This window comes from Lathyrus oleraceus, chromosome 3 (genome assembly GCF_024323335.1).
Source record: "Lathyrus oleraceus cultivar Zhongwan6 chromosome 3, CAAS_Psat_ZW6_1.0, whole genome shotgun sequence".
NCBI classification, from domain to species: Eukaryota; Viridiplantae; Streptophyta; class Magnoliopsida; order Fabales; family Fabaceae; genus Lathyrus; species Lathyrus oleraceus.
In genome coordinates this window covers 208,796,422-208,866,731 of record NC_066581.1, presented here as the reverse complement: position 1 = coordinate 208,866,731, position 70,310 = coordinate 208,796,422, and the positions used below count along the sequence as shown (strand labels likewise).

The 70,310-nt window shown below is 38.6% G+C and overlaps 4 protein-coding genes and 1 long non-coding RNA gene across 5 annotated transcripts; 1 reads left to right on the top strand and 4 right to left on the bottom strand.

The window, feature by feature from the left end:
• Positions 1 to 38,217: 38,217 nt before the first annotated feature.
• Positions 38,218 to 41,012, bottom strand: LOC127126353 (putative disease resistance protein RGA4). Its single transcript, XM_051055267.1, has one exon. The coding sequence runs from the start codon at positions 40,821 to 40,823 to the stop codon at positions 38,250 to 38,252; it is 2,574 nt and encodes an 857-aa protein (XP_050911224.1). The 5' UTR covers positions 40,824 to 41,012; the 3' UTR covers positions 38,218 to 38,249.
• Positions 41,013 to 45,388: 4,376 nt separating this feature from the next.
• LOC127129075 (uncharacterized) lies at positions 45,389 to 46,289 on the bottom strand. Its single transcript, XR_007806143.1, has 2 exons — positions 46,181 to 46,289; positions 45,389 to 45,769 (listed from the first exon to the last, which is right to left on the bottom strand). It is a non-coding gene; the product is annotated as an uncharacterized LOC127129075 (long non-coding RNA).
• A 3,702-nt stretch (positions 46,290 to 49,991) lies between these two features.
• LOC127130460 (uncharacterized) lies at positions 49,992 to 50,792 on the bottom strand. Its single transcript, XM_051059467.1, has 2 exons — positions 50,489 to 50,792; positions 49,992 to 50,374 (listed from the first exon to the last, which is right to left on the bottom strand). The coding sequence occupies exons 1-2, from the start codon at positions 50,790 to 50,792 to the stop codon at positions 49,992 to 49,994; spliced, it is 687 nt and encodes a 228-aa protein (XP_050915424.1).
• Positions 50,793 to 52,675: 1,883 nt separating this feature from the next.
• Positions 52,676 to 53,083, bottom strand: LOC127130459 (uncharacterized mitochondrial protein AtMg00810-like). Its single transcript, XM_051059466.1, has one exon. The coding sequence runs from the start codon at positions 53,081 to 53,083 to the stop codon at positions 52,676 to 52,678; it is 408 nt and encodes a 135-aa protein (XP_050915423.1).
• A 9,853-nt stretch (positions 53,084 to 62,936) lies between these two features.
• On the top strand, positions 62,937 to 63,803 carry LOC127130458 (proline-rich receptor-like protein kinase PERK8). Its single transcript, XM_051059465.1, has 2 exons — positions 62,937 to 63,422; positions 63,603 to 63,803. Exons 1-2 carry the CDS (start codon positions 62,937 to 62,939, stop codon positions 63,801 to 63,803), a joined length of 687 nt encoding a protein of 228 aa, XP_050915422.1.
• The last annotated feature ends 6,507 nt before the right edge of the window (positions 63,804 to 70,310 follow it).

Below are 70,310 nucleotides of genomic sequence, written 5' to 3'. Positions count from 1 at the left end.
GCTTCATTCACTTGTTTATTCTTATCATTGCCATCCAAGCTCGGATGCACCTTCATTGGGTACTTCTTGAGGAGCAACCAATCTAGAAGGTTTGCCACTTAATCACCCAAAAATTTATTAAACAAACAAAATTAAAAACATAAATAAATAACATTAACTGAAAATATAAATTTGTTCATGGGGGACAAAACACCCCAATAGTACAACACCAAAGTCAAGATACAAAATCCGAAAATACAAATAGAAATAAACATAAAAACTGAAAAGTACAAAAACTTAACCCTCTAAGGGCTCAGGACTCCTCCTCGCTACCGGCATCAGAACCGGTAGCCTCATCATCAAACATCATCATCATCATCTTCATCAGCAGCAGCGCCCACCCCCTCACTATATACTGGCGTGTCCACAGGCCAGTTGGCGTTAAGCAGAAACTGCTCACGCGTCATCAAAGCATGAGCACCACTTCCTTGCAGCTGCAACCGCTGCATAGAGTCGTGCATATCTAACATGGCTCTCTGGGATGCCGCCATCCATTCCAAACTGTAATTGCACACAGCTTGGACGTATGGATCTAGTCTAGGAGTAGAAGTACCAGGACCATCAGAAGCCCTGGTACTCTCTGTAGCAGCACTGCCTCTAGCATTCTTCGCTCTACAATATTTGGCCACATACCGGTCATCGATAGGTGGCGGGATCCTTACGTGACCCCGAGACGGAAGTCTCACCCTTGCCTGAATGCACAAACTCATGATCAAGCACGGGAAAGCTAGGGGACAATTTACACGAGCCCCCGACTTTAGCCCGCTCTCTATCACGGACTTAAGCTCATTGGCGATGATCCTCGCCACATCGATCTGGACGTTGGTGAGGATAGAATGGACCAAATGTGCCACTGGGATCGACACTGTAGAGGTGTGGGACTTCGGCTGTATGTTGGTCAAAACCAAGAGCAGTATCAGTTGAGCCATGGGAGTCATGTCCTCCCGGTGATACCTCATTGGAACCCCAGATGGGTTCAGCTCAACAGATTTCCCTGGTAAGAGCAGGGCGGCAGAAATGGCCGGAACATCACGGTGAAGTCGTAGGTCAGTGTGGTATTGGTCCCTCTCTTCAGCTCCCAGCTGGAGCGGTTCCCCAAGGACTCGGTTGATGGCATCCCGATCAAATGCTACTGGACGCCCGGCCACTTTAGATACCCAAGTAAAGGGCTCGTCGTCGTCAGGCAGTGCGTTAGCATAAAATTCACGCACTGTAGCTATGTCGTAATGCTCTAAGGGATTAATCAACCGATCCCATGTCTTCGTGTCAATCAACCCGGCAAAATTTCTGTTAGTGCCCTGTGGGTTGATCAGGAATCGCTTCTCTGGAAGAATTTTCCGCTTCTCCAGAGAAATGTACCTGGCGGCCTGCTTCGGGCCGACAAATTTGTCGTGGTCAAACTGGATAGGCACAGTCCGGGAAGTAGTCGCTCCCTTTCTTTTCTTAGGCGCTCCAGACCTTGATTCCATCTGCAAAATATGAGAGGAAACAACACACACCAAACAAACAGATTAGACATCAAAGCAATATTCAAAAGACTGACATGCTCGCTGCTGCTTCGCCTAGCGAAGTGGCAGCGAACGCTCGCCCCAGGTTCGCCTAGCGAGTGCTAGCGAACCTTACGGGTTTGGGGTTTTCAGCATGTTCAGAGATTCTCCCCAAAACCCATACTCAAATGGTTCCAACATCAGAACCTAATGATTTATCAAGTAAATAACCGTTCTATGCTATTGGGGATTACATATTTGCATTCAAAACCTAAAATCCCCAATTCTAAAACCTAAAATCCCAATTTGCAAAACCCTAAATACCACATGCAGACCTAAAGTTTCCCATGCCACACTCATCCTAATTGACATTCAAATTAGAAATATAGAGTTCAAACAAAAAGAAAAATGTAGTAGGGCAAACCTTAGTTACAGTGATAGGTTGAAAATGTGAAGTGAGTAGGATTTGCAATCGACCGAGTAGGAAGAGAGTGTTAGTGAGAGAGATGCAAATGAGAGATTGTGGAGAGCTCTGTAAAAAATGTTCTCAGCAGGGTTGCAAGACAACAAAGTTGTGTTAGGGCAAAAATGAGTGCCCTCCTGAGTTTTTAAATAAGTGCTGTCATGCAGCGCTCGCTGCTGCCTCGCCTAGCGAGCAGCTAGCGAATCAGCTCGCTACTGCCTCGCCTAGCGAACAGCAAGCGGGCATGACAGCAATTGCCTTTTCAAAGGCAACAATTCATGTTCATACAACATGGTTTAAGCACAAAGAAACCCAACACAACACAACACAAAAACAGTAAATACTTACAATGTTGGGGTGCCTCCCAACTAACGCTTGTTTAACGTCGGCTAAGCTCGACGGTGCGATGCTCACAGAGGAGCATCAAGCGGCAAAGCACAGCTCTCGCGATCCACATGACCGCCGAGATAAACTTTCAATCGTTGGCCATTCACGGTCCAACTATCTTTCTTGTCTATGTCTTCAATGACAATAGCCCCGTACTCCTTCACCTCTTTCACCCGAAATGGCCCGGACCATTTTGATTTCAACTTCCCGGGAAACAATTTCAACCGGGAGTTGAACAATAGGACCAATTGTCCGGGCACAAATTCTTTGTTACGGAGCTTCTTGTCGTGATACTTTTTTGCCTTTTCCTTGTACAACCAACTTGAGTGGTATGCGGCATTGCGCATCTCCTCCAACTTAAGTAGTTGCACTTTCCTTTTGTCACCGGCCAACTCATTCTCAAAATTTAAAAATTTTAGGGCCCACAAGGCTTTGTGCTCCAATTCAACCGGCAAATGACAAGTTTTACCAAATACCAATTGAAAAGGAGTTAGGCCAATTGGAGCTTTAAAGGCCGTACGGTAGGCCCATAATGCTTCGTCCAATTTTTGGGACCACTCCTTTTTTGAATTAGACACGGTTTTTTTCGAGGATTCTCTTAATCTCACGATTAGAGACCTCAGCTTGCCCGTTAGCCTGTGGGTGATACGGAGTTGTCACCCTATGCGATACACCGTAATGTTTTAAAATAGTTTCCAAAGGTGCATTACAAAAGTGTGACCCTCCGTCACTTATCAACACTCGGGGGGTCCGAAACGGGAAAATATGTTTTTCTTCAAAAATTTATCCCCGTTTTGGCATCCGCCCGAGGTGAGGCAATCGCCTCAACCCACTTAGAGACATAATCGACTGCGACAAGCATGTACTCGTTCCCATAAGAGGGTGGGAAAGGTCCTACGAAATCTATGCCCCAACAATCAAATACTTCCACTTCTTGGATATTTGGAGAGGCATCTCATCTCTCTTACCTATCCCACCGCTTCTTTGGCAACTGTCACAACTTTGCGCATGGGAATGTGCGTCTTTGAAAATAGTGGGCCAATAAAATCCCGATTGAAGATTTTTAGTGGCCGTTCTAACCCCATTATAATGTCCGCCGTAAGGCGAGTTGTGACAATGCCAAAGGATGCTCTGCGCTTCATCGCCAGTCACGCATCTCCTTAATAGGTTATCACTACCCAACTTAAACAAGTATGGGTCATCCCAGACATAATACTTCGCATCCGAAAGGAACTTCCTTTTTTGGTTCGAAGTTAGGTCGGAAGGCACAAAACCACTAGCCTTGTAGTTTGCAAAGTCTGCAAACCACGGCCTAACTTGAACCTTAAACAGTTTTTCATCAGGAAATTCTTCCCGGATTTCTTTTTCAGACGCGGTAACCTCCACATTCACTAAGCGGGATAAATGATCCGCTACCAAGTTTTCCGACCCCTTCTTGTCTTTGATTTCCACATCGAATTCTTGTAACAAGAGGATCCAACGGATGAGCCTTTGCTTCGAATCCGGTTTGGTTAGCAGATATTTAATCGCCGCGTGGTCGGTATACACAACGACTTTAGACCCTATAAGATAAGACCTAAACTTTTCTAGCGCATACACTATTGCAAGTAGTTCTTTTTCCGTTGTGGCATAATTTATTTGAGCCTCGTTAAGAACCTTACTTGCATAATGTATCGCATGAAAAGTTTTGTCTTTTCTTTTGCCAAGTACCGCTCCAACAACATAGTCACTCGCATCACACATTAGTTCAAAATTTTCATTCCAATCGGGAGCGACTATTATTGGAGCGGTAACCAATTTTTCTTTTAAAGCCTCAAAAGCTTGCAAACAATCTTCGGTTAGGAGAAATACCTGGTCCTTAGCGAGCAAATTGCTCAAAGGCTTAGCCACCTTTGAGAAGTCCTTGATAAAGCGCCGATAGAAACCGGCGTGCCCAAAAAGCTACGGATGCCCTTCACATTCACGGAGGAGGTAATTTTTCTATCACTTCAACCTTAGCTCTATCCACTTCAAGCCCCCTTCTAGAGACTTTGTGGCCTAGCACGATCCCCTCGGTCACCATGAAGTGACACTTCTCCCAATTAAGCCACAAATTGGTCTTCACACATCTCTCCAACACCGTCTTCAAGTTCGCCAAGCATTGACTAAAAGACCCACCAAATACCGAGAAGTCATCCATGAAGACTTCCATTGTTTTCTCTATCAGATCGGCAAAAATGGCTTGCACACATCGTTGGAAAGTCGCCGGTGCATTGCACAGCCCAAAGGGCATTTTTCGGTATGCGAACACTCCAAACGGACACGTGAAAGCCGTCTTCTCATGATCGGCCGGGTCAACCACAATTTGGTTGTACCCGGAGTAGCCGTCCAAAAAACAATAGTATTGTTGGCCCGATAGTCTTTCGAGCATTTGATCCATAAATGGGAGTGGAAAATGGTCCTTTCGAGTCGCGGTATTCAACCGCCTATAATCAATACACATTCTCCACCCCATTGCAACTTTAGTGGGGATCAATTCATCCTTGTCATTTCGGATCACGGTAATCCCCCCCTTCTTCGGAACAACGTGCACGAGACTAACCCATGGACTATCCGAGATCGGGTAAATCATTCCCGCATCCAATAGCTTTACAACCTCCTTTCGAACAACCTCCTTCATGGTAGGATTTAAGCGGCGTTGTGGTTGAGCTATCGGCTTGAAATCCTCTTCCATCAAAATCTTGTGCATACAATAGGATGGACTAATTCCTTTTAGATCGGAAAGAGTCCAACCCATGGCTTCTTGATTTGTTTTTAGCACAATGATTAGACGGGCTTCTTCTTCATTTGTCAAAAGGTTGCTTATGATGACCGACTTTGCCTCGGCCTCATCTAGGAATACATACTTCAAAGTAGAGGGAAGCACTTTCAATTCAATTGGCGCTTTTTCGTCAATAACCTCCTTCTTCAAGTTTTCCTCCTCTACTTCCCATGGTTGTAGGTCGTCTAAACTATCAAGTTCCTTTAAGCATTCCTCAAGAGCTAGCTCTTCTTCAACAGTGAAAACCTTCAATGAGTCGTCAAGAGCTAACTCCATAGGAGATATCTCATGAATATGCTTTGAAACCTCCATAATAACGTGTTCAATCACATCGATGCGGAAGCTATCATTTCTATCTTTCGAATGCTTCATTGCCTCGAATAGATCGAATGTCACTTCCTCATTTTGAACTCTCACCTTCATTAAACCGTCATCAACATCTATCATCATTCGCGCGGTCTTCATGAACGGTCGGCCCAAGATGAGCGGAGCATCATCATCTTCCTCCATATCAATAACAATAAAATCGACCGGGAAAAAGAATTTGTCGACCTTCACCAAAACATCTTGGGCTACGCCATGAGGATGGGTCGTCGACTTATCCGCCAATTGCAACGTCATTCGGATGGACTTAATCTCAATGTTGCCAAGTCTCTTGATAATTGACAAAGGTATAAGATTAATGCTTGACCCCAAGTCAATAAGTCCTTTCCCGACATAAACGTCACCAATTTTAACCGGCAATATAACTCTTCGCGGATCAACCTCTTTCTTAGGAAGCGTCCTTTGAATAATGGCACTACAGCTTGCGTCAAGGACGATGGTCTCCGGTTCCGTATACCTCCGTTTTTTTGTTAGTATGTCCTTCATGAATTTGGCATACTTGGGCATTTGCTCCAAGGCTTCGGCAAACGAAATGTTGATTTGCAACTGTTTAAAAATATCCATGAACCGGGCGTAATGCCGTTCATTCTCCCTTTTGGACGGGGCATGAGGATAAGGAAGGTTTTGGATTGGAGTAGCGCTCACTACCTCCTTTCCCTTTGCAACTCTAGCACTCTTCCATCTAGGCTTTTTACTACCTCCCCTATTACCTCATCACTTGTATTTTTCTCAATCTCCACACCTTTTTCTTTTCAACTTCACCATTATTTTTATTCTTTTCAACTTCTTCACCCTCACTCCACTCTCCTACTTCACCATCAACATTTTCCTCCAATATTTCCTCCTCAATTCTTTCTCTTTCTCTCTTTTTTCACTCTCAACTCTTTTTTTATTCTCACTACCCAACTCCCTCCCACTTCTCGTCATGATCGCCTTACAATGCTCCTTAGGATTTGTTTGCGTGTTTGCCGAAAAGGAAGGACCGGTTGTTGTTCCGCGAGTTGCTTGGCAAGTTGCCCAACTTGAGTCTCGAGATTTTTTATAGCCGCGTCATTGCTCTTTTGATTGGCCATTGACATTTGCATGAATTGCGTCAATGTCTCTTCCAATTTAGAATTGACGACCGGCGGTTGTTGAGATTGATACGGATTTTGGGGAGGGTTTTGACGGCTAGAAGAACCACCTCCATAACCTTGGTTATGATAATAGTTGCTTCTAGGTTGGAACCCTTGGTTCCCTTGGAATTGTTGTTGTTGATTTTGAGGGTGCGGTTGATAAGGTTGATGTTGTTGTTGTTTGTCTCGGTTGATAGTCCCGTTGATTGGCCATGTAGTTTACTTCGTCAAAACCGGGAGGTGGACAAAATCCGGTGTCATGTTCACCTTTACAAAGTTCACAACAAGCTATTTGTTTAGCTTTTGACGGTTCTCTTAACTCTTTGATTTGTTGCGTTAAGAGTTCCACTTGTTGTGAGATGAGCTTGTTTTGGGCAAGGATGGCATCGTTCGTCCCTAGCTCAAGCACTCCCGCCTTCTTCAAAGAATTTCCTCGACTTTGACTCTGAAGATCATTTAAAGCCATTCGATTTATGATGTTCGTGGCTTCTTCGGCACTTTTTGACAATAAAGAGCCACCCGAGGTAGCATCCAACAACGTTTTGCAGTTTGGTTGAAGTCCATTTTTGAAGATATGGATTTGAGTCAATTCATCAAATCCATGCCCTTTACATTTCTGAAGCATGGACTTGAATCTTTCCCACGCTTCATTCAAAGATTCACTGGTTCCTTGTGAAAACACCGAGATGGCCATCTTGGATTCCATGAACCGGTTATGGGAGAAGAATCTTTCGATGAATTTCTCTTCTAACACGTTCCAGTCTGTCATTACGACTGGTGTTTGATCTAGGTACCAATCCTTTGCTTTACCGAGTAAAGCGTGGGGAAATAATCGTCTGAACAACGGAAGCTCCTGAGCCTGATCCACTCCGGCAGCCAATGCTATCTCATAAAATTTTGTGAGAAAAGCAAATGGGTCTTCATGGTCCATTCCGGTGAATGGACTTCCATATAATAGATTTAGAGTTCCCGTTTTCATCTCAGCTTGCCTTCCGGTGTGGTTGGCAAACTGAGCGGTGTTCCTTGGACTATTGATGCATGGAGTAGAAATAGGTGGTGGTGGTTGTGGCTCCATGTTTGGTATGAATGGTGGTGGATTTGTGGTTGAAGAACTTTCTCCTTGCTCTTGGCGTTGTCTAGCCTGTTGCCTCCTACGTCTCGTTTTGCTATTGAGCCTCCTTGCGGTTCTCTCGATCTCAGGATCAAAAAGAAGTTCGTCCACAGGGATTTGTCCTCGCATAAAACGTAAGCTGCACACTAAACCAAACAGATTACAAGCACAAGTCAAAAATTCACAAGCTAAAACTTAAACAACCATTGCGATGCTTGCAATATCAATTTACAATCCCCGGCAACGGCGCCATTTTGTTGATTGTTAATTTACGTGTCGGGTTTTTGTTATCGTATCCACAGGGATTGTAAGATATCACCGCCGTTCGATGGTTGTGTTAATTCTAACTCAATGTAACAATAAGGTTTTGGTTGGTTGTCACGTTATCTTGCATAAAAAGGTAATAAATTGCGGTAAAAGTTATGGTTTGAATAAATGAGAAATATTGCCAAAGTTAGGGTTCGATGATCACTTTGCATGTATTTGTTCGGTCAACAATCTTATAAACTCTTTTAGATGATAAATCATTTCACAAAGTCCTCCCAATATGTTTCTCTCGAACACACATTGTGAGTTTTCCCATTTTGATCCATTGTTTCTCTCGAACACAATCTATCAAAATGACAACTTTTTGGTTCAACCTTATGGTGAACAAAATCATTCATTACTATCTCTAGCTAACAAACAAGATTGGATGAAAACCTAGGTCAAGAGTTGGTAAACATCTCTCGATCATAAACCAACACAAAGAGTTTTAAATAGAAACAAAGTTTTCATCATATATTTACCATTAAAGAGTTTACACATGATGATCCTTACATTTACACACAAAGCTAGTAATCACCTACATCTAACCTTGACAAATAGATGACTTAGCTACTCATTTTCATGGTAGCTTGGTCGGCAAGTTTCGGAAGAAGGTTGATCAACATCCAAGTCGGATAATCGAGATTGGATGGGAATCCACCTTCTTTTTGTAGAAGATGGTTCAAGATGAAGAGAAATGAAAACTAGGGCATAAAAGCTCCCAAGAACAATGCTGTAAAAATATCTAACAAAAGTACAAAAGTGGAAAAATGAGGTAAAAACTAGGTATGGCACTCAAAAGTGGCACCTGCTACTTATAGAGTAGTACTGGGCTGTCATGCTCGCTAGGCGAGCAGAAAGGCTCGCCTAGCGAGGGTCTAATTGTGGCACCAAAGGCACCTGCGCCCAGAGAAAACAGACTAACTCAAACTGTCATGTTCGCCTAGCGAACAAACCTTCGCCTAGCGAAAGACACGCTTCAACCTTCGCCCCAGCGAGGTTGAGAGGTTTTGCTACTGGAATGCTCGCTGGGGACTCGCTAGAGCTTCGCCTAGCGAGTGAGTGCTGGCTGCGCTTTTCACCAAAATTGAACGAACTCGCTACCACCTTCGCTATCAGCTCGCCTGGCGAATTTATTGACATTTTACTGGAGCTTTTCGCTGGGCGCTCGCCTAGCGAGCATGCTGATGCATGCTTGTTTTCTTTGGTTCCTTTGCCAACTTTCTTGTGTCTTAAATTTCAATTATTTCATGCCTTCTTCCTGCACAATAACACACAAATCAAAGGCACCAAGCTTGTTTATCAATGTAATGCATTTCATCAAAAACAAAGGTGATTTTGACAATTTAGCAAGGAAATAGAGTGAAAGATACCCTTAATTGATGGCTCAAATAAGCACTTTTGGGTATCTAACAGAAATCATGATGGAAAACTTTATAGCTTCTCAACAGCAAACCAATAAAGATTTCTTAAACCAGAATGTACACACTGGCGAACAAATTAAACAACTAGCAAGTAAAGTAGATGCCCTGGCTACCCATAACAAAATGCTGGAAACGCAAATATCACAAGTAGCTCAATAACAAGCGCCTACTGCTGCCCCAACTGGTACATTTCCTGGACATCCCCAACCAAACCCGAGAAGCCACGCTCATGCAATTATACTGAGAAGTGGAACGGAAGTGGAAGGACCGTCTGACCCAAGGATAGAAAACCAAAACTCTAAAAAGTCAACTGAGGAGGAAAGTGAACCTAAGAAAAAGGAAGAGAGTAATAAAGAAACCATAGAAAAAAAGGAACCTTATGTACCTCCACCACCTTATAAACCACCTATCCCTTACCCTCAAAGGCTTATTAAAACCAAAGATGCGGGCCAATTTAAAAAATTTGTTGACCTACTAAAACAATTAAACGTCACAATTCCGTTTACAGAAGCTATTACGCAGATGCCCTCATATGCCAAGTTCTTAAAAGAAATTCTTTCTAATAAAAGGAAACTTGAAGATAGCGAAACCGTTACACTCACCGCTGAATGTAGCGCTATAATCCAGAATATGCCTCCTAAACTTAAAGACCCAGGTAGTTTCTCTATACCATGTCACATAGGAAAATTTGTCATTGACAAAGCCTTATGCGATTTAGGAGCCGGTATTAGTGTTATGCCTTTATCCATATGCAAGAGACTTGAAATGGGAGAATTAAGACCAACTAAAATGTCTGTGCAACTAGCAGATCGTTCCGTTAGATATCCTGTAGGAATTCTTGAAAACGTTCCAGTGCGCATAGGTCAATTCTACATTCCAACCGACTTTATAATTATGGATATTAGAGAAGATGAAGTTACACCCATTATACTGGGAAGACCGTTCTTAGCAACGGCCGGTGCAATCATAGACGGAAAACGAGGACGACTCACTTTCGAAGTAGGAGAAGAGAAAATTGAGTTCATTCTTTCCCAATTTTTGAAAGCACCTGCAATAGAAGATACATGTTACTTCATGGATATCATCGATGAATGCATAAAAGAAACAGAGTTAGAAAAAGGCAAATCATCTGACTATCTTGTAGAAGACAAACTTAACCAATGTTTAGCAATAACACCGGACCCTATGCAATGCCTTAAGAAACCAACCCTAGACCTGAAAATACTTCCCAAAAATCTGAGATATGAATTCCTAGACTTAGAGCTTGAACGACCAGTGATAGTTAATGCTGACCTAGGAAGACTCGAAACAGAAAAACTCCTGCATATCTTAAGAAAATATCCAACCGAACTAGGATACAACATCACCGATCTTAAAGGAATAAGTCCCTCTATTTGTATGCACCGCATCATGCTAGAAGAAGACTGTAAAGCTTCTAGGGAACACCAGAGGAGACTAAACCCGATCCTGAGTGAGGTAGTGAAGAAGGAAATAACCAAGTTATTAGAGGCAGGTATCATATATCCTATATCTGATAGCAAATGGGTTAGTCCTGTATACGTAGTACCAAAGAAAGGAGGTGTAACAGTCATTGAAAATGAAAAAGGAGAAATTATAACCAAACGAATCGAATCGGGATGGAGAATGTGCATTGACTATAGAAAACTAAACAAAGCAACCCGAAAAGATCATTTCCCTTTATCATTCATTGACCAGATGTTAGAACGATTAGCAAAACATTCGCATTTCTGCTATCTAGACGGTTACTCAGGCTTCTTTCAAATACCAATTCACCCTGATGACCAAGAAAAGACAACGTTCACGTGTCCTTTTGGTACCTTCGCTTATAGACGAATGTCGTTTGGCTTGTGTAATGCTCCCGCAACCTTCCAAAGGTGCATGATGGCAATATTCGCCGATTTTCTAGAAAACATCATGGAAGTATTTATGGATGACTTTTCCGTATGCGGACAAAGCTTTGAAGAATGCCTTGAAAACCTAGAAAGAGTTCTAGAGCGATGTGTAAAAGTAAACCTAGTACTTAATTGGGAAAAATGCCACTTTATGGTACAAGAAGGAATTGTTTTAGGACACATCATCTCGAACAGAGGAATTGAAGTAGACAAAGCCAAAATAGAGGTAATCGAAAACCTTCAACCCCCGAAAACTGTGAGAGAAGTACGAAGCTTCTTAGGACATGCCGGTTTTTACCGACGATTCATTAAAGACTTCTCTAAAATAACTAAACCTTTAACCGGGCTATTGATGAAGGATGCTGAATTCATATTCGACAATAACTGTTTAGAAGCATTTCAAACGCTTAAACAAGCATTGATCTCCGCGCCCATAATGCAGACACCAGATTGGAACGAACCATTCGAAATAATGTGTGATGCCAGTGATTACGCTGTAGGCGCTGTTTTAGGACAACGAAAAGATAAAAAGCTTCATGTTATATATTACGCAAGTAGAACTCTAGATGAAGCACAAATGAATTACGCCACAACCGAGAAAGAACTTCTAGCAGTAGTGTTTGCGCTAGATAATTTTCGTTCTTACTTGGTCGGAGCCAAAATAATCATCTACACTGACCACGCTGCTATCAAATACCTCTTAACAAAAAAGGATGCTAAACCTAGACTCCTAAGGTGGATCCTGTTGCTACAAGAGCTCGATTTGGAAATCAAAGACAAGAAAGGAACTGAAAACGTAGTAGCAGATCACCTCTCTAGACTTGAGAACCTTGAACCAGAAAGAACATCAATTAACGATGATTTCTCGTACGATAAGCTTATAGCTACTTTGGAAGAAAATAACGCTGATAAACAGGTAGAAACCACCTTAGCTATATCTGTTACACCGTGGTACGTTGACCTCGTCAATTATTTAGCCGCCGGAATAATTCCACCTACTTTATCCTACCAGCAGAAGAAACGATTCTTCTATGACATAAAACACTATTACTGGGATGACCCCTTACTTTTTAAAAGAGGCCCCGATGGTATTTTCCGTCGGTGCATACCCGAAGAAGAGGTAGAAAATATAATCCAACACTGTCACTCCGCTCCTTATGGTGGACATGCAAGTACATCCAAGACCTGCTCTAAAATCCTACAAGCCGGTTTTTATTGGCCAAATATATGGAAGGATGTAAATGCAACTATTAAGAAATGTGACAGATGTCAACGCATAGGAAACATATCTAGACGTGACGAGATGCCACAAAAGGGCGTTTTGGAAGTAGAGATTTTCGACGTGTGGGGAATAGACTTCATGGGACCTTTTCCATCCTATTTCGGTAACAAATACATACTCGTGGCAGTTGACTACGTATCAAAATGGATTGAAGCTATAGCTTCTCCAACAAACGACACACGAGTAGTAACTAGACTCTTTAAGAATATAATATCTCCAAGGTTCGGTGTCCCAAGAATAGTAGTCAGTGATGGTGGATCGCATTTCATATCCAAGGTACTCGAAAAACTACTACTTAAGTATGGCGTAAGACATAGAGTAGCGACACCTTACCACCCTCAAACCAGTGGGCAAATGGAAGTGTCTAACAGAGAAATCAAACAGATACTAGAGAAAACAATCGCCACTTCAAGGAAAGACTGGTCATTGAAATTACCAGAAGCTTTATGGGCTTACCGAACAGCTTACAAAACTCCCATAGGGACAACCCCATTTAAGCTCATTTATGGAAAATCCTGCCACCTCCCGGTAGAATTAGAACATAAAGCCTATTGGGCTATTAAAAATCTAAATTTAAACTATAAGGCCGCCGGCGAAAAGAGAATCCTTGATATAAGCGAATTAGAGGAACTCAGAAGAGACGCTTACGAAAATGCCAGAATCTACAAAGAAAGAACAAAACAATGGCATGACAAGCGCATATCAAGGAAAATCTTCAAACAAGGCGATACAGTCCTTTTATTTAACTCTAGGCTAAAGTTATTCCCGGGAAAACTACGATCTAGATGGTCAGGTCCTTTTCAAATCACCAATGTTTTTCCCAATGGAGCGGTAGAAATTAAAGGCAAATCTATGAAACCGTTTACCGTAAACGGGCAACGTCTAAAACATTATCACTATGCAGAAAACAATGAAGATTCGCAAGTCTTGCACTTAGACGAAATGCCTCCAGAACTTATAGATTATATTTGATAGTTTTTATGTCGAGCTTGCGACATTAAACAAAGCGCTTAGTGGGAGACAACCCACAAATAATTATTTTTTTATTTCTTCCTTAATTATTCTTTTAAATTTTGTTTAGTATTCATTCTTAATTTATTTATATTTATTAAAAACTTTTCTCTTCTTCTTTCGGCATTTGGCCAAATCCTGACTAAGACTCTTGTTTTTCTTTTCTCTAGCTAACACTAACCTGATGGGACAAGTCGATCGTATGGGTATCAAATTCAGAGGGCAAGCTCAGAAACAAAATTTTGAGGAACTAGCCACGAGAGAGATGCTACCTAGTCTGTATGGTGATGACTGGGCAATGACTGCCCTTGGACTAAGAGAAAGTGTCCTGTATTTGCTGAGTTAGATAGGGTGGGAAACCTCTCCTATCCGTAGACATTTCGTCACTTACCGGAGACTAACACTAGAATTCCTTAGTTCCCTGATCTATCTACCTAGCCATGGGAAAGGAATAAGCAGAGGTTTCATCCAGTTCAGAATGTTTAACATGGAGTACCAATTTAATATTCAAGACTTTACCAACCTTTTAGGTTTCGCTACCTCCTTTGACACATTCACAGTGAGCCAAGAAGAACTTTTTGAATATAGAGAACTTGAACACTTTTGGGGTAACTTGACTGGAAATGACGATCCCGAGGAACATGAGTTTCTCTCTGGAAACATACATAACCCGGCCTTTCGTTATTTCCATAAGATCCTGACCCACACCTTATTTGGGAAGAAGCCAAACAGTACTACAGTTTCACGTGATGAACTCTTCATCATATTTTGTGCTTCCCAGAACCGTCCAGTAAACGGTGCCACTTTTATGTTGGCAAATTTAGACCACCTTATCCAAGATGAACGAGCACCAATTCGAATAGGCGGTTTGATAACCATGATTGGTATTGCTATCGGATTACGTCAGCCTATGCTTGACTTAAGCCCTTTTTGTGGCATTACTATTATGAGTATACCCTTCCTCTTCAACACTATGTTTATAGCAAACCTAGGATCTTAAGAGTTTGAGCTTATAATTAATAACCAAGTTCTTTGCCTATTCACCATGCCCAATCCTAGGACTAGTGTCCATAACCGCAATAACTGGCTCTACAATCTGAACGAAACCCCCTCTCCTGCTAGATCCACTGAATTCATCCAGGACTATGAGATTTATGATGACCAGATTCCTTATGCTGAATCTGACCCTCAGACACCATCTGGTTATTATGATATTGATCCTCCTCCTCAACCTATTCAGCCCGAAGAATCGGCGATACCCGACCTTAGACATCATATGCCCGGAACTGATTATAACACTGCCATTGAAGCTTTGATGTCAGAACAAGACGCCCTCAGAGAAGAGTTCGCTAACATGAGACACGAATTTCTGGGATACATGAACAGTATGACAAATCAGTTTCACGAGTTGCTATACCGTGTTAACTCCTTTGCTCCTCCGGCCAGAGATCATGCAGATGGATAAAAGTCGTTTTTCTTAGTTATTTAGTTTTAGTTAGATTATTCATTAATGTTATTTCAAATTATGTTCGTATTTGTTTCTCTTTCGCATTTTTGTTTTTTTCCAATGTTACATTATGATTATTTTATGAAGCTATTGATTTATTTTACTTTATTATGAATTATGCAATATCTATCAAAAATGCTCTCTACTGTTGTTGCCTACATGTAACACCTCAAGATTTGCCCTCCTCTCTTGGACTAGCATAACATATTGCATTACATTTTTAGGTCATTAGGCATTGCATATTGCATATCATGCGGTTACATTGTGCAAGTCATCCTCAAAAGTCTTGATCAGAAGATGAAGAGGTTGAGATGCAAGCTGAGGGTTCATTGAATTGATCATTAACTATCTGAGGATGTGGTGATTCAAATTAGGGTTTTGATTCTCAAGGAGATTGGTCTTCATCTTGGTTGCAATGATACATCATCATCATCATGGTCTTGATATCATCCAAGAGGTTCAAGAGATTGATCAGATACCTTGGGATTAGGGTTTTGACCACTGGTCAACCCTAATCAGTTGCATTGGGCCAATCAGGGTTTTGCAAGGAGATGGGGTCTACAATGGATATGAGGATCATGTCATGATTATTTTGAGCTTATGGAGGCTAGGGTTTCATCCTTGAGCCCTTTCATCAGAGAATTGAGCTTCAACTGGATCAGTGCATTGCCAAATTCATCTATCAGTTGAAAAAGTCAACTGTGGTCAACTGTGCTTGATTTTATGGATTTGGAGGTGGGAGAGAGTTGGATACACTTCATTCATGTTGAAACAAGTTTCATTTGACATGTCAAAGCTCAAGAATGAAGAAAATAAAGTCAGGACAAAAATTTCCAAAAATGGAAAGTGACTTGTAATGGAAATTTCCAAAAATGGAAAGTTTTTCACTACAAAATTACATGTCCAAAAAAGCTTCAAATGAAAATTTGTTCAACATGAAAGTTGTAGATCTTGCTCTCACCTTTCCAAAAAGTCCAAGAACTAGAAATTCCCATGTATGGTTGGCAAGTTATGATCCATTCATTTTCCAAAAATGCCTATAATCAAAGTGGCATAACTTTCACATGGAATGTCCAAATTGAGTGATCTTTTTATGAGCAAACCCCATTTAACATGTACTTTCATGGTGTATGGTCCAAATTCATCAAAAATGGTCAATGCAAAAAGTCAAATTTCAAGTGGACTTAAGTGCATTTTTGGTGTGAATATGTGATTTTGAGCAATACTTGGAATTTGAACATGAGAACCATTCCAACACACTCCAAATACCACTTAGAAGTTGTGTGAACTGTCATGAGCTGTCATGGTGCAATATTTGGCAAGGTCATTTTTGGACTTTCATTAAAAAGGGCATTAACACTAATCAAGCCAATTTTTGTTAATTTGGATTAAGAGATGATTAAGGAGTGAGTATATATCATTAATCCTAACAGAATTGGTTAACACATTGCACATTCCAAGAATCATAACAAACTTTCCCTCCAAAATTGCAAATTCTCCAAAATCTTCATCAAGCATTTTTCAAGATTTCTTCACCAAATCTTCATCAAATTGCATGATTCTTCTTGATTCATCTTCCACAAGCCAAGATCTACATCTGTTTTGACAAATTCGTGGAAGAACCTTCAAGATCAAGGACTGTTCATACCTTGCACATCAATGGAGTTTTGAGAATTCTCACACCTGGAGCATGCTGGAGCTAAGGAACCTTTTCCAAACATCTTCCTAGTCATTAATCTCGATCTGTTTGGCATCATTGGACCTTGAGAAGCACAAATTCGCAGCTGCCTTCATCACTAGGTCAGTTTTCGAATCTCACCTTTGCTCAAATCATGATATGCATTTGAAAGATCTTTGAATGTAGAACATCATGATGTGTTTAGTTTTTGAATTGGTTAAGTGTAGGATGAGAAATCTGGACTTGAAGTTTTGTGTGCATTTCTTTTCTTGTTCGATTTGCTTCGTATGTTAGGAATTAGGTTAAAATGATTGCATATTCTTACTCCTTGTTGAGAGACGGTTCCAACGGTTATAAGATTGTAGCATTTGGTTAAAGTTTGATGTTCATGATTTTCTGGATTTTTTGAACTTGCTGTTGGTGAAGAACATATGAAACTCGCGTTTGATCCATATGCTTTGGCTTTCTGTTTTGAATTGTGTTTCCCGCGCGCCAGCATCCAATCAGCGCTTGCCACTGCTTCTAACTGGAACGACGCCGTTTTGGCCTGGCGTTTAAAAATTACGCTTGTGCCATTGTCATATTTAATTATATATTATTTCATTTTCGTTTTCATTTCAATTCCTTTTGATTACATGATCTTGTAAAAATCATAACTCACTCATTTTTTGTCCAAATTTTGTGAGATTTTTTCCATGATTCTCCTTGTAATGTGTAGAATTTAATCATGATTTTTGAGAATTTTTTGCATGTGTTGAAAATTAATTGGCCTAGGGTTTGCTTGATGTTGTCACATTTGCACATACCATGCCATATCCTTCATGAAATGATGATACTTTCAAATAAATGGATGAAAATATTTGTGCTTGTTCTGGACATCTTGATGGTGATTTTCATGTAGAGTTTATGATTTTTGGGTACTTGGTGAAGGAGATATGAATTTTTGAATTGAGGTCTGACAATTTGTGTCACACCAAGCTAGGTCAACTTCATGATTTTATTTAAAATGCTTAGGGATGTTGATTTGAGCTGAAATTTTGCATGAATGAACATTTGTATGTTGAGATCACATGAGATTTTTTCTGGAATTTTTGATGACATTTTCTAATTGATTGTGATTTTCTCTTCTGTTGGCTCATTTTGTGACATTGTGTGACACATGTTACCATTTGCTTTGTGAAATTCTCATGGTGTATTGGATGAATGTGAAATTGACATGAGCATTGTAGACACATTATAGGACATTATGGTTTTGATCCCATTCATTTCTTAATTGTTGTCACTGTTTTATGATTTTTGGAAGTTGATGTTTGTTTGGATACCATGTGTTGGCTTGTTTGAACTTGTCTGAACTTTATGATTTTCATTGCCCTACTTCCATTGATCCAATTGAGCTGAAAATTGATATGCTATTCATTGGATATGTTCTGTTTAAGTGTGAATTTTTGTGGAATTAATTGAATTGTTTTGGTATGCTTTTGGTTGAGATAGTTCTGTTTGGTCTTTTGAAGTTGCAAATTGCATGTTGGATGCTATTTTGTGCATAAAATGATAATGGTGATTGATATGAGCATGGGACCAATTGCATTTGTTTCTAAACTGTTTGAATGTGATTTTGGATAATTTTCACTTGCTGTTTTGATTTTTTCATCCCCTTTGGACCCTAGGCTTGGCCTAGTGGTCTAGTTTCTAACATTTGGTTTGGATTTTCAGGTTGAAACGCAAAAGCCTTAAGGAGAAAATTGCAAGCTGATTAAATTGAGTTTTGTTTGATGTTGTAAACTAACATTGGTTTTGTGTTGTAGGGTTTGATGCTTGAGTTTGAGCTCATGGCTTGCACTTATGTGCATTAACTTGTGTTGACTGTACAAATTGACTGTTGACTTTTGCTGTTTACTGTTGGTTTGTCTGAGTACTGATGATACTTGATTGATTTCAGGTACATTTAGTCGCTTTAGTTCTTTAAGAACTTGCTTGCTGCTGCTTGGTTTTATAAACCAATTGAGGTAGACTCTCTTGTCTCCATGTAGTCTGGAAGACCTGGCCTGTTACTTGGCCAGGCAACTGTCTGAAGTCCTCCTTAAGAGGCGATGTCTGTGATTGTTTACTTTTGTGCCAAGCAGGTAAAGACCTCTATGAGGCAATTGGCGGAACCCAAGGGATATGCAATCTATCCCCCGCTATTCTGTTGAGTCGTCCCTCTGCTCACACCACTGTGTTGACGCATTGGGACATTAACCCAAGATCTTGTGCTGTTGCACAGTCGAGTCAGAGTCTTGAGCGTAGAAGGGTCCCTCCATTCTGGACCCACGCTCCTTTGTCTGAAGCTCTCCCTGATTAGGGATAAGAGCTGTGAAGTCTAATCTTCACTCACCTCTCATCAGCTTCACCTTAGCCTCTCAATGGCAAGGTTAAGAGCTAACTCTACCCTTGTATAGATGACTTGCCTCGGCAGTCCACCCTTGTTTGAGCCTCACTTGACTGGATATAGTGTGTGCTATGTGAAATGTTTGTTTTGTTTGTTGATGCTTGCATGCTTGCTTTCTTCCTGGATAGGATTAGCTTGTTGTTGTGCAAGTAGGTAGAAACCATGACATAGGGCAATGATGCATGATAATACTAGGCTCGAGTACAGCTCCCTGGTAGTGTGTCTCCCCTTGGTTTCTGGCTAGAATTTCTTTCCCTTTCAGGGGAACTACATCGCCCTGATCCTCGTTCCAGACGAGGTATGTAGGCAGGAGACCGTGCGAGGTCTCTCCGGGCACTCTTTTTTCTTTTTGTGTGCGTTTGCTTGTTATCTTCTTGTGTGTCAGGATATGGACGTAAGCCCAGCGATTGGCTGTACGTATCCTGATTGTGTTTGTTTGGTTCGGAAGCCGATGTAAGTCCAGCGATTGGCATTCGGGTTCCAGGTTTGCCTGTGGGTGTGTGTGTCTTGTTTGGCGTGCGTGAGCCGAACTACGGCAGCTCTGATTCTCGTTCCAGACGAGATACGTAGGCATAGGATGCGATGTCCTATCGAGCTCTCTTCCTCTTAACCCCACCTGTGTTGTCTTCGGTGCGTGTGTGTGTGTGGTGTTTTAGCAACCTTTTCTTTTCTTAGAGCGTGGATCCCGTCGAGTACGACGGACGTGAGGGGTGCTAATACCTTCCCCTTGCGTAACCGACTCCCTTACCCTTTCTCTTTGGTCGCGAGACCATGCTTTTCCCAGGTTTACTTCGAGCGTTTCCTTTCCTTCTTTTGGGATAAATAACGCACGGTGGCGGCTCTGTGTTGTTTTTGTTTCAGCCCGCCGGTTGTTTTTCGCGGATGCGACACTACATAACTTATTAAAGAAAAAAATATATTTATGCACTATTATACAAAGTAGAATAGCATGCAGGGGAAATTTAAATAGCAGAGTAAAATAATCTGGAGCAAAATAATAAAAATAAATTACCAAAATCATTATGAAGAACGCAAGCAGTAACCATGCCAGAAAGACTGTGTGACGAGCGTCACACAACCTATCACGGACGTCACGCCAAGTGCTTGTGACGCCCGTCATGCCCCTGTAACGAGCGTAACACCTTCTGACTAGGTGAACGTTACAAAGCCGTTGGAGACGACCGTTACACCACTTCACCTTTTTACCTTCCCCATTTATTCACATTTACCCACATTTATTTACTTTTCAACCACTCCCTTTCCAACTTCCAATTTTTTTCCCTATAAATACCCACCGTACCTTTCTTCATACACCACAAACCATTCTCTAAAATCAATTTCATTTCCCTTCTCCCCTAATTACCTCTTTCAAACCACTTATCGATATGGCGGGCAACCAAGCTTTCGGAAATATCATCTTCCGATCCGAAGATGATAATTATCAAAGGGAGCAGTTCGAGCGTTTCCAACAACGAGGTGTCACCTCTACCAGGTATCCTGATTTAACTTGTTTACAAGAATTAGGATTACTTCAAGGTATAGAATGGATGCTCCGTCTTGCTGATTTAACCTTTCTATGCACGCATAATCAACCTACCTACCCGTCCCTAACCTTAGAATTTTTAAGTTCATATGCGTACAACACTCCCACCGGTGAAGACGAGTACTTAACCGGTACCGCAACCTTCCGTATGTTCAACACCGAGTACTCCCTATCCCAAAACCAATTGAGTACCATGCTACAGTTCCCCATCGAAGGTCAAGTCTACCCCAGAATCCCTCTAAACTCAAACTGGAACACAGTTGCCGCTTTCGACCTCTTTAGGAAAATATCCGGTGTAGATGCCAACAACTGGGAAGAGCTCCTTGTTTCCCATATACATAACCCAACTATCCGGTACTTTATCCGTATCCTGCAAAACACAGTTTTTGGAAGACCGAACAGCAGCAAGTTTAACGCAAAGGAATTATTCTTCCTCGAATGCGTCTTCGAACCGAATACTAAGGTAAACGCCGCCTCCTTCCTATTTCATCATATCCGCACCTTATGTGCTAGAGGCCGTCAACCTTTTGTAATTGGTGGATTAATCACCACCATAGCACTTGGCTTAAACCTAGGGGACCGACTCCAAACTTTAGAATCTTTACCTCCCCTATTTATGGATATAAGCTACTGTCGGTCCAGCCGCCTAATTAAGAACAGAGTAGGCGGAAAATATTACCTTATGGTGAATAACCAGGCAGTCCCAAGCGTTGTTCTACCCAACATTGCCCTAACAGATGTCACCAACCCCAACCGCCACCTCTATGATCTGAATGCTCCCGAAGCTACCGAGCCTTCACATGCAAACCCGTCTACAGACGAGTTCGAAGAAATGGAGCAAGGTGATCATGCTCCTGCACAACAATCAGTCCCACTCAACCCTTCCGATAATGCAGCTGGCCCATCCTCACGACGTCGTCGACGAAGAAGGCCTGCAACTAACGACGACATCATGGATGCTATTGATGGTATGCAACCACAGAATCTCGAAATGATGCAAAGATGCGCCAAATGCAACAACAACAGGAAGCGAGGAATGCCATAACCGACCAGCGGTTCACTGATTTGCTTAGCAGGTTTGACAACTTAGACATACGTCAACGATCACCAGGTCCAAGAACAAGAGGCGGCAGGCAGCATTAACTTAGTTTCTTTTATTTTTATTTTTTTATTTATCCTTTGTTTTCTTTGAAACATTGGGGACAATGTTTCATTTAAGTATGGGGGGGAAAACCGTGTTCTTTCTATCCTCCTTTTTCTTTTTCTTTTTCAAGTATGTATCTTTCTTTTCATTGTTATTTCCCTTATAAAAAAAATAATAAAAGAAAATATATATTTCTTATAATATAGATTTATTTTAAGTTAAGTCCCAAGTGTGAAAAATTCCTATTATCCATTCCCTCAAAATTTCTATGAGCCATAACAAAAATTCAACACACTCAGTAAGTATAAAGGTTGCTCATTTTATCGAACTTGAGACAAATTAAGACAAAAACTACTACCGCCAAACACTCTAAACAAACCTCAACATGTTAGATCAGAAAGACACCTGTTATACAAGTCCATGGACTTTTAACTTTATAGTAACCCCGAGTAGTTTATACAAGAAGTCAACACCATCTTAATAGCAAACTACGTGGAGGGCCGATGAATATAAGTGAATGATTCCCAAAATAAAATATATATATATATATATATATATATATAAATATATATATATATATCAGGAAATGCACTAATTAAGTTAGGTGATCCTTACCAGATCATTTAATCTAAAGGTTGCAGATCATACAAAAACATAATACGAAAGACCCATTATGAGTTGGTTCAGCAGGTATCTGGTACTGAACTTGGTAGGGAGGACTACGGTCCGATCCCCCGCAATTCGCAATGGACTAAATAACGAAGTTATCCGACTCGTGTACCAGAGCTTCAAGCTAAAAAGGGGATCAGAATCACTAACCGGTCACTCCACTATGTGCGCGAAACGATAAAGGGCTTAATGTGATTTCGCTAGAATGAAAACGCGTGAAATAAGAGTAAAAGAACCAGGCTAGCTATAATAGCATGACTCTAACTGGTTTGCATGAGGTGAGATTATCTGATGTGGTAACGGTAGTCCTTGCTGTCGAGATTTGACTCAAGATGCTTCAAAACGAAATCTACTTGCAACCTAGTACGAATTGATGTGTGTTTTGAAATTTCATCTGGCTAAAATTTTAAAAACAAATTCTATACTGTATTTTGCTTGAGGACAAGCAAAAATCTAAGTATGGGGGAGTTTGATAACATGAAATAATATCACATTCTAGGACTCAATTTAATTAAATTATATTATTATTTACTTCAATTTATTTCATTTTACGCGATATTACTCGGTATCTTCTTTCTATTTATCTCAGGTAGTTTATTTGAAGCACAAGTAAAAAAAAGGAAGAAAAGGAGGTGCAAATAGGGATGAAAAGAAGCAAATATCAAAAGCCAAAGCCCAGCCCAAAAGCACAGGCGTTATGCCTGTGACGAGCGTCACACAGGCTGTGACGAGCGTCACGCTTTACCCACTTGTGTTACGAGCGTAACACATGGTGTGACGAACGTCACACCATTCTCCTATATTTTTGGCTTCAGAAGCGCAACAAAGACGTTGAGACCTATTGTTACGCTTGACCATTGGAACGTGAACGGAAGAATCTTGGAAACCGTTACAACAAAGTGACCAGTATAAATATCAGCTTTGCAAACCCTGCAAGAGCTCTCCGACTTCGTTCAATTTTCTTCTTCCAGCCGTGCAAGCATACCATTATTTCCTTTACTGTTTTTGTTTTTAATTGCAGTTTTTATTTTTATTTTCTTTTCCAGTTAAGCTTCTAGCAATTAATTAATTTTTCGCACAATAGTTTCTACACCGGAAACTATTGTGTACCTTTCACCGGATCTAACCTTACGTTAGAATCTAGTTTTTTTTATTCCTTCGCTTTTATTTTTCTGTCTGATTGAAGAATTCAAGAACAAATCCAACCGGTCTGTGGTGGATGTTCAAGACTGCTGTTAATTACTCAGGTTCTTTAATTATTGTTGAATTTATATATGCCCTGTTTTATTGTTGAATTATTTTATTTTCCTGAGATGAATTTGTTTATGCATGATAATTATTTAGATCTGTTTAGCATGTCTGGCTAATTTAATTAGGTATCGGTATGTAGAGTAAGCGGAATGAAGGACTCAAAACTAAGTTGGTTTAATTAAGTTTAAAATTAAAATCACTCTTTTCACGGTCTCAATTTACAGGTTTAATAACAAGGTTTTTGTACGAAAGTAAAAGACATAAAGAAGTTAAAATCAATAGAACGAGAGTTTGAGTTTTTGACTGGACAATGTAAATTGGACATTAATTCTAGATCAGGGCGAGAGCAATTTTTAGAGTTAATTAAATTCTAATCTTTTTCAAAAAGTATTTTTAAAGGTTGAATGTGAGGACGAGAGTTAAGCATTTGAATTTAATTATATAACCTAAGTCAACAGAGCGAGAGTTTGAGATAAGGGTGTTTAAACGATTAGTGTTTTCTTAAAAAGAGTTTCTACGGACTCTATTGTTTTCAAAAAGTGGTTTTTGACTTAACTAATAAGTGACAGCTACGTTAATATAAAATCATAGTTTATTCAATAGAGCGAGAGTTTGAGATAAGACTTTTAATCAATAGTGTCAACTGAAAAGATTTATTTTAAAACCAAGAAACCAACGAAGAATTGATTCCCTAATTACGCCGAACTACATACCGATATCCGTTTAGTTGATATTTAATTTAGATCCTATTTTTAGTTTTAACTTTTCCCCAAACAATCAAAGTATTACCTGCCTTAGCTTTACGAAGTAACCTTAGAAAACGGTACATCGATTCATAAGTCCCTGTGGGATCGATATCTTTTAAAACTACGCGATAGAACTGTGCACTTGCAGTTTGTACCCTAAATTCGACTCATAAAGTCGCGATCACCTATAATCAATACACATTCGCCACCCCGTTGCAACTTTAGTAGGGATCAACTCATCCTTGTCATTTCGGATCACGGTAATTCCACCTTTCTTCGGAACCACATGCACAGGACTAACCCATGGACTATCTGAAATCGGGTAAATCATTCCCGCATCCAACAACTTTACAACTTCCTTTCTAACAACCTCCTTCATAGTAGGATTTAAGCGGCGTTGTGGTGAGCTACCGGCTTAAAATCCTCTTCCATCAAGATCTTGTGCATGCAATAGGAAGGACTAATTCCTTTTAGATCGGAAAGAGTCCAACCCATGGCTTCTTGATTTTTTTTCAGCACATTGATCAAACGGGCTTCTTCATCATTTGACAAAAGGTTGCTTATGATGACCGGCTTTGCTTCGGTCTCATCTAGGAATACATACTTCAAAGTAGAAGGTAAGACTTTCAATTCAATAGGCGCTTTTTCGTCATTAACCTCCTTCTTCAAGTCTTCCTCCTCAACTTCCCACGGTTGTAGTTCGTTTAAACCATCAAGTTCCCTTAAGCATTCATCAAGAGCTTGCTCTTCTTCAGCTGTGAAAACTTCAAATGAGTCGTCAAGAGCTAACTCCATAGGAGATATCTCATGAATATGCTTAGAAACCTCCAAAATTGCCTCTTCGATCACATCGATGCGAAAGCTATCATTTCTATCTTTTGAATGCTTCATTGCTTCGAATAGATCGAATGTAACTTCCTCATTTTGGACTCTCACCTTCATCAAACCGTCATCAACGTCTATCATCATGCGCGCGGTTTTCATGAACGGTCGGCCCAGGATGAGCGGAGCGTCATCATCCTCTTCCATATCAATAACAATAAAATCGTCCGGGAAAAAGAATTTGTCGACTTTAACCAAAACATCTTGGGCTACGCCATGAGGATGGGTAGTCGACTTATCTGCCAATTGCAACGTCATTCGGATGGACTTAATTTCAATGTTGCCAAGCCTCTTTATAATAGACAAAGGTATAAGATTAATGCTTGACCCCAAGTCAATTAGTCCTTTCCCGACATAGATATCACCAATTTTAACCGGCAAAGTAACTCTTCCCGGATCAACCTCTTTTTTCGGAAGCGTCCTTTGAATAATTGCACTACAGCTCGCATCTAGGACAATGGTCTCCGGTTCCGTATACCTCCGCTTTTTTGTAAGTATGTCCTTCATGAATTTGGCATACTTGGGCATTTGCTCCAAGGCTTCGGCAAACAGAATGTTGATTTACAGTTGTTTAAAAATATCCATGAACCGGGCGTAATGCCGTTCATTCTCCCTTTTGGACGGAGCATGAGGATAAGGAAGGTTTTGGATTGGAGTAGCGCTCACTACCTCCTTTCCCTTAGCAACTCGAGAACTTCTCGCTCTTTTCTTTTTCACTTCCTCCCCCATTACTTCACCACTCGTATTTTTCTCAATTTCCACACTTTCTTTCTTTTCAACTTCACCATTCTTTTCGTTCTTTTCAACTTTTTCCTCCTTACTCCACTCCCCCACTTCACCATCAATATTTTCCTCCAATATTTCCTCCTCATTTTCTTCCTTTTCCTCTCTTTGTTCTCTCTCATCTCTTTTTTTATTCTCACTGATCAACTCCCTCCCACTTCTCGTCATGATCGCTTTACAATGTTCCTTAGGATTTGTTTGCGTGTTTGCCGAAAAGGAAGGACCGGGTTGTTGTTCCGCGAGTTGCTTAGCAAGTTGCCCAACTTGAGTCTCGAGATTTTTTATAGCCGCGTCGTTGCTCTTTTGGTTAGCCATTGACATTTGCATGAATTGTGTCAATGTCTCTTCCAACTTAGAAGTTACGACCGGCGGTTGTTGAGGTTGATAAGGATTTTGGGGAGGGTTTTGACGGCTAGAAGAACCACCTCCATAACCTTGGTTATGGTAATAGTTACTCCTAGGTTGGAACCCTTGATTCCCTTGGAAATGTTGTTGTTGATTTTGAGGGTGTGGTTGATAAGTTTGTTGTTGTTGTTGTCTCGGTTGGTAGTCCCGTTGGTTTGCCATGTAGTTTACTTCTTTGAACCCGGGAGGTGGACAGAATCCGGTGTCATGCTCACCTTTGCAAAGCTCACAACAAGCTATTTGTTTAGCTTTAGAAGGTTCTCTCAACTCTTTTATTTGCTGCGTTAAGAGTTCTACTTGTTGTGAGATGAGTTTGTTTTGGGCAAGGATGGCATCGTTCGTCCCAAGTTCAAGCACTCCCGGCTTCTTCAAAGAATTGCCTCTACTTTGACTCTGAAGATCATTTATAGCCATTCGATTTATGATATTTGTAGCTTCTTCGGCGCTTTTAGATAATAAAGAGCCACCCGAGGTAGCATCCAACAACGTCTTGCAATTTGGTTGAAGTCCATTTTTGAAAATATGGATTTGAGTCAATTCATTAAATCCATGCCCTTTACACTTCCGAAGCATGGATTTGAATCTTTCCCACACCTCATTTAATGATTCATTGATTCCTTGTGAAAACACTGAGATGGCCGTCTTGGATTCCATGAACCGGTTATGGGAGAAGAATCTTTCGATGAACTTCTCTTCCAACACGTTCCAGCCTGTCATGACGGCTGGTGTTTGATCTAAGTACCAATCTTTTGCTTTGCCGAGCAAAGCGTGGGGAAATAATCTTCTGAACAACGGTAGCTCTTGAGCCTGATCCACTCCGGCCGCCAATGCTATCTCATAAAATTTTGTGAGAAAATCAAAGGGATCTTCATGGTCCATTCCGGTGAATGGACTTCCATATAATAAATTGAGAGTTCCCGTTTTCATCTCGGCTTGCCTTCCCGTGTGGTTGGCAAACTGAGCAGTGTTCCTTGGACTATTTACACATGGAGTGGAAATGGGCGGTGGTGGTGGTTCCATGATTGGTATGAACGGTGGTGGATGTGTGGTAGAAGAACTTTCTCCTTGTTCTTGTCGTTGTCTAGCCTGTTGCCTCCTTCGTCTCGTTTTGCTATTCAGCCTCCTTGCGGTTCTCTCGATCTCGGGATCAAAAAGAAGTTCGTCCACAGGGATCTGCCCTCGCATAAAACGAAAGCTGCACACTAAACCAAACAAATTACAAGCACAAGTCAAAAATTCGAAAGCTAAAAATTAAGCAACCATTGCGATGCTCGCAATATCAATTCACAATCCCCGGCAACGGCGCCATTTTTGTTGAATGTAATTTTAAGTGTCGGGTTTTTGTTATCGTCTCCACAGGGATTGTGAGATATCACCGCCTTTCGACAGTTGTTTTAATTCTTAGCTTAAGGTACAATGGGGTTTTGGTATTTGTCACGGTATCTTGCATAAAAGTGTAATAAAATGCGGTAAAAGTTTTGGTTTTAATATTTGAGAAATATTGCCAAAGTTAGGGTTCGACGATCACTTTGCATGTATATGTTCGATCAACAAAACTTATAAACTCCTTTAGATGATAAACTATTTCACAAAGTCCTCCCAATATGTTTATCTCTAACACACATTGTGAGTTTTCCCATTTTGATCCATTGTTTATCTCTAACACAATCTATCAAAATGACAACTTTTTGGTTCAACCTTATGGTGAACAAAATCATTCATTACTATCTCTAGCTAACAAACAAGATTGGATGAAAACCTAGGTTAAGAGTTGGTAAACATCTCTCGATCATAAACCAACACAAAGAGTTTTGAATAAGAACAAAGTTTTCACCATATATTCACCATTAAAGAGTTTACAAATGAAGATCATCCCATTTACACACAAAGCTAATGATCATCTACATCTAACCTTGACAAAATGAAGGACTTAGCTACTCATTTTCATGGTAGCTTGGTCAACAAGTTTCGGAAGAAGGTTGATCAACATCCGAGTCGAATAATCGAGATTGGATGGGAATCCACCTTCTTTTTGTGAAAGATTGTTAAGAGATGAAGAGAAATGATTTCTAGGTCACAAAAGATCTTAGAGCAATGCTGGAAAATATCTAAAAAGTACAAAAGTATGGAGGTGTAAAAGTATGGCTCCAAAAAGTAGCCCTTGCTACTTATAGAGCTGCTACTGAGCTGTCATGCTCGCTAGGCGAGCAGAATGGCTCGCCTAGCGAGCCCCTAAATGAGGCACCTGAGGCACCTGCGCCCAGAGAAATAACCTTTGCCAGACTGGCATGTTCGCTGGGCGAACAAAACCTTCGCTAGGCGAAGCCCACGCTTCAACCTTCGCTCCAGCGAGCTTGAGAGGTTTTGCTACTGGAATGCTCGCTGGGAGCTCGCTAATGACTCGCCTAGCGAGTGAGTGCTGGCTGCGTTTTTCACCAAGTCTGGACGTGTTCGCTACACACCTCGTTGGTAGCTCGCCTAGCGAGTTTGTTGAAGTTTGCCACTGTAAAATACTGGAGCTTTTCGCTGGGTTCTCGCTGGGCGCTCGCCTAGCGAGCCCTTCGCCACAGCCCTCACCTAGCGAGCAAGCTGATGAATGCATCTTTTCTTTGGTCCCTTTGCCAACTTTCTTGTGGCTTCATTTTCTATTATTTCATGCCTAATTCCTGCATAATAACACACAAATCAAAGGTACCAATATCGTTTATCATTGTATTGCAATTCATCAAAAACAAAGGTGGTTTCGAACACTTTAGCAAGGAAACGGAGTGAAAGATGCCCATATTTGATAGCTCAAATAAGCACTTTTTGGTATCTAACATATTGCAGGAGTCGAAATTGAAGGGCTTCCCGAAGACTCTGATGCCTAAGGAGATCATCCATATTGTACGTGATTTTGAGTGAAGGAGAATTGCGATCCAAAACGCAGCGGAAATTAAAATTTTCTCCTTTAGAGATCCTTACGAATGGTCATGATTAGTGATAAAATATTTACCTCTTGTGACGATTGAAACCTTTGGTGCAAATCTCTTGTGATGATCAAAACCTTTGATGCAGATCTACAGAGCGATCACGAACGTTGAACGATGACAACGTCTCTACTCAGTCCACACGAACGGATTCCTTCAATCTCAGTGCTAGCTGGTACGAATGAAGGCTTTGAGTGAGAGAGAGAAAACGAAAATAGTGCAACCGCAATGAATGCTTCTGCACAAGGGTTCTATTTATAGAACCACTTGTGTGGGCTTCAAGCTAAAAAGCTCACTTAAGTGTATTTTGGCCCATATCTTATAATATGCCCAAAATCACTTAAGCCCATGGTACCTTACCATATTTTATATTCTACTTAAGTACACCGTACCTTACGACTACAACTCACTTAAGTGCACCGTACCTTACGGTGTTCCTTAGTTACTCTATCTCTCATCAATCCGTCCTTTGTGTATGATCCTGTAGGTTTTCACGGCATTGGCAATTATATTAAATCACGTATTTAACATAATAAACAGTGAGCGGTATCTAGCAACACATCACTGCTACCCAAGACACGAAAATGTCATGTGATCTGACAAATCCTTCTGTGATAATACTTATGTGTATAATTACCCTTTTGCCCTTATGTCTATATTGAACACAGGGCATAGACCGTGTCATCCTTGTCCAGTTCAATATTGGGCCCATAGACATTTATCCTGTTATGCAGGATGGACAAATTCCATCTAGGTCACTCATGTCCCTCAGCATGCTTCGTGGAGTATCCATCAACTGTCTTTATGGTTATCCAATTACGGACAACGTTTGATCAGCAATAAAGCACTCAAGTCTACATCTAGGGTCCATAGTGGTTTCAGGTCAAAGAGTGGTATACACCATTATCACCATGAGAATAACTTATGACACTTTGCATAACATTCTATATAGTATTCTCATAGCGGGTCAATCCAGTATAAATATTACTCTTAATATTCATACCTATGTTTAAGACTTGATAACTCCTTATCCATGATCCATGAGATGTGATCATCAGTCTACATACATAATAGTCTTAAATGCTTTAATGTTATCCCACTTCACAATAAAGCTCGACTACGGATACTTTAAGAATAATGTCCTTATGTTTAATGTGATCTCATGATCAAGTCACACTTGATACATTAAACGGACTAACTATTCTAGGACTTTATTAAACAAACGTAATAAAGAAAAAGCCTTTTATTATTAATAAATAATTCGATATCAGTACCAAAAGTATTGACCGCTAGGGCTTACACCAACATTGAGTTCCTTGATTTTGCCTATTGCTCCCTCACCATGCTCGACGCTCCACTACTTACTACTTTTATTAAGAGATGGCACAAGGAAACATCTTCATTTCATCTTCTATTTGGGGAGATGACTATCACTCTGGATGATGTCTCCTCGTTGTTCCATCTCGCTATCGCCGGTAAATTCTGGACGACTCTTGTTATTAGCCCGTTGCTTGCAAGTTTAACTATTGCATGAGATTTGGGAGTTTCTGAGGTGGTTATGCTGAAGGAGTTCGACTTCGACAGGGTATTTCACCTTCGTATGTTCTGGCTTCGGGATATGTACGAGGAGCTTGTTGCGACATGAATGTATGAGGTTGTCGCTATGGTGTACATGCTACATCTAGTAGCATGTACTCTTTTTTCAAACAAGTCAAGTGTTTATATTAACGCCCGATACATGTGGATGTTCAGTAGCCTCAACGTTACCAGTTGGGCTTGGGGTTGCATGGCCTTGACCATCCTGTATACAACTCTTGGAGTCGCGACAATATTATCTTTATGCATTGTTATCTTTATGTATTATTTATGTATTATTTGTATATTACATGTAACATTACTCTGACATCTTCATCAGAAACTTCTTTATTAGATAATATTTTTTATCTTCAATTCATGCAACATCAACATAACATAACATTTGACAATGGATTACATGACTTAAACATAACTTAAAAAAAGGGTGATAAATAAGAAAACCGAGACACAACCAAATGATTCTGGACATTTCATCATCTTCATTATGTCGTCGACAGACCTTCAAATCTTAGAATCTAACTCGATTGACCCATTTGTTAACCTACGGCGAAATGATATCCACTTATCCTTCACATCTTCATCGGTCTTCAACTCAATAACGTTGTATATCACCCTTCCATCAATATCAATCTAATATTCATAAAACACAATCTTTCTCACCTTTCTGTTTTCGGTATCAGACAACATCATTCAACTTAGACATCAAGGCAGCGAGAGATATGGTGTCATCAGGAAGCTGGAATACTACATGAGGTGAAGCTCCATTGAAGTACATTTATGCCCTGATTAAAAATTGAGGAAGAAGAATTTTTGAGATGTTTTTATCAAATAACAGCTGACTCCCCTATTTATACAATTTCACATTTATTCTGAACCACACAAAATTGTTGGTGCAATCACATTCGTCCAAAACTGTCGGCAAAATCCTAAGCATTTAAAATTTCAAACAAATAACACTACTGGAAATTTCACTTTTGTTGAAATTTCCGGTACAAAGTGGTAAAAACAGAATTTTCGGTATTATTTATAACTTTCCGGAAATTTCACAAACTTCGGTATATCGGAAATTTAGTGTGTATCAGAAATTTTGATTTTTCCTATCGAAAAGTTAGAACGGAAATTTCATTCAATTTTTTTCAGAGGCGGTTTTGGAAATTTGAAATTATAGGAGGTGTCAGGTATAATTGGGGGTGGCAAGTTAAATCCTCGCCACCTAGGCCACTTAGGCCTCAAATTTTTGTATTAGTAGTACTTAATTTTGATATATAGTATTGCATTGCATTCTTTTTGGAAATTTCTTAATGCACCATATATATTACTTACGCACCACGTGAAAATATTAAAATTCTCTCAAATTATAGAGATGCATCTCTGGACACACTCAGTACACACACAACCTAGGTCATCCTGAGTGACGTCTGTCACTACCTGGGTTTCGGAGCGAGGAATCGGGACTGAAAAAAAGAATTGCCTTCACCCCAACTAGAAGGAAGGCAAAATCAAAAGAGTCGCCACCAAATTTTACTTGAATTCCTCTATGGGAGAGGAGATGATAAATAGTCGATAAAATCCTAAAAAAGAAAAGGTGCACATAGGAAGTGCAAATCACGGATAAAGAATCGGTCTCGTAACCGAGACTTGGGTTCAGAAGTCGGGTACGCAAGAGAAATGTTGAAGGTGTGAAAAACACAAGAAATAGGGGGTTTGAATTGGGTTTTACAAGCAAAATATTTTTCCAAAACAAGAACACCACTAACAAGTTAATAACAAAGAGATAAGAACACAAGTATTTTTATCCTAGTTCGCTTGAAACTCAAAGCTACTCCAATCCATCTGCCAAAGTGATTTTTTCTTATACACAAGGACTTATTCCACTATAATTAATAGATTATAATAATCATAAAGAATAACCTTCATTTTCTTGTCAAGGATCCAACTATACCCTAGTCTCCTTAAGGAATCACAAGGAACAACCTTCTTTGCCTTCTCAATGATAACCTCCTTAAGGAATCAAACAAACAATTTGAATAAGAGTTTGTGTGTTACAAGATGCTTCTATACAAGCAGATTTTACACAAATAATAAATAAATACTTAAAGAAAAACTGTATATAAAAATGATAGTTTTTCAAATAAACTTTGTTAAGTTTTTTCAGCGCTTCCGTATTCTTCTATATGTCTTTTCTTCAAGTCTTCAAGTCCGACTTATATAGCATAAGAAGAAGACCGTTGGAGAGAAAAATGAGGAAAGCTCATAGAGAGGTTGTCCACTGTTTGATGGGAAATGAGTGATATTTCATATTGTATTTTGCCCAAAAAATTAGTGACATGTGTGATGTATAGTACTATCCTTGCCCATAAAATCAGGTAGTGGAAAGCATATTCATTTTTACTATATACTATTTGACCACGTTCCCATTTGATCTTATATTCAAGTTCATTGGCTTCTGATGAAAGTTGATGAAGCATGAAATGAAGAAACATAAAGCTGGATGATTATTCCAAAAAGTTATGGGTATTCATCCAGAAGACTAAGGATGAAACTTTTGAAAATTTCAAAAGTTGGAAGACTCTGTTTGAAAATCAAACTGGCGGGAAGGTCAAGAGATTGAGGAACGACAATGGTCTTGAATTTTGCAATGAGGCTTTCGATAGCTATTGTGTTGCATCTTGTATTGCAAGGCACATAACTACTGTATGTACTCCCTAACAAATTGGTTTGGCTGAAAGTTTTAATCGAACCGTTCTGGAAAGAGTGGGGTGGATGTTGGTTAGTGTAGGATTAAATAAGGTGTTTCGGGCAGAAGTTGATGTGATTGCAGCATACCTGATAAATAGGTGTCCTTCGACTTCCTTGGGAATGAATACACCTGAATAATTCTGGTCATGACATCCACCTAATCTTAACATACTTAGAGTGTTTTGTTGTTTAGCTTATGCTCACATTAGATAAGACAAGGTTGAACCTAGAGCTCTGAGATGTATGTTCCTTGGATACCCTGAAGGAGTCAAAGCTTATAGGTTGTGGTGCCTAGAGTCAAGTCATAGGAGGTCTATAACAAGTTGAGATGTAGTTTTCAATGAAGTTGATATGGCTTTCAAGAAAACTAATGGCGTTGGTCGAAGTAGCAAGATCTCTGGAAAGGAGTTGGAACATGAAGAGATTCCTGTTAAGGTGGAGCATAATGATGTTGAATTGTATAATCCATATGAAGTTGAATAAGAAACACGAGTTACTTATGAAGATGAGGAGACTGATAATGACTAGCTGATGGCAAGAGACAGATCGATAAGAGTCATCATGCCACCTCAGAGACTTGGTTATGCAAATCTCATAGCTTTTGCCTTAATCTCTGCAAGTAAGGTTCTTGATGAAGAACCTAAAGACTATAAGGAAGTTGTGAGGAGTCGAAACAAGACTGAATGGATGAAATCCATGGATGATGAGATGAAATCTCTTCATGATAATAACACTTGGGAGCTGATCGAGAAACCTGTAGGGGCCAGGTTAGTCAACTGCAAGTGGATTTTCAAGGTTAAAGAAGGAATCAAAGGTGTGATGTCAACGAGATTTAAGGCAAGGTTGGTTGCTAGGGGATTCACTCACAAAGAAGGTGTCGACTTCAATGACGTGTTCTCACATGTTGTAAATCATAGATCCATTCGAATATTGCTTTTTATGGTGGCGAAGTTTGACCTAGAACTTGAGCAGATGGATGTGAAGACAATCTTCCTATATGGTGATCTAAATGAAACAATCTTGATGAGGAAACCTGAAGTATATGCAGAAAAGGGAAAGGAAGATTATGTGTGCAAGCTGAAAAGGTATCTATATGGCCTGAAAAAACCTCATCAACAATGGAGTATGAGGTCCGACAAGTTCATGGCACACATAGGTTTCAGTAGGAGCTAGTTCGACCACCGTGTTTACTTCAGATTTCAACCTGTAAATTCACTTGTTATTTTGTTTCTATATGTGGATGACATTCTCATAGCAAGCAACAATGTCGAAGATGTTATGAAGGTTAAGGCTGAACTCGATTAGGAGTTCGACATGAAGAATCTGGGAGTTGCCTCCAAAATTCTTGGAATTGACATCCGGAGAGATAGAGCGCAGTCAAGATTATGCTTATCTCAAGAGACATACCTGAAGAAGATTCTCGATAAGTTTGGTATGTCGAATTCAAAGCATGTTCTAACATCGACAAATCCTTAGTTCAAACTGAGTGCGACTCAAAGTTCTAGTACTGAAGTTGAAAGAGCCTATATGAATAACATTCCATATGCTAGTATAGTAGGTTCTTTGATGTATGTTATGGTATGTATGAGGCCAGACATAGCGAACGGAGTGAACCTTGTAAGCATGTATATGATTAATCTTGGGAAGGCGCACTAGAAATCATTAAAATGGGTTCTAAGGTACGCAAATGGGTCTCGGAGAAGAGTCCTGATTTATGGTGGACTATGTGGTGATGATAGCAAAGTCAAAATTGAAAGATTTTTCGTCTTTGATTATGCAGGTTGTATGGATTCCAGAAAATCTATTTCCGGATATGTGTTCACTATGTTTGGCACAACAATCAGTTGGAAAGTAACACTTTAGAATGTTGTTGCGTTATCAACCACTGAAGTGGAGTATATTGCCCTCACTGAAGCTGTGAAAGAAGCATTATGGCTTGAAAGTTTTGCTAAGGAGCTAAAACTTCAAGGTCGAGTTATCATTGTTAAATGTGATGGTCAAAGTACAATACACATGTCGAAGAATTCAGCCTATCATGAGCGAACCAATCACATCGATGTGAGACTGCACTTCATCAGAGAGATAATCGAGCGTGGATTTGTCCAAGTGCTGGAGGTTTCGACTGATGAGAATGTTGTTGATATGATCACCAAGACATTACTAATTAGCAAATTCTTCCACTGTATGCAGCTGATAAAGTTGCATGATGAAAGCTAATTTGTTCCCTTGTTAATGTAGAGTTTGTTCTAAGGTGGAGATTTGTGATATTTGGATCGAACTCTAGCCTAAAAAAGGATAGCTTTATGGTTCGACAGGAATTGTGCATATTGTAGTCGAAGTCTGTTCAAGCATGCTGTCGAAATATGTTTTGTTTAAAGCATGTTGAATTGGGTCTTGTTTGTAAGCCCAATTGTTAAGTTAGCTTGTAGTCTAAGTTAGCTTAGTAATCTATAAATAGACTAGATCTCTTAGGTTGTTGAGAGAAAGATTAATTATTGTTATTTATTTGTAATCTTTGAACCCTTATTAAGTAAGGGAATAGTAAAACAATTTTAACCAATTATGATTTTTCTTTTTCCTTCTTCTCTCTTTCGTAAAATCTAATAGAGTTTTTTAGATTTGTTCAAAAAATTCAATCTTTCTCATTTTTTGATTTACTCTTGACGATATCGATTCCCTGAGATTAAAGATTTTGGGATGGGACTCCAAGCGTATAGTGATAGGATATTGGATAAGATGAGCATGAATATATTTGTTGAATATTACACCCAAATATACATGTATACATTATGAAAGAAGTACTCTAGTTTCACACAAATGCTATTTCAAACATAAATGTATGAATACGGTAAATATAAAATAGTAAAAAGAATAAGCACTTTCAATTCGTTGGCTAAATCACACATTTTGAGAATCTAAAGCCTCTTGCAGTCTTACTGGTATTTATTTTCTCCGATGCCATCAACTACTTGACTGTTGGACCTATATAAATAAAAGAAACTTTACAAATTAAATTTTTACTGTAATCCTTTTGCCAAATTAAATTGTATATAAATTTCCAATTTCCACTCTAACTTTATGTCTATAAACCAGATAGTTTATGAAGTGAAACCAACACTTATCTGATACACAATAGTTTAAAATAAATGAGATGATGGAAGTGACTAAATGTTATACGACTCCATTCCTCCGCGTCTCCTTATTGTAGAATTTCAATTGAAGTGTTTTTCATGCAAGCAATCACGGACCAATACTCACCAAACTCGTGCTGATATTTTTGGAACAACTTACGACAATCATATATGAATAAATTTTCAAGGCCGGTGAGGAGGCGCGTGTCACTTGGAAGTCTCGACAGTTGAGGGCAATGAAAAATCTCAAGCCTCTTAAGACGAGTCATTGTTGTTAGACACTTGGGAAGTTTCTTAAGGTTGGGAAGTGGTTGATTACTCTTCACTTTGATTTCCACCGGGGAAACCCACCAAATTCATTGAAACACTAAGCTGAAGCCATTAAGGAACCATTATCTCTCGAGTCTGTGCCAACAACGAAACATTGCTGATGAGTTTGGCTCATAGGTAATATCAACTTTTTGTAGTTTCGTATTGATAAGCTTATTCTTACATATTGTTGTCTACGATACTGGTTTGATTATTTTACAAAATATTCAACAACATACATCATGAAACATGTTCAACACAAGTGCTATTTCAAAAATAAATCATCAAGTACTAGAATTATAAAACAACCACTTTCAATTCTTTGGCTACAAACATAATAGAAACATTTTGTGAATCTAAAGCCTCTTGCAATTTTATCCAATGCAATCAATCAACTATTCCAATTCTTCTTTGCATGTGTCTCCATTTTCCATGCTCGCCTCATCATAAACTTTGCCCTGTAAATAAAGGAAACTTTACTCTCAAATAGATCATGGAAATAATAAACATTAATAGCAACAACTCATGGAAATAACTAATTAGTGATACCATTATTCAGTGATCTTAAAATCATAAAAATTACAATTGCAGTTTAACTTTATGTCTTCAAACAAGAAAAAAGTTTAGGAGTTGAAACCAACAACTAATCTTAAAAACAATAATTTAAAATAAATTGGGAACAGTCCTTTTGCACAACTTAAAATCTTATATTTACCTTCCAGGTAGACAACTTCATTCCTCCACCACTTATTGTAGGATGGCAAATGAAGTGATTTTCATGGCAGCAATCATGGGCCAATACTCACCAGACTCAGGCTGATATTTTTGGAACAACACAGGACAACCAAGTATGAATAACTCTTCAAGGGAAGTGAGGTGATGGAAGTCACTTGGAAGACTCAACAGTTGAGGGCAGTAAACAATCCAAAGTTTCTTAAGACGAGTCATTGTTGTTAGATACTCGGGAAGTGTCTTAAGATCAGAAAAAGAAGCAAAATGTAAGGTCTCTAAAGTCTCTACAGCACCTTCAATCCAACTAGGAACTGTCTTAGGTCCTCCAAGAAGTCCAATATATTTCATCATCAATTTTCGGGGACTTTCATTGTACAACGACAAGTTTATCAATTGGCAGTCTAAAATTAACAGATCTTGTAGTTTTGGAAAAATGGAGAGAGGTAGGGACTCTAGGCTACCACAAAATATAACATTCAATGTTTTAAGGGAAGTGAGTCGTTGTGCCTCGTCGAATAAAAACTTCATATTGTCACACTTATAAAAGTACAAAACTTGAAGATCGTTCATGTTTGCTAGTTCTGTGAGTGACATAACTGATTGCTTAGTGGTTACATACAATTCTCGAAGGCTAACCAACCACCCTAACCCTTGAGGCAATGTTTCAAGCTCTGTGCATCCCATGAGTTTCAAGACTTGCAAATTATGGAGTTCGCAAATAAAATGGGGAAGTCTTTTGATATTCGTATTATGAGAAAGGTCGAGAACTCGCAAGTGCTCCAATTTAGCAATTGAACAAGGCAGTGTCTCAAAGGAATAAACCCTTAAATCTAAATATCGTAAGTATTTGTATCTTGATATCCATGTATCCAACAAAGTTTCACTGTCAAAGCTCACTTCTTTTGTGGGAAATAATATAGTTCTCAAACCTCTTGAGTTGCATAACAAAGCTTTATCCGTAGAATTATTTTCAACAACTGATAAGTGTCTTACATGTTCAGGTATATTCCTAGTATGGGAGTCAACTGCTACACACTCCTCTTTCACAACATACATAGCAAGATCATGAATCAAATCATGTACTTTGAATGTGACAAAGAAACCATAGTATTCGAAATCTTGAATAAAGGATCTAGAATATAACTCTTCTATATATTCTCTTGCAGTATCATTCAGTTGCTCACTTCTATTTTGAGATTGTATTAATCCATGAGCTATCCAAAGACGGGTAATATCACTACTATCGAAGGTATAATCTTTGGGATAAAGGGAAAAGAAAGCAAAACATTGTCTCAAATAAGACGGCATTTGATCATAGCTTAACTTAAGTGCAGGTAAAATATCACCTTTCTTTTGTTCCAAGTTCCATATTTCACGATCTCTCATAGATATCCACTTTTTTGAATCATAATTTAAGAACAATGAGCTTCCTAATGTTCTGACAGCAAGTGGAACCCCTGCACATTTTTTTATGATTTCTTTCCCAATCTCTACAAGACCTGGATGTTTAATTTCTTCACCTTCCTTAAACGCCCATTTGACAAACAAAGATAAACAATCATTTAGAGAAAGACCGCTTAAAACATACGAGGGAAGAGTACCTGTCATTTTAGCAATTGATTTACTGCGTGTCGTCACTATGATTTGACTTCCTACTGCACCAACGTTTATCAAATCTATCAACTCAATCCACTTTGCACGATCATCATTCCATATGTCATCTAGCACAAGCAAAAACTTCTGACCCGAAAGCTTATGTCTTAGACGACTTAGAAGTTGTTCAGTATCTAAGTTGTTGGTGTTTTCTTGGTGAGGAATACTTGGTGGACCAAAAGCAGAAACAGAGTTTATAATTTTTATAATTATTTGCATGATGTCAAAATCATCAGAGATACATGCCCACATCTTCAACTGAAAAAGTTCATCCATCCTCTTATCATTAAACACCAACTTTGCAAGTGTGGTCTTTCCCAAGCCTCCAATACCCACTATTGGAATAATACACATACTTTTATCACCATCACCATGAGGATGGGGTTGCATCAAAAGCTTGATAATCTCTTCCTTATCATTCTCCCTTCCAATTACGCTTGAAGCATCAACTTGAGAGTGAGTCAATTCTCTCCTTTGCAAAACAAGATCAAGACCAACATCAATATTTGTTAGACCAAACTTGTTCCCATCAGCTGCTACCTTGTCTAATCTTTCTCTAATCTCTTTGATTTGGCGTGCCATCCTTGGACGTAAAACAATTGGGTTAAACGCAGAAAAGAAGTGGCGTACCTTCGTCCGAGTGCTGTTAGAAGCTTGGACAACTTGTTTCCTCTTGTGCTGGAACTCAAATCCATCAAATACATCTTCAGCATCATAGCAGATGTTTTGAATCTGTCTCATCCATTCGCGCAGCCCGTGCTTTTGGTCCTTCTTATACTCAGCATCCAACAAAACACCTCTGACAATTGACAAAGTATCTTTGATCCCTTGAAGATCTTTATACACACCATATGCTCGAGAAGCTTCTTCATAAGCATAAGAAGCAAGTTTCCATAGGAGTGAATTAGCAATATCGAAAACAAATGACTCTGCCATGTTAATGCAAATTAGAAAAGATCCTCGAGTTACATACTCAGTTGTAATTACTTTATTTACAACATAGCGAGTTGTTGGAAGAAACTAACAACCAGATAAGTGGTTTTAATCATTTTAAAAACAATTCCAAGGTCGTATCAGTAAAATAAACATTAAAAATGAAAACAAGTTTGAGGTACAATAAAAAATTGATGTACGCAAAGGTTGGTGGCATTTGGCTTTTGTTTGCTTTTATGTGTTGATTATGAAAGTGAGTTTCATAGTAAGTCATATGCTTTAGGTCCATATAGTTAATTTATTGTTAAAGTAAGTTTCATAGTAAGTCATATGCTTTAGGCCCATATAGTTAGTTTATTGTTAAAAGAAGTTTCATAGTAAGTCATATGCTTTGGGTCCATATAGTTCATTTATTTTGGAAGGCTAATTCTATCAAGGTATAGCACGCGGTTGATAATATAAAAAATATATAAGTTGAGAAACAAATGTGAATTGGAAGTCATACGTTAATTAGAAAAGTGGAGGTCAAGCATTTTATAAATGGGAGTACCTATATATTTAATATCTTAAAGTTTTTGGTGAATCCGTGATGTGTCTCTCAATTGTTTGGGTGAGTCTTTGACCCAATATGAATGTTTTCCCTCATGTTGACCCAATACGGAGGAATACCATCATGGTAATTCCTTATCTTATAGAAGAAAACACAGAGGAATCCAAATACGAGGATTTCTTATCCTACAGGAGAACGGAGGAATTCTCTTGACAGAGAATTCCTTATTCTTATTGGGTATTCCTTTAAGGCGTGACCGAGGAAATGACGTTACGGTCATTCCTACTCCATAGGAGGAGAACACGGTGGAAATACACTACGATAATTTCCATACATGTTTCAGACTATCTTCCGGCAAGAGTAATATACCCATATTTCCCCGATTCTCTCACAGGAGACTCTTGGATTTCCAGCTACTATATGGACCATCTACAAGGTTCACTTTATACAATCGAAATCTTGGAAATTCCGGTTACCTTAACTCCTGGCTTTGGAAGTTGAGGTTGTCAACTACTTCGCATCTGTTACACCAATCACGCCAGACAAATCTCAACACTCCCCAAACTTAGTCGATTTCTTCTTCTTGAATTCAAGTCTCCTGACATACGGGTCCTCGTGGTAGCTCTGTCATGACCCTATATGTCCAATATACAATCGCTGAGTTGATCAGGATCAACAACGGAAGACTAGGATAATATAAATCAGGCCAGCGACATACACATGGAGGAAGAAGATGATTTATTCATGATCTCTCATGGTTGGGTCAAGAATCGACCTACTCTGATACCAACTGTAACACCTCATATAATACTGCCTAGGATCGTATTACATAAAGCGTTAACTTTGATACTGAAACTCATAAAATAAATGATACATTGAAAAGTATTATAACAATATGTACAACACATAAGGAATAATACATCAGGTGTTTCGAAACGAATAACTAAGTAGTGCATCAGAAAGATTACCATCATTCCTCAAGACTTCCGGTCTTCGAATCTTCTCAAAAATCCTCCATCTTCTATAGTATACCTGAAAATAGGATTATACATATTGTATGATATCATCATTGACATCCTGGAAATGAGAAATTCCTTCATGGACATTCCTTGTCATGTAGGAGCAGACACGGTGGAATACAAATACTAGGATTCCATATCCTATAAGAGAACGAAGGAAATCTCTCGACAAAAAATTCCTTATCCTTATCGGGTCTTACTTTAAAGTAGGGAGGAGATGAGGTTACGCTCATTCCTTTCCCACGTCAGGAATAACGGTGAAATTGCATTATGGTAGATTTCAATCCTGTATCGAACTATCAGCAAGAGTAGTATACTCACTTTTCACCAGTTTGTCCACTGACGAGACACCTCACTACGATCAACACGTAATTATTCAACCTATGGTTTACTATCACCATTAACCATTTCACAGAATAATTACACACATGTTCATTACTGATTATACTAGTGAATTTCGAATAGTATACACATATACGCTCATGCCCATGCATGCACTACATCCGTATAATAGAACAAACATCTGGTTGTTCGGAACAGAACACAACGGACAAACTAGGGAAAACGGAGTAGAAGTTAAGGATAGAACTCCCACTATGTTATAGTCCTCTATGTTAATTGAGCATTAGATGAAGTTTTTCCGCAAACTGCTTCAACCTAAGCAAATTCACTTACACTCCACATCGTAAGTGCACGTCCGATCATCCTATGGTGGGGTTCACTAGACCAAAGGGGGGATTGAAGTGGAATAAGAATAATTAATGTGCCACTATGTTATAGCTCTCTGTGCTAGCTTTCTATTGTTTCCGACCGCGTCCAAAAGGAGTTATGCAACTCAAGTTACACTGATTTCAATTCTGCATTTTCATCATACAAACAATGGTAATCGATTACACTCAATGTGTAACCGGTTATAGATATGAAAATAGTGCATAAACTCATTTTTCTCATAAGTAACTGGTTACCAACTGCTAGTGACCGATTACCACTGGAGTCTAGAGTCAAATTTTACTTGTTTATCAGATTTTCTTCCATCCAAACACATTACTAACATATAATAACATCATGCACGAATCAATAGCATAAACCATCAACTTAAACATGTTATACTAATCATCCTTATGAATTTTCACATGTTATCAATCATATAAGCATTAAGAACATAATAACATCAAGAACAAGCATATCAAAGCAGATTTTCATCATGCATCAAAAGGATAATCAAGTAACACTCAAGATCAAACATGCATACACCAACCATGTCAAGAGAATTGGAAATCAAACATGCAACCATATCACAACATCATGTGATTCTAACAGTAATTCATGACATCATCACAAGAATGACAATGATCAAACTTGTTAGCATAGCAATCAAACCCCTAAATTCTAACATGTAATCAAAATAATAGGTTCACAAGTAACATTAATCACACGCCAACATGATTTTTCAGTGTCAAACACAAAACCCTCCCTTATAAATCACTTGCACACATCTATATTATTATCGTTACATGCCCCTTTCGTATTTAATTTCAGCTTTCCCTCCATATTATCCACACAAGAGATCTACTTTTTATCCATTAGCCCGTTTAGCAATATAATAATCATAAGCAACCTGCATAACATGCTGCCCTGGACTATGGGTTCTTTGAAAAGTATCCTCATGAGCTTCTCTATTTCGCCACATCCATAATCGGTGACAAACATTTGCCCATAAATCTTTCCACTTCACACCCTTGATCCCACTCCATTTATAACTTAAATTTTCTTTCATCCAATGTTCCAACTCTCCTTGAAAGAAAATACTTCTAAAGTAAACTGGCACTGCATTAACCCATATTTTCATGGCAATAGGGCATTCCCTAAAAACATGCAAAATAGTCTTTGTAATATTTTCACAAAATTGACACATATCATGGCTTATACCCATCATACTCTTTTTATAGTTTGTGAGGAGCCTATTAAGAGCCACGATCCACATAATTTTTTTAATCTCTTAGAGACATAAAGATTCTGGATATTACTCTACATAACCTCATTTAGTTCTCTTCCCAGCTACACAAAACCTTGTACATGCTAGCCACTATGAACATATCTCCCTATCATGTGGCATTATATGTATCTTTTCCAACGATCTCATTCGGTGGTACACAAGCTATAAAACCCTAAACCCCGAAACTTATATATAAAATATTACTCAATAATTTAAGGTGTCACCAACGAAAATCCAAAACGTAATTCAACAATTATCAACATGCAGCGGAAATCATATCATAAAATTTCTAATAAAACTTCATAAATAGTTAATAAGTTTCTCAAGCCCCAAAGTCAATGTTAACGCAAAAACATAACAAACTCATATCTTTGAAGTTACACTATCAAAGCATTAAAAGTGCTAAAGTGAGATAAAATGATAAATAAAAAAGTGAAGAGTATCTCCAATAAGCCACCTTCCGCATATAGCAACAATGCTCACTTCTGATTATCTGTAAGATGTCCATGGTGGACAACTTAAAGCAAAAGAGTGAGAAACAACATTCAATATGAATAGTGTAAAGAATGTGAATGTAGAGAAACATACAACATAACACATATTCAATACACAATAAACATCACCATAATCCCACACTCATTTATAACAACATGTGATTCACGACACAACGTGACACTTATGCAAATGGTACCATTATGGACAACACAGGTCCATCTCGCTCCTGAATCCACACCATCAGACTAGAGCACACCAATTCGCTACTAACACATTTATTAACGCTTCACCAATTCTCATCTAGAACTATCTACTCGCTCCTGAATCCATACTATCAGACCAGAGCACACCAAAACTCGACTGGAGCCCGTACACTAAGATTTATGATTTTTAACAACATGCAATATTACCAAAGGTATCACCATGCATTTACCATAATTATGCACAATATCATTCTCAATACACAATAATTAATTAATTCCATAATAAATAATAAAAAACTCCAAAATACTTCCAAATAGTGACCAAATAGTAGTACCATGTCAAATATATATTCGCATACATCATTCAATCATATTAAATCATCTTAACATTGATTCATCATCAAGCATGTACAAGTCACACAATTTTACACACACACACACACTTCATAACATATACTCACACATCATTCAACATGGTAATTCATCTTACAAGACACTACCATAACGTGGCTTTGTTCGTTAGCTTTCCAGCGCTTCAAACCGCGCCTCAATCCGACTCCCAAAACTCAAGTTACGACAATTCGAGTTGTGAACAACAACCTTTGTTGTCATCCTCACCAGGCGAGCACATCATCTCGTTGGGCGAAGTTCACAGGACCAAGCTCATTGGGAAAGCTCTTCTAGACCTGTAGCACCATAAATGCAATCTTTATACTGTAGAACCTCCAAAGTCCTCCAATTCGGTCCCAAATATCCCCCAACGTCCAAAAAATTATATTACATGTTATAACATCATTATGACATGTTAATTCACAGAATCACATCATTTATCCATTAAATTTCATCAATTCATGTTTATGTTCAAATCTTCAACAACTCTAACAATGACACACAAGCATGCACACATAAACAAAACCATATATGCATAAATTCGGTCACGGAAATCAAATGCATACACCTTTAATCATCAAATTCCAGAATTATATACATTAACAACAATCTATGAACATATCAAACAATCCCTAAAGAGAGTAAGGACTTATCTTTCTCTACCCTTCATGTTATACACACATATTAAAACCCTTGATCCTTCTTACCTTAGATTGCTTGCAAAAATTCATAATTGAATCAGGGTTCTTCTCCCTTTTTCAAGCCCTAGTCTCGCCTTGTCTCTTTTCTCCTAATTCTGTTTTCACGTACTGTTTTTCTCCAAAAATCTACTAAACCACTACTTATCCATAACCTAATTTTTAATCTCTTTAAAATTACACTAAGGCCCAACTTATGTTACAACTTTCAACACTCCCCTCATATTCTCTAATTTCCTCTTTTACACCTGTCATACCCTAAATCCCACCTCCACCCCACCCACCCAATAAAAAAATCATTCATCTGCATATTTTCTTTTTGCATCATTTCTTATGACCACTTCGTTTGGTCATAAGATCCCATTCCACGCGTAAGTCAAAGTTCAATAATCAAGGACCTAGTAACTTTGTATGTGTTATTTTTGTTAAGTTTAATTCATACATTCTTATCATGCATCATTAGAGTCTTTGGAAATGTTAACTTGGATGGTTCATGACTTATTAAATATCATTTTTTGGTTATATATAAGTGTTGTTTTTTCCTTATAAGCCAAGTTCTAATATGTTAGCCCTTTTAAAAGACATGTCATTTGTTAGCAAGTTTTAAACTTTGTGTGGTCAATTCATGAATACATCTTTCATGTTAAATCATTCATAACCATTTCATTCTATTCAACTTAGAATAGTTGTAAATCTCATGTCATTTGAATTTACCATCCATGATCAAAGTCATATATTAACAAAATAGGTCTTAAATTTCTTTAATAATGTTTGATTTTGGTTTGGAACGTGGATTTAAATAATGAGTGTAAACCTTTCTTAGTTTGAATCATATTGTTTTTGTTGGAAAATTCACAAAAAGTTGGCAAGTTGTTATTTTACTTTAACTTTGAATTTGGGATCATCTTTGTGTTGCCATATTCAAGTTTAAATTCAAGAAGCAGATTCATTTCAAGAGCTAAAATGTCTATACTTTTGTTACATCATAAAGAGAATTCTTGAAGTTACAAAATTAACATTTTTACATAGTTTGTAGTTTGGTACGTCTTTGGTTTTGAACATATTACAAGTATACATAAAACATACATCATCAAAATCCAATTATAAGCTTCCATATGACTCCATTTAGATGATTTCCTTTTTTCTCCATTTTTTAAAGATGCTCCAAATTTGCTTTAAATTCCAAGTAACTTATATACCATCCTTGCATTTTTCCCTCATCATCAAGAATTTCCTTTTAGACCATGACCATCACAAGGATACTTTAAAGTCATGTACCGTTGCTATTGGAAATCATGGACCCTAAAAAAGAAAAGGATAAATAAGGTCAAACATAAAACCATTTCACTCAATCATCATAAGTCATTTTTCAAGATTTAAGCAAACCAAAACCTACTTTGATCTCATGTCCATTGTAACACCTGAGGTCGAACATGGCATAGAGTAGATGTAACACTCGAGGTCGAAGAGGACAAAGAATGGTCGCCGAATTCACATCGGAATGAGAGGATCCTGGGGTTGTGCAGATATGGAACTGCATGGTTTAAAGAAGGATTATAAAGATTGATTGGTACTATCTATACCAACAAAATACATCTTCTTTTTGGTGTCCTAAAAAATAAGAACTCCATAGTTAAGCGTGTTTGACTTGGAGTAGTATTTGGATGAGTGACCTTCTGGGAAGTTTTCCCGAAAGCATGCGAGTAAGGATAAATTATGCTGAAAAGACCCGTGTTGGTTAGTGGGGTCAGTCAGTAATCCTGAAAGTAGTTAGGGGTGTTACAAATGGTATCAAAGTCAGACCTCTCCCAATATAATATGGTTCAGGGATGAACCAAGCGGAAGCTGGTGGGCATGCAACCCTTGAGGCCGAAGAGGTCAGAGAGTGGATGTAATACTCGAGGCCGAAGAAGGCACAGATTGATCGCCAAATTCACATCAGAATGAGAGGATCCTGAGGCTGTGAAGGTATAAGACTGCATGGTTGAAAGAAGACTTATACATATTGATCGGTACTACCTATACCAACAAGATGCATCTTCTTTTTGGTGGCCTAACAAATAATAACTTCACAGTTAAGCATGCTTGACTTGGAGTAGTATTTAGATGAGTGACATTCTAGGAAGTTTCTCGGAGAGCATGTGAGTGAGGAAAAACAGGATGAAAAGACCTGTGTTGGTTTGTGGGGTCAGTCAGTAATCATGAAAGCAGTCTAGTGAGTTAGATCTGAAATTCTGGTAAGCAGATCCTGGATGTCGTACACGATGTCAGAACACCAGGGTCAAGCCATTGTCACACTGCAAACAATATTAGGATTTAAAATAAAAGCATGAAAGTAAATAACATAAGTAGTTATTAACCCAGTTCGGTGCAACGTCACCTACATCTTAGGGCTACCAAGCCAGGAAGGAAATCCACTATCATAAAATTAGTTTAAAGTTCTAAGCAACCTCAGGTTTTACAAACTTCTCACTTAATCTCTACCCATGAACGTTTCTATCTAAGACTATCCTATATATGAGACCCATCTCACTTCCCTTCAATTGCACACAGTGACTTTAATCAAATAATAGAAGACACTCTTCCAAAATATATAATCAACTCTTGGTTAAAAGCTTATGAGTGATTAATAATTACAACTCAAGACACAGTCCAACTCTAATATCAACGAGATATAAGAGTGGCTCACAAATAACAAAAACACTAAATCCTAACATATACAATATTCAAAGTTGCTTCGATGCCTTCTTAGGTTTAGAAACGATCTATAAATAGCAGTTGAAAGGCATGGGCTTCAGGCTTGATTCATATCATATCCAAGGACTCTGCACAATCTTCTTCATATTTGATTTTAATCAGATAAGATGTTTCCTAAAATGTTTTGACATTTTTACTTCGTAAACAAGTCAAGGAAAAATAGTCTTTTGTTTTTTAGAAAACGCTCTACATAATCCGTGAACTAAATTTTCAGAGTATCTTTAGATAAACTATAAAAGTAAACAAATCTCACAAGATACTAAAATAGGTCACACTCCAATGTTGAACCAACATGTCATGACATCTTGTTTAACATCTGAAAATAATACTCGTTTTTCCAATATGCAGCCAATCACTACATTTCATACCTAAAAATCTCCCATTTGGCAAATTTTGGCTAAAACAACCTTTTCATATACCAACAGGAATGAGGGTAAGAATCATAGTAAAAAACCCTCATGCAAACAACAAAAATCCCTTTTCACCCAAAAACACCAGAGGCAAGCGCAGCGAAAACAATTGCCTGATACTTAGAGAGATAAACTCTCACATGAATAACCTGCCTAAGAGAAAAATAAATTATCTTTAGTCAGGATGTCAAGACATTGTTTCTGACATTATTAACATCAGCATCCCATTCGTAACAGCAAAAAACATGCCCCCATGAGTAGCAGATCCAGGGACAAGAGTTACCCCAAGAGTTACTCCCCCTCCATACATGCTCCCCCTTAGTGGGCAAGAGTAACTAATCATATCAATAATCAGAATAATCAATCACAACTATTTACTCCCCTTTTTTAGCCATAAAGTTGACAAGAATGACCAAACATCAGAGTTAGTAGATCAGTCAAAAGCGAGTTTACAAACCAAACACAACCAAGAGCACTAGAAAGTGCAAAAATATTCAGGGCATATCCCACAAAAAAACATAAGAACAAGCAACACACAAAGGAACCAGAGTGCTTCAGTCCTCATCAATGTTGGTAATGTCTTCATCATCACTTGCATCAGAACCTTCTTCATTTTCCTCTTCTTCACTTGTTCCATCACCTTTCAAACTTCCTTATTCTTCAGACAAGGCTTTTATCAACATCTCAATCTTGTGTTTCCTCTCAGTATAACTTTTGATAGTTTCATCCAAGATCTTGCAGGTATCTTTTAGCTCAGCAAGGATTCCTGTTCTAGTAGTGGGCCTGAAAGCTGTTTGTCCAGATGTCAAGACAGTGTCTGGAACATGTTTCCCAATGAACAACCTATAATGTAATGTGAAAGGAGGGTCTCTTTTGCAGATTTTTTGAGAACTGGTTAAGATACTTGGGTGTTTACTCAGAATAACACCATAGATCAATGAGGGAAAAGTTATTGACATCTTCACAGCATAAGAGGCATCATGCTTCATAGTTTGATCAAAGACATAGGATCCAAAATCAAAACTTGACTTGGTCCCTACAATATAAATAAACTTACCTAGTCTTGTAGCAACGTTAGAAGTGTGATTGGCTGGAACTCAATTAGCAGCCCCAATTCTGTGAAGTACAGCATACTTCACACTCAAGGAACTTGCGGACAACTTCCCTTTCCTTGGCCATTCCTTTACTTGTTTAGTAGTAATTTCTCTACAGATAACATTGTCAGAGACTTTTACTTTAGCTTGTTCTTCTTCATTTCTGCATAAAAACCTATTTATTATTTCAGGAGAAAAATCCACACATCTTCCTCTGACATATATTTTTCTAAATTCCTTGCTCCTCTTGTTATCACATTCCTTAAAGATGTTCACAATAAATTCTCTAATAAGCATTTCATAACACTTTCCAAATCCAGTTACAATTTTCATTAATCCAACCTCTTGAATCAAACTCATCACCTTTTTGCATTCAAAGGCATCTTTTCCCAGTTCCCTTTCCAATGCTAATCTTCTTTGATAAACAAATTTCCATTTTTAAACATTCTCCACAAAGTGAAAGGAAATGTTGTCAATTGGAACTTTAGGAATATTTGTTTGAATCTTCTTCTCAGATGCTTGCTTTCTAGTAGAAGAAATGATGTTCTGAACATTCTGCTCGACATCATGGTCAGAATCACTAGACTCGGAAGGAACTTCCTTCCTCTTAAGGGGTTTCTTCTTAGAAATAGGAGTAACAACCTTGCTCCATCTTTTTATAGGGCTAACACTCGTTTTTTTCCTGAGAAATTTAGAGGGCGTGCTGGAGGATTCAATAGCTTGACCTTTTCTGTTCTTCAATCTTTTAGCTATTCCTGGAGCAAGTCTTTGGCTGATGGGTACATCATCAGAGTCCAGATCCTCTATATTTATTATGTCAGTGGATTGATCCTTTTTCTCAATAGAGTTTTCATCTTTGTCAGCCATATCATTGGTCATCCCTTCCGACCCCTCTTTGTCTTTCGATTTTTCAGGATATAGAGTAGATACATTCACATCAGATTTATCCAGGGGGTTTCAGTAGTGTTATCAGGTTGGTTCAAGGATGTGGAGACATCCAGCACGAAATTAGTATTGGGTTCAATACCCAACACTTGAGAGGCCAGCACATGAATATTCTTGTCTACGTGTCTCTGTCTGAAAGGATCATGCTGGATTTACTTAAGGTAGTAACAGACCTAGATCTATTAATGGTTTCAGAGGCTTCAACATCTTCCATGACATTTGGCATAACAGGACAATCTTTAGAAACACTAACATTAGGTTCAACATTAATGGATCAAGATACATACTAGTCATAGAATAGGGTTTCTTAACAACAGTAGAGGGTTCAAGATTTTTTACATTTTTAGCAGTCATGGATGGAGAGGAAGAGGTACTTACTTTATAGGGCTTGACTTTCCGTGAAGCAGATGTTCTGGTCTTCCTTATAGGGGTTGCATGGACAAGAACTATCGAGAGGGGAATGGCATCAATAATGACATCAGAGAGATCTATCTCAATATTGACATTTTTAGGGTTCGATTTCTCATTGGTATGCTTTCTAGGAGTTAAGACTGAAGGTTGAGACATTTTGGAGATGTTAGGTATGAAGTGAAAATAGAAGATAGAGAGATGAGAGTGACTAAGAATAGGTTTGAGAGAGAAAATAAAGAAGGTGGCATAAATGATGTTTATATAATAGCTAGGATGACGCGTTGGGAAAATAAGGAAAAGTTGTAATGGTATTCATTGAGTTTTGTGCACCATTAAATGGAGGGAAGAGAAAATTTGAATTTTACATCTCCACATCAGTAATTGTTATAATTGTTTAAGCATGCAAATGCCTAATTCGCCCCTTAATTTTTCAAACTGATTTGTATCTAAGGCTTTGGTAAAAATATCTGCCAGTTGTTCTCAGTGGTTACATGCTCCAGAATGACAATTTTGTCTTTAACAAGATCCCTGATGAAATGATGATGAATATCAATATGCTTAGCTCTGTTGTGATGAATAGGATTCTTGGATATGTTGATAGCATTTAGGTTGTCACAATATAATGTCATGACATCTTATTGGACATTGTATTCCTCTACCATTTGTTTCATCCAGATTAGTTAAGAACAACTGCTTCCTGTTGCATTATATTCAACCTCAGCCATAGATAAAGACACGCTATTTTACTTCTTGCTGAACCAAGATATGAGATTATTTCCCAAGAAGAAACATCCTCCAGAAGTGCTCTTCCTATCATCGGCACTGCCTACCCAATCTGCATCATAATATCCTATAAGCAAGGAATTTGCATTATGAGAATACAACATTTAGTAGTCACTGGTTCCATTGATGTACTTCATAATCCTTTTCACTTGAGTAATATGCCTTATTTTGGATTCAGACTGATACCTCACACATACTCCTACAGCAAATGTAATTCCAGGTCTGCTAGCTGTAAGATACAACAAACTCCCAATCATGCTCTTGTACAGATTTTGATCCATATTTACACCTTTTTCATCTTTAGTCAATTTCAAGTGGGTTGGTGCAGGTGTCCTTTTATGACTAGCATTTTCCATGCCAAACTTTTTTACTATACTCCTAGCATACTTGCTTTTAGAGATAAAGATAATGTCATCCATTTGTTTGACTTGGAGCCTAAGAAAGTAAGTCAATTCACCAACAAGACTCATTTCAAATTCAGATTGCATCTTTCTGACAAAATGTTGGACCATCTAGTTAGACATTCCTCAAAACATAATGTCATCAATATATATTTGAGCTATCATGAGTTTACCATGCTCTTCTGTAATAAACAGTGTCTTGTTTGTTCCTCATTTCATATATCTGTTTTTTACAAGGAACTCAGTTAGCCTTTCATACAAGGCACTAGGTGCTTGCTTTAATCCATAGAGAGTTTTCCTTAGTTTGTAAACTTGATCTGGAAAGTTAGGATATATGAACCCTTTGGGTTTTTCAACATAGACTTCTTCATTCAAGTACCCATTTAAGAAGGCAGTTTTCACATCCATTTGAAATAACTTAAATTTAAGCAAAAAAACCACACCAAAAAGTAGTCTTATTGACTCAAGGCGAGCAATAGGAGCAAAAGTCTCATCAAAATCAACCCCTTCAATTTGAGTGCGTCCTTGAGCAACAAGTCTAGCCTTGTTTTTGGTCACAATTCCTCTTTCGTCTGATTTGTTCTTGTAGATCCATTTTGTCCCAATAACATTCATTCCTTTAGGCCTAGGAACTAAGTCTCATACTTCATTTCTTATAAACTGCCCTAGTTCTTCTTGCATATCATTAATCCAAAATTCATCAGTCAAGGCTTCTTCACATTTTTAGATTCAAACTTTGAGACAACCCAATTATTTGATATCACATCTCTAGATCTAGTGGTGACCCCTTCATTAAGATTTCCAATAACGAGTTATGTGGGATGATCTTTCTGAATTCTGATAGAGGGACCTTTGTTGACTTGATGGTTGTCTGGTTCAGTGTCTCCTGGTTCATTGTCTGACTCAATAACTCCCTCATTTTCAGAAGTGTCAATCTGCTAAAATAATTTCCCAACATCTTCATCAACATCAGTCCCTTTTTCAGTGATCTTATCATCCACTACAATGTTGATGGATTCCATCATGACTTTGGTTTTGGAATTAAACACTCTATAGGCTCTATTATTTGTAGAGTACCCCATAAATATTCCTTCATCACTCTTGGGATCCATCTTTCTTCTTTGCTTACGATCAGTCAAAATATAGCATTTTCTTCCAAATACATGAAAGTATTCGACATTAAGCTTCCTTCCTTTCCACAGTTCATAAAGAGTGGCTGAAGTACCAGTTCTTAGAGTGACTATATTATGAATATAGCAAGCAGTATTTATTGCTTCAGCCTAAGAATGGTAGGGAAGTTGCTTGGCATGAAGCATGACTCTAGATGATTCTTATAGTGCCATGTTCTTGCATTCAACAACTTCGTTTTACTGAGGGGTGAAGGGAGAAGAGAACTCATGACCAATACCTTCAGAGGAGTAAAATTCAGTAAATTTTCTATTTTCAAAATCCTTCCCATGGTTACTTCTAATCCTGACAATATCATATTCCTTATCTCTTTGAAAACTTTGACATAAATCTTTGAAAACCTCAAAGACATCTGATTTTTCCTTGATGAAGTGAATCTTGAAAAATCATCAACAACTACATATGCATACCTTTTCCCACCAAGGCTCTCGGCCTGCATAGGCCTCATTAAGTCCATATGAATATGTTCCAAAACTTTTGAAGTGGGTTGATGTTGTAACTTAGGATGTGACATCTTGGTTTGCTTCCTAATTTGACACTCACCACAAATTTACCCTCTTCAATCTTGAGCTTAGGAATACCTCTGATGGCTTCTTTTGAAATAATCTTTTCATGCCTTTCAGATGTAGATGTCCAAGTTTTTGGTGCCACGGGTTGACTTCATCTTCTTTGGATATCAAGCATGTCGAAGAGCAGTTAATTTCTTGAGATGTCCACAAGTAAGAGTTACCCTTAGACCTAACTCCCTTCATTAGAACTTCACTTTTCTAATCAGTGACCAAACACTTGGATTTTGTGAAATTAACTTTAAGAACCTCATCACATAGCTGACTGATACTAATCAAATTTGCAGCCAGACCTTTTACCAACAAGACATTATCAAGACTTGGAAGTCCTGTACAGGCTAAACTTCCAACTCCTTTAATTTCATCTTTAGCCCCATCTCAAAAAGTGACATAACCGGTTGAGTAGGACTTGATGTTCTCCAAGAACTTATTGACACATGTCATGTGTCTAGTGTAAGAACAAAATTAGTTCTACAATAGAATTCCAGGATTTTGATGATAACAAAGGATGAAACCAAAAATGGCACCCTAACAAAAATTTTCTAAGTGTGCAGGACTCTGAACAGCAACAAAGGACTCTGAGCATTTTATCAGATACAAACATTGATCAGTTACAAAGTGCTAGAAGATCAGACGCATCTGAGGAAGAAGTGCGCCCAAGAAGTTCTAAATCTAAGCAAAGCAAGACAGTAAAAAGAACCATAAGCTCTAACATCCACTGGTCTTAGTTCTGATGATCTAGAAGACTAGTACTCTGAGAAGCTCTGATGAAACTTCAACATAATCTCCTTCTGACGCATGACTCCGATATAACAAGACTCTGATGAAGATTCACCAAATTCAGAAAGAGTAACGGAAAGAATTTCTCAATATGGAAATGAAGTATTTTAAGAAAGAAGTTATTCAGGGAGACAAAATGGTTATGGCAAGAAACACAGAAGTAATGACATTGAATGCTCATCAAAGACCAATGTTTTGTCATCACTCTAACGGTCCTTCTCACTACTATATAAAGGACAACCTACTTCATTGAGAGATACAACAACAACGCACAAAAAAGTTATTCATATTCTCTCTCAATTTTCATGAGCTGCTGCTCATGCGTGAAAACTCTTGCTCAAACATTTCGTTGTAATACTTGCTTACTCTTAGAAGCACTTTCTATTACAAATCTATTTTGCTAAATTGTTTTTGTTTCTCAAGTGACTCTGCGTAGTCTGTATACTTGAGAGGACTAAGAGATTATTCTCTTAGACGTTTGGTTGTATAATCTTTCAAGATTAGTGAATTAAGTCCTTTTTGAAGGCGAAATCACCTTGGCCGGGTGGACTGGAGTAGCTTTGTTTTCTAAGTGAACCAGTATAAAATTCTGTCTGTTCTTATTTTTGAAAAAGCTTTTATTTTTTCTAAAACAATTCAAACCCCCCTTTCTTGTTTTTCTCACCTTCAGTTGGTATCAGAGCTTCGGCTCTGTTATTGATTTTCTAATAAAAACTTAACAGTGTAGAGAGATCCAGAACGAGAAAAACTATGGCCAACACCAATGAAAGAGATAGTTACAACGTTAAGCCTCCAGTCTTTGATGGAGAGAAATTTGATTACTGGAAAGATAGAATTGAAAGTTTATTTCTGGGCTATGACGCTGATCTCTGGGACATTGTCACAGTTGGATACATACGACCTGTAATAGATGCTGGAGTTTTTATCCCCAGAAGCAAAATGACAGATGATCAGAAGCGTGAATTCAAGAATCATCACAAGGCCAAATTGATACTTCTCAATGCCATATCCTACAATGAGTACGAAAAAATCACCAACAGGGAAACAACTAAAGAAATACTTGACTCCCTGAAGATGACTCATGAAGGAAACTCTCAAGTCAAAGAAACAAAGGCTCTGGCTCTAATCCAGAAATATGAAGCCTTCAAAATGGAGGATGATGAAGTTGTAGAGGTAGTGTTTTCTAGATTTTAAACTTTAATTGCAGGTCTCAAAGTGCTAGATAAAGGATATACAATTGCGGACTATGTCAAAAAGATAGTCAGAAGCTTGCCAAAGAAGTGGAGACCCATGGTAACAACTTTAAAGTTATCAAAGGATCTGAACAACATCAGCCTTGAAGAACTTGTCAGTTCACTCAGAAGTCATGAGATAGAACTGGAGGAAGATGAGCCTCAGAAGAAGATCAAGTCTGTAGCACTAAAGTCCAAATCTGAAAGGCGCAAGTCTGACAGAAACAAAGCCTTCCAGGCCGAAGAAGAAGACATTGATGACTCTGAAAAAGAAGATTCTGACGATGAGGAAGAATTATCCCTTATGACTAGAAGAGTAAAGCAACTCTGGAGAAAAAGGAATACCAGCTTCAGAAAACCAAGATCCAAAGGAGATCGATCAGAATCAACCTCAAAACGTAAATCTAACAAAGATGTTACATGTTATGAATGTAAGGAAATAGGTCATTACAGAAACGAATGTCCCAAGTTGAAGAAAGACAGTTCCAGAAAAGAGAACTTCAAGAAAAATTCTTTCAGAAGCAAAAGGGGACTGATGGCTACCTGGACGACAGTGAATCTGACTCATCAAAATCAGACTCTGATGAACAGGAAAATGTGGCACTCATGGCTAACACCTCCAAGAACACTTCATATGAAGAATTTGAATCTGAAGAGGTATTTTCTGAACTTTCTCGATCTGACCTAGAATCATGCCTATCTGAAACTCTAAACTCATATCAGAAACTCAAACAAAAATTTAAAGCTATAAAAGGTGTGCTTGAAGAAACACTAGAAGAATGTGGCAAACTTGAGATAACAATTTTAGAACTAAAAGATGAAAACAGAACCTTGATATTAGAAAGAGATTCAACAAAGAAAAATTGCTCAAAACTTGAAGAAGCGTTATCTCAAGCTCCATAAACTTCAAACATAATAATTTATGAATATGAAAAATCTTTTCAAAAGTTTCTGAAAAATGGGATAGAGAGGAGCAGAATGACATCCATGATTTATGGGTCAGTCAGAACAATAGAATAGGAATTGGGTATGATCCTAGTGAAGATAAAACTTCTACTAATGACCAACCTAAATCTCCATTTTCCTATCACTATACACATACACAAGCACAACGATTTAATAATGCTAGAAAACCCAAAGTGTTAAGAACTCTGGGAAAACTAATCACAAAGGACCCAAAAGATTATGGGTACCAAAGGATAAGATTGTTTATGTTGCAGATATCTTATGCAGTAGAGTTAAAACACCAATCATGGTACTTGGACTCTGGATGCTCGCGACACATGACGGGAAGAAAATATATGTTCCAAAACCTGGAACTTAAAGACGCTGGATTCGTAGGCTTCAGAGGAGATCAGAAAGGAAGGATCAGAGGCTCTGGAACTATTGGTAATGGTACTCTTCCCTCTATATCTGATGTTCTCTATGTAGAAGGATTAATGCATAATCTGTTATCAATAAGTCAATTAAGTGATAACGGGTATGATGTAATCTTCAATCAAAAAACATGTAAAGCCATAAATCAAAACAATGGATCTGTCCTATTCACTGGCAAGAGGAAAAACAATATTTATAAAATAAATCTTTCGGATTTAAAAGAACAAAATGTGAAATGTTTGATCTCTGCTCACGAAGAGCAATGGGTATGGCATAAACGCTTGGGCCACATTAGCATGAGAAAGTTATCTCAGCTAAATAAACTCGAGTTAGTCAGAGGTCTACCTAAGCTGAAGTTTTCTTCAGATGCTCTATGTGAAGCATGTCAGAAAGGAAAATTTTCAAAATCATCTTTTAAAAAGAAAAATATTGTTTCTACCTCTAAGCCTCTGGAACTTCTTCACATTGACTTATTTGGTCCTGTGAAAATAGCATCAGTCAATGGAAAGAAATATGGACTAGTCATTGTTGATGATTTTAGTCGCTGGACATGGGTAAAATTCTTAAAGCACAAGAGTGAGTCTCACTCTGTATTCACTAGCTTTTGTTCCAAAGTGCAAAATGAATTTGACTCTAAAATCATCAAAGTCAGAAGTGATCATGGTGGGGAATTTGAAAATAAATTTTTTGAGGAATTATTTGACTCTAATGGAATATCCCATGATTTCTCTTGCCCTAGAACTCCACAACAAAATGGAGTTGTAGAGAGGAAGAATAGGACACTCCAAGAGATGGCTAGAACCGTGATCAACGAAACAAATGTGGCTAAGCACTTTTGGGCTGAAGCAGTAAATACAGTGTGTTATATTCAGAATAGAATCTCCATAAGACCTATTCTGGAGAAGACTCCCTATGAACTGTGTAAAGGTAGAAAACCTAGCATTTCTTATTTTCATCCTTTTGGATGTTCCTGCTTTATTCTAAATACTAAAGAACATCTGAACAAGTTTGATTCTAAAGCACAACAAGGTATTATGTTAGGATACTCAGAACGCTCTAAATGCTACAGAGTATACAATACAGAAACCAAAATTATGGAAGAATCAATTCATGTCAGATTTGATGATAAGCTTGACCCTGAAAAGTCAAAGCTAGTTGAAAAACTTGCAGATCTGGAGATTACTCTTGCAGGTTCTGACGAGAAGATCAAAGCTCCTGAAGCAACTGCCACTTAAACCTCAGAAAGAACTAAATCCCCAACAATCCCAAAGAAAGCTAAAAGTCTCCTCAACATATCTGAAGAGCTGATTCTAGGAAACAAGGATGAACCTATCCGAACTAGGTCAACCTTCAAGGCACCTGAAGAAACTCCTCTGGGACTAGTATCTCTGATCGAGCCTACTTCCTCTGATGGGGCACTTCAAGATAGCGACTGGGTTCTAGCCATGCAAGAAGAGCTAGATCAATTCACAAAGAATGACGTCTGGGATCTTGTTCCTAAACCTAAAGGTACTCACATTATCGGAACCAGATGGGTGTTCAGAAACAAGCTGAATGAGAAAGGAGAAGTTGTCAGAAACAAAGCTCGACTGGTGGCTCAAGGGTATAGTCAACAAGAAGGCATTGACTACAATGAAACCTTTGCCCCAGTCGCCAGGTTAGAATCTATTCGCCTACTTGTTTCATTTGCTATAAATCATTCTATCAAACTGTATCAAATGGATGTCAAGAGCGCATTTGTAAATGGTTATATATCAGAAGAAATGTATGTCAACCAACCTCCAGGTTTTGAAAATTCAAATTGTCCAGAACATGTTTTTAAACTTAAAAAATCTTTATATGGACTAAAACAAGCTCCCAGAGCTTGGTATGAAAGATTAAATAATTTTCTTCTGGAACATGATTTTATCAGAGGGAAAGTTGACTCTACACTCTTCTGTAAAAACATTAATAATGATCTCATGATATGCCAGATATACGTTGATGATATCATTTTTGGTTCAGCTAATGCCTTTGTATGTCAAGAATTCTCTGAGTTAATGCAGGCAGAATTCGAAATGAGCTTAATGCAAGAACTAAAGTTCTTTCTAGGAATTCAGATTAATCAAGCTTCAGAAGCCACCTACGTTCATCAAAGTAAATACATAAAAGACATTCTGAAGAAATTTGAAATGGCTGAATGCAAATCTGCTAAGACACCCATGCATCCAACTTGAATTCTTGAAAAAGAAGAAGTTAGTCAAAAGGTTTGTCAGAAGCTCTATTGTGGTATGATAGGCTCTCTTTTCTATCTGACTGCTACACGTCCTGATATTCTATTTAGCGTTTGTCTCTGTTCCAGATTCCAATCAGATCCTAGAGAATCTCATTTAACAGCAGTTAAGAGAATTCTCAGATATCTGAAAGGAACTCCTAACCTGGGCCTGATGTATGAGAAAACATAAGAGTATAGACTATCTGGTTTTTGTGATGCAGATTACGCAGGAGACAGAGTGGAACAAAAAAGTACATCAGGAAATTGTCAGCTCTTGGGAAAGAATCTAATATCCTGGGCCATCAAAAGCCAATCAACCATAGCCCTGTCTACTGCAGAAGCGGAATACATTTCAGCATCACTGTGCACTACCCAGATGCTCTGGATGAAGAATCAACTAGAGGATCTTCAAATCTTTGAGAGTAACATTCCTATCTTCTGTGACAATACTGCTGCCATTTGTTTAAGCAAGAATTCTATTTTGCACTCCAGAGCTAAGCACATAGAAATAAAACATCATTTCATTAGAGACTATGTTCAGAAAGGGGTAGTAATGTTGAAATTCATTGATACAGACCATCAATGGGCTAACATCTTTACCAAACCACTTGCTGAAGATAGATTCCTCTTCATCTTAAAGAATCTAAACATTCAAAACTGTCCTGAATAAAATGTGCCTTTGAATGAGCAAAATAAGATTCTGATGTAAACAAAGTGGATTATGCATCTGACTCTGATACTCCTACCAAGTTAGAAGTCATCTGAGTTAGAAATCTCCAGGAACCAACCATTTGGTATTCCTGGAGATCAGATAGAGCAAACACGTGGAGCACCTTGCGTCTGGCATTGGAACTTCTAGACAGCTGTCTAGCAGTAATCAAGAAACAGTCTCTTGAGATCTCCTCGAGCAGTGTACTGACTGTTAGGATTAGACATCATTTATAAGCTGTAATCATTTTTCCCTCTAACGTGCATACTTGGTTTTTGTGCTAAACTCATGTTTTGTGTGTCGTTTTGCATGCACCCTAATTAGGGTATTTAAACTCTTCTCTTCACACATTGCACACTTTTCACTCTCACAAACACGCTTAACCTTCTTGCAAGTTCTTTTCTCCCTCAAGGCATTCCTGCAGCGTGCATTCAAGTTCTTCAACCTTCAACTCAGTTCATCAATAATATTCATGGATTCCCAACAACAATCAGTGTATAACTTCTCTCAACAGATGAATTCCAACGAACGAGCTCCAAGTTCAAGCAACCCAAACCCAGCAGTTACCGATGTTGTCTCAACTCCCATCTACAAAGAACCTCACATTCTTGATCGTGAGCCTCATATCAACCTTGCAACACCTTTTGAGAAACTAGAAGTTTTGTGTGAATCACTGGTGGATTTTGAAAACATGCGAAGGAACGGTGTTGACCTCACTGAAGAACTGCAGAATCAAGGTTGGGGAAACGACTTCCAACGTCTCTATGGTCAAGTTTACACAAACCTGGTTAAGGAATTCTGGAGATTCGCTGACGCTAACGATCACTACATCGTCTCCTACATTCTGGGAGTCAAGATGGTAATCACTGAGAAGTCCATTGTTGCTCTTCTGGGCATGGAGAAAGCTGGAGGAAGAAGAATTTACAACATTAATCCTAGGGCAAAGTATCTGTCCCATGAGATTAATCCAACAATCTTCCAACAGAACGCTGAAGGCAAACACTCCAAGAACAAGGAACTACATCAGAACCTCCGGGTCTGGCTGAAGATCATCTTGGGCACAATCCATCATCGCCCAGCTTCCAACTCCTCATACTATATCAACACAGACCAGAAGTGCATCCTGTACTACATCCACAAGGGTCTGAAGCTCTGCCTTCCGACACTCCTCTTCAAGTACCTCAGAGACTCTGTAAGAGATATAAGAAACAACATGAAGCCCAAAAACTACATCCCTTTGGAGAGGTTGATCTCTGACGTTCTGATTGAAAGCGGTCTCGTGGATCATCTGATAAAGTTCAGACTCATGGAAGACGTGATGATAGATACTGGAAAAGCTTTGAACGCCCGCAATCTGAAGAGCATGGGGATTCTGGATCAAGTAAGGGTCAAACCTACTCTGGACACCTCTTGGGATGCTCTTAAAGATCAGAGAAAGATTCCAAATGGACTCTATCTGTTCTTAAAGATCGACCCTCCAGAGGTAATCTTGTATTACTTAGATGATCTGCGAAAGCAAGGAGTAGAGTTCTCAGATTTCAACTTAAGCCAGCTGCCAGAATATTCTCCCAACTTCTTGAAGCGACCATGAGGACCATCTGAGAAGGCAAAGCAAGCGAAGAAAGCGAAGCTGGGAGAATCCTCTGGATCAAGACCTCCAGTACCTCTGACTGGATCTTCTGGTAAGTCTGTTTCTCTCGCTCCTTCTGTACAAATTAAGCCTATTGCTTCCTCTATCCCTCAACCAACACCCATATATACCAACTCAGATACTCCTCCCTCAACCACCAGACCATCTAACCAACCTTCTAAAAAATTTAACCTAGCCACCACCTCTTTACCCCTTTCGGAAGCAGAAATGCTAAACGAAACAACCTCACCCTCTTCATCTTCTTCTCCAGAATCACCACCCTACTATAACATTTCCACAGATACTGAACAATCTGACCCTCACTCTCCAACTCTGGCTCAGCTTCAAACACATGCTCTAGCCTCTCAACAGCCAACACAATCCATTCCTGAACCAGAAGTCACCTCATCACCCATAGAAGAACCAAACACAACCACATCTGACCCTCCACCATCTGAAACAATTCACGCTGAAACACAACCACCCAACTCTGATATACCTCCACCAAATACATCCGTTGAACCACAAACTCCCACACTCAACCTAAGCCCTCCCACTTCTCCACCCCTAGCCTCTGAACCTGAAAACACCCTTCCAACCCTTGAGGAAGCAATAATGGTGTTTGCAGAAGCTTCAGTTGACAAGGTCAAGTCTCTGACCATCAACTCTAGCGTCAGTGACGATCCTTCCGTTGTAAGGACACACTGGAACAGAGTGATTAGTTGGATGACCTCTGAAGCCTTCAAGCTGAAGGGCCTCTCTGAATAAGTCCGTAACGACTTCATCAGAGACGCTGAGATCAGACTATAAGAGCGCCTAGCCAGAGAAGCTGAGGAGCGAGCCCGCAAAGAAGAAGAAGAGAAAGCCAAGCAAGAAGAACTGCAAAGGATCAAGGAAGCTGAAGCTAAAGCTCTAGCTGCTGTCGCTGCTGCCGCTGAAGCTGAAGCACAAGCCAAAGTTGCCGCTGAAGCAGAAGCACGTCTAGCTACAGAGTCTGCCACCAGGGTAGAACATGATGCTCTGACTCAGGGGGAGTCCACCACTTTTGTCCCTCTGGTTCTAAATACTCTTGAGGAACTTCAGAAAGAACAGTAGGAAGTCCGAGCCAGATTGGATCAACAGGATTCAATAAATGTCAACATTCAGAATCTGTTGATCCAGCTGCTCCAGAGGATGCCTCCACCTCCAAACCCTTAGGCACCTAGGACTTGTTTATGTGTTCTTTTCCTTTTACTTGTTGCTTTGATTTGCTTGTTTATTGTCTGTGTTTCTGGCATCTGTACCTGCTATGTGAATATATCTCTATATCCTTTTTCTCTTTCATTTTCACTAAGTCTTTTTTATTCTGACAAAAAGGGGGAGAACTAAAAACAGCTCTGATGAAAACATATCTAACTCCTATCAGAACTCTACAAACATTGTTTATAACCTTTTTGACTTAGAAATTTCCAGGAGAGTAGCTAAAAACACCATATCATGGAAGGTCTGGTAAAAACTTCTAAACTCCCAGACTTATCTCAAGGGGAGCTCACTTCCATCTGATCTAAAACTCTTATCTAAAAATGTTTCATCTCTAAATTAAGATTGTTTTGTCATCATCAAAAAGGGGGAGATTGTAAGAACAAAATTAGTTCTACAATAGAATTCCAGGATTTTGATGATAACAAAGGATGAAACCAAAAATGGCACCCTAACGAAATTTTTCTAAGTGTGCAGGACTCTGAACAGCAACAAAGGACTCTGAGCATTTTATCATATACAAACATTGATCAGATACAAAGTGCTAGAAGATCAGACGCATCTGAGGAAGATATGTGCCCAAGAAGTTCTGAATCTGAGCAAAGCAAGACAGTAAAAAGAACCATAAGCTCTAATATCCACTGGTCTTAGTTCTGATGATCTAGAAGACTAGTACTCTGAGAAGCTCTGATGAAACTTCAACATAATCTCCTTCTGACGCATGACTCCGATATAACAAGACTCTGATGAAGATTCATCAAATTCAGAAAGAGTAACGGAAAGAATTTCTCAATATGGAAATGAAGTATTTTAAGAAAGAAGTTATTCAGGGAGACAAAATGGTTATGGCAAGAAACACAGAAGTAATGACATTGAATGCTCATCAAAGACCAATATTCTGTCATCACTCCAACGGTCCTTCTCACTACTATATAAAGGACATCCTACTTCATTGAGAGATACAACAAAAACGCATAGAAAAAGTTATTCATATTCTCTCTCAATTTTCACGAGTTGCTGCTCATACATGAAAACTCTTGCTCAAACATTTTGCTGTAATACTTTCTTACTCTTAGAAGCACTTTCTATTACAAATCTATTTTGCTAAATTGTTTTTGTTCCTCAAGTGACTTTGCGTAGTCTGTATACTTGAGAGGACTAAGAGATCATTCTCTTAGACGTTTGGTTGTATAATCTTTTAAGATTAGTGAATTAAGTCCTTTTTGAAGGCGAAATCACCTTGGTCGGGTGGACTGGAGTAACTTTGTTTTCTAAGCGAACCAGTATAAAATTCTGTGTGTTCTTATTTTTGAAAAAGCTTTTATTTTTTCTAAAACAATTCAAACCCCCTTTCTTGTTTTTCTCACCTTCATCTAGAGCATCCACTGCCAAAATACCAGTCTTCTCGAGCTGAAGCTCTAAGAGAGGTGTGAGCTATGAGACTAGTGTTGACAGACTTAGGTATCCACTCCTTTCTCGTATTAGTTACCATTTGATTAGCCATGGGTTGTGATGGATTCCTGGGATAGCCATACAGTTTGAAGTAGAAAGGCTTTATACGACCATATTTTCCATAGTAATGACATCTCCAATGTAATAACTTGCCTCCAGTTTGAGTATTCTGATGTCTGGTGATCGTTGTGTTCGCAGGTGCACGAATCGTGTTAGAGTAATATAAAAGAATATCGATCCCACAGAGACCAAATCGTCAATCTATCGATTACTATTGTTACGATGTTTATCTAAGGCGGTATAAAAGAGATATTGATGTTGCAAAATAACAGCAAATAAAAAAAATAAATACATTGCAGATAAAGACAGGTTTGAATGTATTTCATGTCGGTTAAACGATGTTTCGATTGTCTAAATAGAACTACTTATGGGGCAATATTTTCTACTCTTGAAAATAATCCATTTAACAGGAACTGTCGCTTTCGCGTATTCAGAACCGAGTTTACCCTTAAATTAAGGCCTTTGATTGTCACTTATAAAAGGTGCATATAACGCTAAAGTAGTAAACTTATTTTTAAGAAATAAGACTCGTAAACTTAGTTGAAAAGTGATTTTGATTTGGAAAGTTTACCCAAGGAGTTTCCTGATTTTAAATCTATCAACGTGTCCGAAAACAGTTTCAAAAATCGTCTTTCCTTAAAGTGATAAAAATTCCTAGTTAACTAAGTCAGGGTGCTTTCGCACTCCTTGAGTAGTTAAAACTAACCAAGTTTGTTTCAGAAAACTCAAATTAAAAATCAAAACAGCCTTTAAAGTATTTCTACAGATTCAATATGTGAAACATCTCTTTAACCGCGATCCTTACATTCTAACCTTTAAAAGATTTAGCCAGACATGGTAATACAAACAAACACAACGATATTGATCATGATGAAAAGTTGTTTTGGAATGTAAGGCGTAAAGAACAAGTAAATCGTATAAAGTAATTAAAACGAGTAATAAAGATAATGGTGAGAAATTTAAATAAAGTAAAGACAATGACAGGAATTAAATAAAGTAAAGCGTGGCAAGAAATTAAATAAAGTAAAGACAATGACAGGAATTAAATAAAGTAAAGCGTGGCGAGAAATTAAATAAAGTAAAGCATGACAAGTAAAATAAATAAAAGCGATTAAATAAGAACCTGCTCCAAACGGAGGCTTTAAATCTGGTACAAGGAAAATAAACCTTCGACTCTGAAGATAAAGACGACAGCAAAATCGAAGTGCTCCAACTCAATATCACTAAGGTGCGATAACATCTCGATGTGACGGATTACCGCTTTTACAGATGATAATATAGTGTTAGTGTTGTAAACTAAGTTGGATGATTTGGAAATGAACTAGAACGACCTATTGATAGAGGAATTCAGCAGCTTGCAAAGACCATGGTGCCCTTCAACTTCTCGTTAGTGGGAACGTGGAATACAAAGGTGGCGCCTGCCATGTGTGGAAATGGGTAAGTTCATGGGATCGTGGCGGTTACCTCCTGGTTGAGGGCTGATGAGTCATGGCTTCTCCTATAGCGGCCGCCATGCATAACGCCATGTGTACAATATTTGCCGAAAAACCCTAATTTTTGGTCTTTTTGCTTCGTTTCTTCTAAAAGGGTCCCGAAAGAGCTAAATATCTGAAAACAACATAAAAGAGAGCATAATACAAGCAAAATGATAATAAAGACCTAATAAACATGTGAAATCTGAGTCAAAAACACGGTGTGATTCAGTGTGATCAAATTCTCCCACACTTAAACCTTTGCTTGTCCTCAAGCAAAACTCTTTATAGCTCATGCAAGAAAAACAGTATCAACCAAAGTTAATTCAAGGCAAAAAAGGCTTATAAGTTCATTCAGGGAATGTATCGATAGGTACTAACAAATCGAACTAAGGATATTGTAGTGACACTTCTCGCAAATGCGGTCATAGGCTTCGTTCCTATACAAATCAATCCACATCACCCCACCATACATATGCCTTCTTTTCGTCTTCTTTAAGTCCTTTTCATTCAGGTGCAATCACATTAAGCCCGTTATCCGTACATACTCATAGTAAGGTGACTGGTTAGTGATTATGATCTTAAGCATGAGGCTCTGGTACATAAGTTGGTGTAACCCCTTTACTTAGCCCAATTTGCAGTTGTGGGGGATTGGATCGTAATCCACCCTACCAAGTTCAGCACTAGATACCTTTGAACCAACCAGCAATAGGCATATCATTACATATATATATATATATATATATATATATATATATATATATATATATATATATATATATATATATATATATATATATATATATTTTTTCTTCTGCATGTTTCACGAATGTCTTTATTTTGCTGGGTTAAATGACCGTGCGAGAGTCACCTAGCCCGAATTTTCATACGACTAGAGAACAAAGCAGGAATTTTTGTGATCATTCACTTATTTTCATCGGTCCCCTACGTAGAGAATGCTTAAGTCGGAGCTGACTGCAAGGATAAACTACTTAAGGACTTATTTGAAATAAAAATTAGGGCCACAACATATGTGGTATCGGGATCGACTCTTATAATCATGAAGCCTACGGTGTTAAGACAATATCGATTTTTAGAAAAAGTTTTCCCAAGTCTTTTACATCCCGTCATAAACCTGTCTTATAGCCTGAATATTCAAGATGCCCTGTTGTCTTAGCTCACAATTTTTTTTTGGTAAGGTTAAAGAAATGGGAGAAATGTAAGGTTAAAGAAATGGGAGAAAAAGGTATAAAACATACTAAAAATAAAGAAAAGGGATAAAAAGTGATAAAAATCTCCTCCCACACTTAAACCGAACATTGTCCTCAATGTTTCGATATGAGATAGAGTATGAGTGACCTGGAAGAGAGAAAGAGAGAGAGAACTATTGGTGATCACCGGTATCGTCACCGTCACCGCCCTGGTCAGGATGCCTGGGTCGACGACGCCTGCTACAAGTACTAAGTCCTTCCTGCAGCTGCCTAGAGCGACCTAAGAGAGACCCTTGGGTGGCCTCGATAAGTGCGAAGTGACGCTCAGTAGCCTGTCGCTGGCGATGCTGCTCATTAGTGATCGCAAGTAAGGACTCAGTGATAGTCCAATGTGCTTGCTCACTATGCTGCTGGGAGGCTACCATAAAACTCATATTATCTGTCAATTGTTGGTTTATGGTATTCAGAAGGGTGTCACGCCTTTCCTCTCGAGCCAGGTGCTCGCGCCACATCTCCTCAGTGATGTAAAAACCGGGAGTGGTACCTGCAAAATGGTCAGAAGAAGAAGGTGCAATGTGTGCAGGTGATGCAGTAGGATTATCATGAGCAGGTGACTGGTCGCGCCGGTCATACTCATCATCGGTCCCTTTCTCATCGTCCACAGGAACGTTAGGTGGCAAAGGACCGGTAAAAATTGGAGCATCGAGATCATACGTCCAGTTCCTTGCATGTCGCACATCTGTATGCTGAGAGCAAGGTAAAACAACACATGGGTATAGCTACACCATGGATCATGAGGTGATAACCACCTGCTCGCCGCACCTTGCATAATTTCATATCCTTCAAAAAATTTAAGTTAATGGTGCGGTGAGGGAGTGGTTCTAAGGTGGCTAACTCAGCGTTGAGATTTAATGCTCTAGCAATAGAGGTAATTAAACCACCGAAAGAAATGGTTCCTCCATTTTTAAGAATGGCGGATATATGTGCAAGCATAAAAGGAATAGGATTGATCCTTCTATTAGTGAGGCAACCCTATAAAAATAGAAACTTGCGAGCATTTGCTTTATTAGAATTCTCCCGACCAAAAATAGTATATGCCAAAAGACATCGAAAAATACGGATGACCGGGTTATGAATATTGGAAGCCAAAATTCCTTCAAAGGAAGTGACAGTCACATTTGATAATCTATTCCAAAAAGTAAATGCTTTGAGTGCCCATTCAGCATCTAAGGGTGTCTCACAGATGGCATCCTCACCGTAAGGCATTCCTAACAAACCTGCTAAGGCATCGGTGGTGTACTCGTATTCCACATTAAACATTCTAAAACAAACGGTACCAACTGTGCTAGCAGTGCCAGGGTAAACAGTGTAAATTAGGGAACTCAAAAATTCCCTAGTCAGCCTATCATAGGTGGGTGCTTTATTAGCAAAAATATCATGTAATCCTAAAGTATCGAGCATATGGAAAACACTATGGTATGTCCCTAAAGTATATAAACAATCTTCGTCTACATACCTGGTAGCGAGAATTTCCCGTGATTGCAATTTTTGTAAAACTTTGTTTTGTCGCTCTCCGGGTTTTCCTCCGCGAAGAATGATGTTGTTGAACTCCATTCCGGCCATTAATGGTGAGTGAAAAAAATGGGTGTTTATGGAAAGGAAATGAAAAATGGAATTTTAGTGGGTTTTTGGTGGAGAAATGGACGAGTGAAGTTAGAAATGGTAATGGCTTGGAGTTAAAATGAGAAAGTTGGGATTTTTCGTGGACTTTGGTGGAGTTGGGAGGAGGAGAAAATGGGTTTGGAGAGGTTGAAGAAGGTGAAAATGGTGAAATTGGGGATTCTGTCCCGTAAAATGTTCAGACCTCATAGCTTTGGAATTGGTTGGGCCGGATTTGTCCATTGCTTCTTGGGCCACAACTTTTTGTCTTCATTTTTGCAAGAAGGGGGGGGGGGTGCACATAGGTTTCTATGGTATGCTGTTTTTTTATTTAAGCTTGACAAAATAAAATAAAATAGTAAGGTGAGATAAAATAAAATAAAATAAAATAAAATGGACATAAAAACATAATAATAATAATGCATATATATATATATATATATATAGATATATATATATTATATATATATATATATATATATATAATATATATATATAATATATATATA

What these genes read in the sequence shown, in the direction of transcription:
- LOC127126353 (XM_051055267.1), bottom strand. Translation starts at nt 40,823, where the DNA reads ATGGCAGAGTCATTTGTTTTCGATATTGCTAATTCACTCCTATGGAAA.
- LOC127130458 (XM_051059465.1), top strand. Translation starts at nt 62,937, where the DNA reads ATGCTAAACGAAACAACCTCACCCTCTTCATCTTCTTCTCCAGAATCA. An exon ending in TAAGGACACACTGGAACAGA is followed by an intron (nt 63,423 to 63,602) that starts GTGATTAGTTGG and finishes CAAAGGATCAAG; the next exon opens with GAAGCTGAAGCTAAAGCTCT.
- LOC127130459 (XM_051059466.1), bottom strand. Translation starts at nt 53,083, where the DNA reads ATGGTCCAACATTTTGTCAGAAAGATGCAATCTGAATTTGAAATGAGT.
- LOC127130460 (XM_051059467.1), bottom strand. Translation starts at nt 50,792, where the DNA reads ATGAGTTTGATTCAAGAGGTTGGATTAATGAAAATTGTAACTGGATTT. An exon ending in GAAAGGGAAGTTGTCCGCAA is followed by an intron (nt 50,375 to 50,488) that starts GTTCCTTGAGTG and finishes TTTATATTGTAG; the next exon opens with GGACCAAGTCAAGTTTTGAT.